General features: G+C 42.6%; 1 protein-coding gene, 1 non-coding gene and 1 pseudogene across 2 annotated transcripts; all 3 read left to right on the top strand.

Annotated features, from left to right (window-relative positions):
- Window positions 1-23,575: 23,575 nt before the first annotated feature.
- Window positions 23,576-23,628, top strand: LOC135514447 (U7 small nuclear RNA). Its single transcript, XR_010451676.1, has one exon. It is a non-coding gene; the product is annotated as a U7 small nuclear RNA (small nuclear RNA).
- Window positions 23,629-44,170: 20,542 nt separating this feature from the next.
- LOC135513596 (spidroin-1-like) lies at window positions 44,171-46,492 on the top strand. The gene has a single exon (XM_064936479.1). It carries the CDS (start codon window positions 44,171-44,173, stop codon window positions 46,490-46,492), a length of 2,322 nt encoding a protein of 773 aa, XP_064792551.1.
- Window positions 46,493-59,449: 12,957 nt separating this feature from the next.
- The window catches only part of LOC135513866 (protein patched homolog 1-like), a 133,339-nt pseudogene continuing 120,699 nt past the window's right edge, over window positions 59,450-72,089 (top strand).

Below are 72,089 nucleotides of genomic sequence, written 5' to 3'. Positions count from 1 at the left end.
AGGACTCCAGCCCCTACACCATACAAGACTCCAGCCCCTACACCATACAGGACTCCAGCCCCTACACCATACAGGACTCCAGCCCCTACCCATACAGGACTCCAGCCCCTACACCATACAGGACTCCAGCCACACCATACAGGACCAGCCCCTACAGGACTCCAGCCCCTACACCATACAGGACTCCAGCCCCTCGGCCATACAGGACTCCAGCCCCTACACCATACAGGAACTCCAGCCACTATATGCGGGTCCGTTGTAGCTCAGTTGTTAGAGAATGATGCTTGTAAACCAGGATAGTGGGTTTGATTTCTGGGACCACCCCTATGTAAAATGTATGCATGCATGACAAGGGCATTGGATATATTATATTATAAAGGAATAGTTTCCTTAGCGTGTAAGCAGGACTATGGACCAAGTCAGTAAGACAGCAATCTGGACTCCAGCCCATCTAAAGCACCATAACTAGGACACACCCAGTAACTCCCACATCTACAGTAAACACACACATACACAAACTTTGGCCACAAAGGTGTTTACATCCCTGTTAGGGAGCAGATAATATGACCCCTGATAACCTGACATGTGTGGCATATCATACAGGACTCCAGGACTTTGTGCTGGGGACAATAAAAGGCCACTAAAATGTGCAGTTTTGTCACACAACACAATGACACAAATGTCTCAGGTTTTGAAGGAGCATAAATTGGCATGCTGACTGCAGGAATGTCTACCAGAGCTGTTGCTAGAGAATTAAATGTTCAACGTCGGGTTGTCATTTTAGATAATTTGGTAGTACGTCTAGCCGGCATCACATCCGCAGACCACGTGCAACCACACCAGCCCAGGACCTCCACATCCAGTGTTCTACACCTGGGGGATCGTCTGAGACCAGCCACCCTGACAGCTGATGAAACTGATGAGTATTTTTGTCTGTAATAAAGCCCTTTTGCGGGGAAAACCTCATTCTGATTGGCTGGGTCTGGCTCCCCAGTGGGTGGGCCTATGCCCTCCCATGGCTGCTCCCCTGCCCAATTCATTAGGTCCTAATGAATTTACATGAATTGGCTGATTTCCTTATATGAACTGTAACTCAGTAAAAAAAAATACATATGTTTCATGTTGCGTTTATATTTTTGTTCAGTATACATAAAAAAGGAAATAAAAGTGAGAACTTTGCCTTGGTAACCAAAAATACAGTCCATTTTCCTCCCAGCAGTTACTCAATAACACCACCACAGTGATATGTGTCCAGGCCAGCCGTCATGTTTTATCGTAAAAGAGGCCAGGGAACTTCCTTGCGCGGTTCAGCAAGAGAACAAGTGTGTGTGAGATCTAGGGCAGTATGTAAACCGTTTGACATCAGTGTTTGGACTTTCTTTATGGGAACATCTGCGGCGGCTGCCCTATTAATTCCCAGTGTTGAGAAAACAGGAACAAAAAGTTACATTTTTGTATGGCAGTGTACCATGGCGGACAGGCCTGGCCTAATTTAGGGTGCTGCACTGCGCTGCTTCTTGTAGAGAAAGTGAAGTAGCCTATAGAGGATACTAGACACTGTTACACAGTGTCTACATGGCTGATCTGCATAGCAACAGATTAGACTACACTACAATATGTTGAATTGAACTAAATTCAATGTAATGGAATGGATAGCAATACATTTTCAAGGTACAATGCAGGCGTTTTTATCTCAACATCAAATAATTGTCATTGTTTTCAATTAAAATGGACAAAAATAAGCAAAAATAGCTTTTTTGCTAAATGCAATTTCTCCAGCAAGAATTTTGCTAGGAAGGTCTGCTCTGAGAGGTGGGCCTAATTGGAGGAGCCTAATGGGAAACTGCTGTTATTGGCAGAGAGGTGGGAATATATATATTTTTTTGTTTGTTATTGGTCTATTAACTTGTCACCAACTGGTGTCACCACCCAGCCAAACAAGCTGAAATTGCAGGTGATCTTTCCAAATAGCTCTAACACTAATAGCGCATTCTCATAATTTTCACAATTTCATAGTATTATACCAACCTCAGTGTGAAAATATATCAAACTGAGCATACAAAACATCAGGAACAATATTGAGTTGCAGCCCCTTTTGTGGGGTGGCAGGTAACCAAAAGGTTAACCTAGTGGTTAGAGTGTTGGGCCAGTAACTAAAAGGTTGCTGGATCAAATCCCCAACCTGACAAGGTAAAAAAATCTGTAGTTCTGCCTCTGAACAAGGCAGTTAACCCATTGTTCCATGGTAAGCAGTCATTGTAAATAAGAATTTGTTCTTAACTGACTTGCCAAGTTAAATAAAGGTAAAACAAATTTTGCAATCAGAACAGCCTCGGCTCTATTCGATGTCGAAAGCATTCCACAGGGATACAGGCCCATGATACAGGCCAATGCTTCCCACACAGGAAAATGTTGTGTGTGAAAAACCCTGCAGCATTGCAGTTCTTGACGCACTCAAACTGGTGCGTTACTACCAAAAGGCACTTGTATTTTAGAACGTCACGTGTGCTCCATCTCTGATCACCAGGCTGCTCGTTATGCACACACCTGTCCCCATCGTTATGCACACCTGCACGTCATCAGACTCACCTGGACTCCATCACTTCCCTGATTACCTTCCCTGTATATGTCGCTCCCTTTGGGCCCTTCCCCAGGCATTATTATTTCTGTGCGTTGTTCGTGTTTCTTATTTTGTATTATGTTGTGTTTATTTATTGAAACACTCACTCCCTGAACTTCCCGACTCTCAGCGCACATCGTTACAGAATAACGAAGGGAAGCATCAGGGAGTGTTTTTATTTTATTTTATTTTATTCCGTGGGAATGACATCGGGTCCGGGAGCCGCTACAGCCTCTCATGCCTCAGTCAGATCGTCAGGCTCCCCTGCCTCCGCCGTCTTGTCAGGCTCTCATGCTTCAGTCAGATCGCCAGGCTCCCCTGCCTCCGCCGTCTTGTCAGGCTCTCATGCCTCAGCCAGATCGCCAGGCTCCCCTGCCTCCGCCGGCTCGTCAGCCTCTCATGCCTCAGTCAGATCGCCAGGCTCCCCTGCCTCCGCCGTCTTGTCAGCCTCTCATGCCTCAGTCAGAACGCCAGGCTCCCCTGCCTCCGCCGGCTCGTCAGCCTCTCATGCCTCAGTCAGAACGCCAGGCTCCCCTGCCGCCGCCGTCTCATGTCAGGCTCTCATGCCTCAGTCAGAACACCAGGATCCCCTGCCGCCGCCGTCTTGTCAGTCTCTCATGCCTCAGCCAGATCGCCAGGCTCCCCTGCCTCCGCCGGCTCCCCCTGTCAGGCTCTCATGCCTCAGCCAGATCGCCAGGCTCCCCTGCCTCCGCTCGGCCTCCGCCAGCCTCTCATGCCTCAGCCAGAACGCCAGGCTTGCCTCCGCCGGAGGCCTCTCATGCCTCAGCCAGAACGCCAGGCTCCCCTGCCTCCGCCGGCTCTTCAGCCTATCATGCCTCAGCCAGAACGCCAGGCTCCCCTGCCTCCGCCGGCTCGTCAGCCTCTCATGCCTCAGCCAGAACACCAGGCTCCCCTGCCTCCGCCAGTCTTGTCAGGCTCGTCATGCCTCAGCCGGATTGACAGGTGCGCCCTCAGCAGCTCCCTCCTGATCCCCGGGATCCCATTGGTTGGCGTTGCGGCTGGAGCCGAACGCTCAGGCCATGCTCCTGCGTCTCAGCCAGAACCTCCAGGCTGTCCGCCCTGATCCCCGGGATTGTCCGGTTGGCGTGCGGCTGGAGCCGAACGCTGTCACCATGCTCCTCTCTCATGGATTGACAGGTTTCCGCAGAGGTGTCCGCTCCTGATCCCCAGGATTGTCCCATTGGTTGGCAACCGGCTGGAGCCGACAGGTCACCATGCTCCTGCGCCTCAGCTGGATTGACAGGTGACCCTCAGCAGAGGTGTCCGCTCCTGATCCCCGGGATTGTCCCATTGGTTGGCGTTGTGCAGCTGGAGCCGAACGCTCTAGGTCACCATGCTCCTGCGTCTCAGCTGGATTGACAGGTTTCCTACACCTCAGCAGAGGTGTCCGCTCCTGATCCCCGGGGTTGGCGTTGTGCGGCTCGTCATTTTGGTGGGGAGATTGTCACGTCTGCTCCCTCTCCGGCCACTAGGTCACCAGGATGCTCGTTATGGCGCACACCTGTCCCCATCGTTACGCGCACCTGCGTGTCATCAGACTTACCTGGACTCCATCACTTCCCTGATTTCCTTCCCTAAATATGTCACTCCCTTTAGGTCCTTCCCTAGGCATTATTCTTTCTGTTCCTGTGTCATGTCTGTGCATTCTTGTTTCTTATTTTGTTTTATGTTGTTTATTTATTAAAACTCACTCCCTGAACTTTCTTCCCGACTCTCAGCGCACATCTTTACAGAGAAGACAATCCTATCAAAAGAAACGTGAACTTTGCATTGTCAAAGGCGATTACTGTAGGAACATGTGAAACATGTAAACGCAGAAAAAAAAGAAACGTCCCTTTTTCAGAACCCTGTCTTTCAAAGATAAATCGTAAAAATCCAAATAACACAGATCTTCATTGTAAAGGGTTTAAACACTGTTTCACATGCTTGTTCAATGAACCATGAACAATTAATGAACATGCACCTGTGGAACGGTCGTTAGCGTCCCACCTGGCCAAAAGCCACAGGATCGGTACATCCGAACATCAGGTACAGGTACAGGACGGCAAAACAAATGCAGATCGCCAAATTCAAATAAATTACTATAAAAATCTAACTTTCATTAAATCACACATGCAAATTTAAAGCTACACTTGTTGTGAATCCAGCCAACATGTCAGATTTCAAAAGGGCTTTTTGGCGAAAGCAAACTATACTATTATCTGAGGATAGCACCATAGTAAACAAAGAGAGAAACCACTTTTCAACCCTGCAGGCGCGACACAAAACACTAAAATAAAAATATAATACCTTTGACGAGCTTCTTTTGTTGGCACTCAAATATGTCCCATAAACATCACAAATGGTCGATATATATCCAAAATGTCCATTTATTTGGCCCGTTTGATCCAGAAAAACACTTGTTCCAACTTGCTCAACGTGACTACAATATATCTCAAAAGTTACCTGTAAACTTTGCCAAAACATTTCAAACTACTTTTGTAATACAACTTTAGGTATTTTTTATGTAAATAATCGATCAAATTGAAAACGGGATGATCTGTGTTCAATACAGGAAGAAAACAAACTGAAGCATGCTTGCTGGTCACGCGCCTCTATCTAACAGTACACTTCAAGTGACCCTCGTTCAAGATGGCCGTACTTCTTCATTACACAAAGGAATAATCTCAACCAATTTCTAAAGACTGTTGACATCCAGTGGAAGTGATAGGAACTGCAAAAGGGTCCCTTAGAAATCTGGTTTCCCAATGAAAAACCATTGAAAAGAGAGTGACCTAAAAAATAAATAAAAAATCTGAATGGTTTGTTTTCGGGGTTTAAATATGTTCTGTTATACTCACAGACATGATTCAAACAGTTTTACAAACTTCAGAGTGTTTTCAATCCATATCTACTAGTAATATGCATATCTTATCTTCTGGGGATGAGTAGCAGGCAGTTGAATTTGGGCATGCATTTAATCCGGACGTGAAAATACTGCCCCATCACCAAGAATTTAAGACATTAACAGCTTACAGACAGTAGGTAATTAAGGTCACAGTAGGTAATTAAGGTCAAATGAAAACTTAGGACACTAAAGAGGCCTTTCTACTGACTCTGAAAAACACCAAAAAATCTGTCATCTGTGAACATGCATTATTCATGCTGCATATGTGGCCAGGGCAATAAATTGCAATGTTCGTACTGTGAGACATCTACAGGGACAGCGCTACAGGGAGAGAAGACGGACAGCTGATCATCCTCACAGTGGCAGACCTCATGTAGCAACACCTTCACAGGATCGGTACATCCGAACATCAGGTACAGGTACAGGACGGCAACAACAGCTGCCTGAGTTACACTGGGAACACACAATCCTTCATCAGTGCTCAGACTGCCCACAATAAGCTGAGAGAGGCTGGACTAAGGGCTTGTAGGTCTGTTGTAAGGCAGGTCCTCACCAGACATCATCGGCAACAACGTTGGCACAAACCTATGGGCACAAACCCACTGTCGCTGGACCAGACAGGACTGGCAAAATGTGCTCTTCACTGACGTCTCACGGTTTTGTCTCACCAGGGGTGATGATCGGATTTGCATTTATCGTCGAAGGAATGAGTGTTACGCTGAGGCCTGTACTCTGGAGCGGGATCGATTTGGAGGTGGAGGGTCTGGGGTGGTGTGTCACAGCATCATCGGACTGAGCTTGTTGTCATTGCAGGCAATCTCAACGCTGTTTGTTACAGGGAAGACATCCCTCATGTTGTACCCATCCTGCAGGCTCATCCTGACATGACCCTCCAGCATGACAATGCCACCAGTCATACTGCTCGTTCTTTGCGTGATTTCCTGCAAGACAGGAATGTCAGCGTTCAGCTATGGCCAGCGAAGAGCCCGGATCTCAATCCCAGTGAGTACGTCTGGGACCTATTGGATCGGAGGGTGAGGGCGAGGGCCATTTCCCCCAGAAATGTCTGGGAACTTGCAGGTGCCTTGGTGGAAGAGTGGGGTAACATCTCACAGCAAGAACTGGCAAATGTGGTGCAGTCCATGAGGAGGAGATGTACTGCAGGACTTAATGCAGCTAGTGACCACACCAGATAGTGACTGATACTTTTGACCCCCCCCCATCCCTTTGTTCAGGGACACTTTAGTCCATTTCTGTTAGTCACATGTCTGTAGAACTTGTTCAGTCTCAGTTGTTGAATCTTGTTATGTTCATACAAATACTTACACATGTTAAGTTTGCTGAAAATAAACACAGTTTACAGTGAGAGGATGTTTATTTTTTTGGTGAGTTTATTTCTAGATGAAAAACTGATTAAGTTTGTTTAAAAAGTGACTGTTTGATTTTTTTGTGTTGTATTTAGTTAATTGTCCCTGAAGAATGCACAGTGATGCTGAAACGTTTGTGATTTTCCCACCAACGTTTCAGCATCACTGTGCATTCTTCAGGGTCAATTATTGGGAGTTTATTTATAGAATGTGAGACTCACTTTATTCTTTTAGTTTAGTCGCTGCTCGTCAAAAAAAATTATAATAATTTTATCTGGGTGTGCGCGTGCTCATGTTTTTTATTTGGGTATTTAGTCAATTGAAAATGTGCTTAGAGTTTTGAAACATCTGCCTTTTTGATGATCTGCTAGAGTTTTGTACTAAGAGTTGTGAATATGTAACACATTCATGTGAAAATTGCACTAAAGCAATAAAAACTCTGATCCCCAAAAGGAAATTGAAACATCACAGGCTTACAATAACACACATTACAAAGACACACTGAGTGTACAAAACATTATGAACACCTCTTTCCATTACTGACCAGGTGTATCCAGGTAAAATCTATGATCCCTTATTGATTTCACTTGTTAAATCAGAGGGTGAATGGACAACACAAAATATTTACATAAGTTCCTTTGAATGGGGTACGGTAATAGGTGCCAGGCGCATTGGTTTGTGTCAAGAACTGCAACGCTGCAGAGTTTTTCATACTCAACAGTTTCCCGTGTGAATCAAGAATGGTCCACCACCCAAAGGACATCCAGCCAACTTGACACTACTGTGGGAAGCATTGGAGTCAACATGGGCCAGTCCCTGTGGAACGCTTTCGGCATCTTGTAGAGTCATGACCTGATGAATTGAGGCTGTTCTGAGGAAAAATGGGACAATTCAATATTAGGAAGGTGTTCTTAATGTTTCGTATACTCAGTTTATAAAGGGCTGCTGTACCTTAGAACTACAATCCAACCGACAGTTTCCACAGTGTTAGCTTATATCTACAACATGTACAAGACTGCTCTGCCTAGCAACACATAGACAACAGTTATTTCACTCTGGGTAATCAGACCATAACCCACCCAAGGAGATACATTTCTTCTTCATTTTTCCCAAACTTTTTTTAACTGCATTTTCTCTCACCCACCCACTCTCTGGCTTCTGGTTTATAAAGTAACACTTCTGACTCTCCGTCTACGTACGGACATTTTCAGACTAGAATGTACTGCCAGTCTGAAAAGTGAGATTCTTTCTATATATACTGAACCAGTCAAAAGTTTGGACACACCTACTCATTCCATTTAGATTTTTTTTAAACTATTTTCTACGTTGTAGAATAATAATGAAGACAGGCCACCCTTTGCCTTGATGACAGCTTTGCACACTCTTTGCATTCTCTCAACCAGCTTCATGAGGGGGTCACCTGGAATGCATTTCAATTAACAGGTGTGTCTTGTTAAAAGATAATTTGTGGAATTTATTTCCTTCTTAATGAGTTTGAGCCAATCAGTTGTGTTGTGACAAGGTAGTGGGAATACAGAAGATAGCCCTATTTGGAAGATTGACCATAAGAACCACGTGTCCGCCCGGTGTCCTGCGCCGAAAATTTTCCATGTAAAAGACCAAGTCCCTATTATGGCAAGAACAGCTCAAATAAGCATAGAGAAACGACAGTCATCATTACTGAAGTCATCTTCATTATTACTGACATGAAGATCAGTCAACCCGGAAATTTCAAGAACTTTTCTTCAAGTGCAGTCACAAAAACCATCAAGCGCTATGATGAAACTAACTTATGAGGATAGCCACAGGAAATGAAGACCCAGAGTTACCTCTGCTGCAGAGGATAAGTTCATTAGAGTTAACTGCACCTCAGATTGCAGCCCAAATAAATGCTTCAGAGTTCAAGTAACAGACACATCTTAATATCAACTGTTCAGAGGAGACTGCGTGAATCAGGCCTACATGGTTGAATTTCTGCAAAGAAACCACAACTAAATTACACCAATAATAAGAAGAGACTTGCTTGGGCCAAGAAACACGAGCAATGCAAATTAGAGTGGTGGAAATCTGTCCTTTGGTATGATGAGTTTGAGATTTTTGGTTCCAACTGCTGTGTGTCTTTGTGAGATGCAGAGTCGGTGAACGGATGATATCCGGATGTGTGGTTCCCACTGTGATGCTTGGAGGAGGAGGTGTGATGGTGTGGGGGTGCTTTGCTGGTGACACTGTCTGTGATTTATTTAGAATTCAAGGCACATTTAACCGGTATGGCTACTACAGCATTCTGCAGCGATAAGCCATCCCATCTGGTTTGCGTTTAGTGGTACTATCATTTGTGTTTCAACAAGACAATGACCCAAAATACACGTCCAAGCTGTATAAGAGCTACTTGACCAAGAAGGAGAGTGATGGAGTGCTGCATCAGATTACCTGGCCTCCACAACCACCTGACCTCAACCCAATTGTGTGTAAAATGATTTGTTAAAATATTCACATCATACAGTGGAAGCCTAACTATAGTCCTGCTCAGGCAATACCCTGATACATTTACTCAAATCTCTGAGAGCTGAAACGTGAGGTGGAAAATTATAATTTTAGGAAAGTAGCCTAAAAACCTATAAAAATAAAATAAAGCTTTGCATATGCTACACAAGGAATAGTGTTTTTATCATTTGTTGTAGTTGTTTTTAAGGACACATACTCGTGGGATAATTGGCCAACATCCCTCGTTCATTGATTTCGCTGGCTGTGGCAGGTCGGATCTGAATGCATATGGATGTTAAAATCTTTTAATCTTTAAAAATTGTCTGGTGACAATTTTTCCTAAAAGAAACTCTGAAATGGCATGTTATTTTTTTGAAGATTTTAGATTATTTGCATGAAAGTCTGTTGCCATTTGGATGGAAGGCTAGCTATAGACACTCAAAAGAAGTGCAGTGCCACTTTGATTGTGCATGCAATTTACGCTTTACCAGCAGCCCAAAACATCGAAATGAATAAGTTACCAGCTAAACAAGCTCGTAAGAAAGGTACTCTTCCTCGTACTTATCTGGAGGTTGATTATTTTTTTTGTCTCTACCTTTGTAATGTGTCTGTATCTATGTAATTGTGTATGTATTTGTGTAAAAAATAGGGATCACAATGGAAATAAGTCCCTGATTTTATTGTGAAATCCAGGTCACTTTTAACAGTCTGACAAATAAAATCTATCAATCAGTAAATCAATCAAATCCAAACTCTGCAGCGGTGAATTTAATTAATGGAAAGAGATATCTGTTACAAAACACAAAAAAGTTGACATTCTGAGATTTTCAAGCAAAGCCTTCGATACTGGGTAAGCCTACAAGCATGTCCTTGGGATTGTCTCCACCCCCTCCAGGCGTCGCTTGCTTTCCACAATGTATTTATCCCTGTGTTTCCTGTGTCTGTGCCAGTTCGTCTTGTATGTTTCCAAGTCAACCAGTGGTTTTCCCGTTCGCCTGGTTTTTGCATTCTCCTTTTTCTAGTCCTCCCGGTTTTGACCTTTGCCTGTTTCTGGACTCTGTCCCTGCCTGTCTGACCATTCTGCCTGCCTTGACCACGAGCCTGTCTGCCACTCTGTACCACCTGGACTCTGATCTGGTTTTGACCTTTGCCTTTTTCTGGACTTTGTACCTGCCTGTCTGACCATTCTGCCTGTCTGACCATTCTGCCTGCCTTGACCACGAGCCTGTCTGCCACTCTGTACCACCTGGACTCTGATCTGGTTTTGACCTTTGCCTGTTTCTGGACTTTGTACCTGCCTGTCTGACCATTCTGCCTGTCTGACCATTCTGCCTGCCTTGACCACGAGCCTGTCTGCCACTCTATACCACCTGGACTCTGATCTGGTTTTGACCTTTGCCTGTTTCTGGACTTTGTACCTGCCTGTCTGACCATTCTGCCTGTCTGACCATTCTGCCTGCCCTGACCACGAGCCTGTCTGCCACTCTGTACCACCTGGACTCTGATCTCGTTTTGACCTTTTGCCTGTCCATGACATTTCTCTTGCTTACCCCTTTGGATTAATTAACATTGTAAGACTCCAACCATCTAACTCCTGTGTCTGCATTTGGGTCTCACCTTTTGCCTTGGGAGGGATGGAGGGATGTATTTGTAGAGATTGACATAGTCTATTTACTGGGGGTAAATAAAAAACGCAAACCATGACATTGAAGTGCCTGAAGTTGGTATGCTTTGTTTATTAGTTGTGTTGGTGCATTGGTACAGACACCTGAAAAATTGTTACATATATTGTAAATAATTATAAATATGGCATCAAAATGTTGAGAATAGGATTTCCCACTAGCTGGTCATTTTCTGGAGCCGGCTCTGATCGTGAAGTAATGAAACAGGCAGGGAGAGTGAGCTCCTTCGTGGTGGTTGGCGAACCCAAAACCTCTGGCCCCTAGCCCTGTGTGGCATCGACTGTGCCACCAAAGCATGCTGAAGTGGCAGAGTCGATATCCATGTTTATAAATACAGGGTCGCTTCAGTTAGTCATTTTTGTCGTAAACATTATTTTGAGTTAATTATATGAGGGGGGAGGGTATTACAGTTATTTTACAGAACAAGGGGTGGGTCATGTGAAAATATTTTTATTGTGGGGGGGGGGGGGGGTGCATTTATTTTTATGACACCTTGAGTTGGACCACATCTCAGTAAATGTTGATCAGACCCTAAGTATAAAGGTTTAATTACATCAACAACAGGACTGGATTCAGCATCATGTCGGGAGCGGACACTATCCGGACGTCTGTTGTAAGTTATAATCAGATGCAGGAGAGTCTAAGACCTGAATGGGAGATTTGAACTTCTCAGGGGTTTAGGAAACGCTCCATCTGTGTTCCTCCCATGAATCACTGGGCCCAACATGGGCCAAAACCAATTACAGCCAAACATGGCAGTTCCAGATTCATAACCATTGATTGCAGAAATGGAAAATGAGGATGATATTTCATGTGTTTTCTTTCCCCTTTGCTATTCCCTCTTCATTAGATTTGTAAGTAATTCATGGTGTGAGAATGTGTCTACTTGTTGAATGTTGGTTTATACACAGTTGGATTCACATGACCTCATGGACAGTGTGTATCTATCCATCCTCCTGTTGCTCTTCCATCTTTCCACTGTGCAATCAGGTCTAATATAAACAAGTTACATTTCAATCAAGACACTTGAATCATAACAGTCCTCACTGCTCTCTCTCTCTCTACATCTCTTCTTTCATCACTTTACATAGCTGCAGTAGCCCTAACATCATATTGTAATTGTATGAAAGCAGCCGTAGATGTTAAACAACTGAACCATAATAACTTGTGTGAAAGATTCCATGGATCTGGTCTGGCATATCCTGTAGATGGTTAAGAACTGAACCATAATAACTTGTGTGAAAGATTTCATGGATCGGGTCTGGCATATCCTGTAGATGGTTGGCTGGTGTAGCTTTCTGGGATACAACATGTGTGAGACAACTTTCTCTTCTGATATTGTATTTGCTGATTAACTGATATCACAGAAATTGACCTGTGAATGGTTGACTTTGCAAGCTATTTCACATCTTAATTATTAACCTGGGAAAGTACAGACCCAGAGAAAACCACAAGCTGCAACAGGGCTTGAGGGGTTGAGATTGGGATGAATTCATACCAACAACCCACAGTCATTCCTTTTCTGAATATCCTAAATAATCCAGGGTTCGTTTCAACTACACCCTATTCACATGAATTAGGAGATTGATAGTCACTCAATGGTAACTATAGTCTTGTCTTGAATATCTTTATATTCAGTATAAACAAATCCAATGATTGCTACTGTAAATAGCTTCTATTCAGTGAAGCTGGAGACAAATACGGTGCTGCCATGATTCTTAATTAAGTTGGACAAAACTTGAATTGATTCCAAGCTGCTTGAATCCAAACCAGTTTCTCTCTCTCACCCTCTCTTTCTCACTCACTCTCTCTCGCCCTCTCTCTCTCTTTCTCTCACTTTCTCTCTCTCACGGAGGCACTAATTTAGACAACCAACCACGCACACTTGAAAGGAACATTCAGAACATCTTCCAGTAAACATTCTCTAAATGTTCTACCAATCCTCATTACACTGCCAACGTATCTACTACCAACCCTCCACTCATTACACTGCTTCAGCATAGAGGAGTCTTTTGTGTCTCCACCCGAGCCGCAATAAGCAGGTCAACCAGAAAGTGGAACAGACAGTGTGTGTTTGTGTGTGTGTGTCTCTCTCTATCAAAGCTTTCATGGGCTTCATGAAACAGCTGATTCACTGGCCAACAACAAAAGCATAAGACTGCAGCAAACAAAAGCTAAAAAATGTCCCTCTTTCTCTTGTCCTGGGCAGTTCCCCCACATCCCCATCATCCCAACCCATCAGACATGTATAGGCACAGTGCTTTGTGTTGGAATTTAAACTTATACATTTAAACTTAGTTTTCCACAATTCCTGACATTTAATCCGAGTAAAAATTCCCTGTCTTAGGTCAGTTAGCAACACCATTTATTTTAAGAATGTGAAATGTCAGAATAATAGTAGAGAGAATTATTTATTTCAGCTTTTATTTCTTTCATCACATTCCCAGTGGGTCAGAAGTTTACATACACTCAATTAGTATTTGGTAGCATTGCATTTAAATTGTTTAACTTGGGTCAAACGTTTCGGGTAGCCTCCCACAAGCTTCCCACTGTAATGAATCTCTTCGTCGTCTGAGGAGGAGTAGGAAGTATAGGACCAAGGTGCAGCGTGGTATGTGTCCATATTTATTTAATGAACACAGAAATAACAAAAATAACAACGTGAACGAATGAAACCGTAACAGTTCTGTCTGGTGCAGACACACAACAGAAAACAATCACCAACAACTCAAAATAGGAAAACAGGCTACCTAAGTATGCAAACCGTAGTCTGGCTTTTTTATGGCGGATTTGGAGCAGTTGCTTCTTCCTTGCTGAGAGGCCTTTCAGGTTATGTCGATATAGGACTCGTTGTGGATATAGATACTTTTGTACTTGTTTTGTACTTTTGTACTTGGATATAGATACTTTTGTACTTTTGTACTTGTTGTGGATATAGATACTTTTGTACTTGGATATAGATACTTTTGTACTTTTGTACTTGTTGTGGATATAGATACTTTTGTACTTGGATATAGATACTTTTGTACTTTTGTACTTGTTGTGGATATAGATACTTTTGTACTTGGATATAGATACTTTTGTACTTTTGTACTTGTTGTGGATATAGATACTATTGTACTTTTGTACTTGTTGTGGATATAGATACATTTGTACTTGTTTACTTGTACGTGTCTCCTTCCTGAGCAGTATGACGGCTGCGTGGTCCCATGGTGTTTATACTTGCATACTATTGTTTGTACATATGAACGTGGGACCTCCAGGCATTTGGATGAAGCAGACTTGTGGACGTCTATAAAAAACATCTGAGGTCTTGGATGATTTCTTTGGACTTTTTCATGATGTCAAGCAAAGATGCACTGAGTTTGAAGGCTGGCCTTGAAATACATCAACAGGTACACTGCGAATTGACTCAAATTATGTCAATTAGCCTATCAGAAGCTTCTAAAGCCATGACATCCGTTTCTGGAATTTTCCAAGCTGTTTAAAGGCACAGTCAACTTAGTGTATGTAAACTTCTGACCCACTGGAATTGTGATACTGTCAATTATAAGGTAAATAATCTGTCTGTAAACAGTTGTTGAAAAAATTACTTGTGTCATGCACAAAGTAGATGTCCTAACCACCTTGCCAACACTACAGTTTGTTAACAAGAAATTTGTGGAGTGGTTGAATAACAAGTTTTAATGACTCCAACCTAAGTGTATGTAAACTTCCAACTTCAACGGTATCTGGCTGCTGGTCCGGACCCCCCAATGCCCCCATTCCCTCCCAAAGCCCAGCATGAGTTTTAACAAGGGAACAAAGAGCTGCATGACTGCACGTCCCAACAATGAGACCACACAAAAGTACCTGCTCAGCAGAACTGGATGCCCGTTTCTCAGGCAATTATGTCCCTCTGCCCTTCTGCTGCACACTGAGGGGAAAAGGGAAAACAACAAGGTGACTGCCTGGGATTATATCATTTGTTATCATAGAGGAAACATAGAAGAAGAATATTGCCCATTTACCTTTCTTACGTAACCAAGTAAATTACGTTTGTCTGAGGGTGTGGGTGCATTAATGTGTGTCACTGTGTACGTGCCGTGTATGTAAGTTTATGTGAGTGAGTGTGTTTGCTTACATGTGGGTATTCTATGAGATGTTCTCCGGTGGGAAGTAGTCATACTATGGGCAAGGCCATGCGTCAATGCGTGCAGCATACACATATTCTCCATCTGGGGTCCAGAGGGGCTAACTGGACCAATCCAAGCCCAGCCGTATGGACCATTTAGCACACATTGCTTCATCCTTCATGGGTATAGCCTACTGTACCCCCACTGCTGGAAACTTTTACCGTGAATCACAGAAGTGGGCCTGTGTTTGGGGGATGATCTCACCTAAGGGAAATGTATAGCGATACAGTGCATGTTTGAATGCTGTTTGTGAATACCGATGGGATGTTGGAAGTTTTGGTTTGCCTACAAGCAGACCCTGGTTCTCCCTGCATCACTCCTAACTATAGAATAAGAATGAGAATATAGAGCAATAGACCAAATTCCATTCATGGAACATTCAAAATGGTGCATTCAATACGACCATCATTTCACATGGAAGGTTGTTTTGTATGGGAATGTGGTATAAATGTTTTGTATAATTTTAGCCAGTCACGAACCAAAACGGGCCCCTGAAACGTCATCCATTTTGTATGATATGTTAAATCCCGCAAAAACAAATATATATATATATATATACATACACATACAGTGGGGAAAACAAGTATTTGATACACTGCCGATTTTGCAGGTTTTCCTACTTACAAAGCATGTAGAGGTACACTTCAACTGTGAGAGACGGAATCTAAAACAAAAATCCTGAAAATTACATTGTATGATTTTTAAGTCATTAATTTGCATTTTATTGTATGACATAAGTATTTGATACATCAGAAAAGCAGAACTTAATATTTGGTACAGAAACCTTTGTTTGCAATTACAGAGATTATACATTTCCTGTAGTTCTTGACCAGGTTTGCACACACTGCAGCAGGGATTTTGGCCCACTCCTCCATATAGACCTTCTCCAGATCCTTCAGGTTTCGGGGCTGTCGCTGGGCAATACGGACGTTCAGCTCCCTCCAAAGATTTTCTGTCTGGAGACTGGCTAGGCCACTCCAGGTCCGTGAGATGCTTCTTACGGAGCCAATCCTTAGTTGCCCTGGCTGTGTGTTTCGGGTCGTTGTCATGCTGGGAGACCCAGCCACGACCCATCTTCAATGCTCTTACTGAGTGAAGGAGGTTGTTGGCCAAGACCTCAAGATACATGGCCTCATCCATCCTCCCCTCAATACGGTGCAGTCGTCCTGTCCCATTTGCAGAAAAGCATCCCCAAAGAATGATGTTTCCACCTCCATGCTTCACGGTTGGGATGTTGTTCTTGGGGTTGTACTCATCCTTCTTCATCCTCCAAACACGGCGAGTGGAGTTTAGACCAAAAAGCTCTATTTTTGTCTCATCAGACCACATGACCTTCTCCCATTCCTCCTCTGGATCATCCATATGGTCATTGGCAAACTTCAGAGAGGCCTGGACTTGCACTGGCTTGAGCTGCGGGACCTTGCGTGCACTGCAGGATTTTAATCCATGACGGCGTAGTATGTTACTAATGGTTTTCTTTGAGACTGTGGTCCCAGCCCTCTTCAGGTCATTGACCAGGTCCTGCTGTGTAGTTCTGGGCTGATCCCTCACCTTCCTCATGATCATTGATGCCCCACGAGGTGAGATCTTGCATGGAGCCCCAGACCGAGGGTGATTGACCGTCATCGTGAACTTCTTCCATTTTCTAATAATTGCGCCAACAGTTGTTGCTTTCTCACCAAGCTGCTTGCCTATTGTCCTGTAGCCCATCCCAGCCTTGTGCAGGTCTACAATTTTATCCCTGATGTCCTTACACAGCTTTCTGGTCTTGGCCATTGTGGAGAGGTTGGAGTCTGTTTGAGTGTGTGGACAGGTGTCTTTTATACAGGTAACGAGTTCAAACTGGTGCAGTTAATACAGGTAACGAGTGGAGAACAGGAGGGCTTCTTAAAGAAAAACTAACAGGTCTGTGAGAGCCGGAATTCTTACTGGTAGGTGATCAAATTATTATGTCATGCAATAAAATGCAAATTAATTACTTAAAAATCATACAATGTGATTTTCTGGATTTTTGTTTTAGACTCTCACAGTTGACGTGTACCTATGATAAAAAAATACAGACCTCTACATGCTTTGTAAGTAGGAAAACCTGCAAAAAATCAGTGTATCAAATGCTTGTTCTCCCCACTGTATATACATACATATATATTCCCTCTGCAATTCATATGTTATGTTACAAATTTGTTAGTGCTTAAGATCCTGTTTAATCTCTTTAGGTTATGTAATAAAGAATTGATTTTGCCTGAGACTTGGTATTGGAGAGAAAGAGAGAGAAAATGAAGAGGACAGATTGCAAGAATGAGACAAGAAGAGCGAGAGAGAGAGAGCTAAGGAAATAAATAGAGAGGTAGAGGGACTATTTCTTGGTTAAGGATCTCTGAGCTCAGAGCAAATAAACAGTGTACAAATATGGACTGTAGTGTTGGGACCCTGTGTTGACAGATATACTGGAGCCCCTTTATGAAAGCCTGCGTTTATCCGAAGAAGGAGGAGTTCTGGATGCAGAGATGTGTTTTCTAGTGTTAGTTACACAAGCAGAAGCATAACAGCACCTGTTGAGCACTTTGAATCAAAACTATTACATGTGCGTGACTGACTTGTAGTCTATAGACCTGTAGGAATTAACATTTAGGCTGGTAGAAGTTGGTATTTGTTTCTTGTCAACGTTAAGCATGACTCAAATCCTCCATCTACTGATTTCCCTAGCATCTCATGCTATCATATTCATACAGCTTAGTCAGGGTAATTTCAATTACCACTTATACATGAAAAGGAAACGAGATATTGACATTTATTAAATGCACACTTTAACAATCCTGATCAAGTTTGTTTTGCATATAGCGTACATTTAAACACCTTTCAGTACTGTAAGCAGAAATCTTAGTAATTCTTTGTAATTAAGCTAAAAAACACTCTTATTTCCTAACATACAGATGTAGCGTGTTAATTTGAGCCAGTTTGCTACAGCAGGGAAATAATCTTGCAGCAACAGTAACAGTTTTTAATTATTATGTGGATTATAATGAAAAGACAGTTATGTAGGATTCATGAATTATTATGTGGATTATAATGAAAAGACAGTTATGTAGGATTCATGAATTATTATGTGGATTATAATGAAAAGACAGTTATGTAGGATTCATGAATTATTATGTGGATTATAATGAAAAGACAGTTATGTAGGATTCATGAATTGTTATGTGGATTATAATGAAAAGACAGTTATGTAGGATTCATGAATTATTATGTGGATTATTATTTATTGTTGTAGGAGTTGATACATTTTCCTTTAGGGACAATCAAGCCTGACATTTCAAAATGGAAATCACCAACTTCAGAAGCCTTTTCAAACCTCAAATATACGACACGTTTTACATTTCCTGAGTGTACACATCGCCGAGGAGCATTTTAAGTTCCTCGGCGTACACATCACGGACAAACAGACAGCACAGCAGCGCCTCTTCAACCTCAGGAGGCTGAAGAAATTCGGCTTGTCACCAAAAGCACTCAAACTTTTACAGATGCACAATTGAGAGCATCCTGTCGGGCGGTACCACCGCCTGCTACAGCAGCTGCTCCGCCCATAACCGGAAGGCTCTCCAGGGGGTAGTGAGGTCTGCACAACGCATCACCGGGTGCAAACTACCTGCCCTCCATGACACCTACACCACCCGATGTCACAGGAAGGCCAAAAAGATCATCAAGGACAACAACCACCCAAGCCACTGCCTGTTCACCCCGCTATCATCCAGAAGGTGAGGTCAGTACAGGTGCATCAAAGCGGGGAACTAGAGACTGAAAAACAGCTTCTATCTCAAGGCCATCAGACTGTTAAACAGCCATCACTAACATTGAGTGGCTGCAGCCAACATACTGAGCCCCTTTAATAATGGAAAAATTGATGTAATCAACTTATCACTAGCCACTTTATATAATGTTTACATACCCTACATTACTCATCTCATATGTACTGTATATACTGTACTCTATACCATCTACTGCATCTTGCCATCTTGATGTAATGTATCTCTAGCCACTTTAAACAATGCCACTTCATATACAGTTTTCATACCCTACATTACTCATCTCATATGTACTGTATATACTGTACTCACCTACTGCATCTTGCCTATGCCGTTCAATGATCACTCATTTATATATTTATATGTACACATTCGTATTCATTCCTTTACACTTGAGTGTATAAGGTAGTTGTTGTGAAATTGTTAGGTTATATTACTTGTTAGCTATTACTGCATGGTCGGAACTAGAAGCACAAGCATTTCGCTACACTTGCATTATCATCTGCTAACCATGTGTATGTGACAAATACATTTGATTTGGTTTGATTTGAATTGCAGGAAAGTTCTCCTGCAACAGGGTGATCATATTAAGATCCTACATCTGTGTGACTTGGGCAACTTGGACTTCCAAATGGATGGGACCTATCAATTAAATGTTGTGCTGGTGGGATGGCTTCACATCTGAACTCACCACCTCAAAGTCACACACACTCCATGTCCTCAAGTCACCATTGACCCTCAAGACTCCTCTTACGTAGCATGCTTCCTTCTTTTCTCTCTCCCACTGGGGACAAATATCAATTCAACGTCTACTCCACGTTGGTTCATCATAATTTAATTGAAACAACATGAAAACAACGTTGATTCAACCAGTGTGTGCCCAGCTCTTTCTCTTTCACTCTCTCTCTCTGCTCCCATACCAGGGAACTTCACTAATATGAGCAGATGTACCTGATTTTGCCCCTGATGTCGTTCTCTTCCTCCCCTGTCTTTCTCTCACTATCTCTCTCTTTCTATTTCTCCCTCTCTCGCTCTCTCTCTGTCTGTGTCTTTCGATGTGTGGTCTAGAAAGCAAATCCCCTTCTGACATGCAGAAACCCCCCAACACGACACACCTTATCCAACACGACACTCCTTATCCAACACGACACTCCTTATCCAACACGACACACCTTATCCAACACGACACTCCTTATCCAACACGACACTCCTTATCCAACACGACACTCCTTATCCAACACGACACTCCTTATCCAACAGGACACTCCTTATCCAACACGACACTCCTTATCCAACACGACACTCCTTATCCAACACGACACTCCTTATCCAACACGACACACCTTATCCAACACGACACTCCTTATCCAACACGACACTCCTTATCCAACACGACACTCCTTATCCAACACGACACTCCTTATCCAACACGACACTCCTTATCCAACACGACACACCTTATCCAACACGACACTCCTTATCCAACACGACACTCCTTATCCAACACGACACACCTTATCCAACACGACACTCCTTATCCAACACGACACACATTATCCAACACGACACTCCTTATCCAACACGACACTCCTTATCCAACACGACACTCCTTATCCAACACGACACTCCTTATCCAACACGACACTCCTTATCCAACACGACACTCATTATCCAACACGACACTCCTTATCCAACACGACACTCCTTATCCAACACGACACTCCTTATCCAACACGACACTCCTTATCCAACACGACACTCCTTATCCAACACGACACACCTTATCCAACATCCAACACGACACTCCTTATCCAACACGACACACCTTATCCAACACGACACTCCTTATCCAACACGACACACATTATCCAACACGACACTCCTTATCCAACACGACACTCCTTATCCAACACGACACTCCTTATCCAACACGACACTCCTTATCCAACACGACACTCCTTATCCAACACGACACACCTTATCCAACACGACACTCCTTATCCAACACGACACTCCTTATCCAACACGACACACCTTATCCAACACTCTCTCCTCTGCTCCCATACCAGGGAACTTCACTAATATCCAGATGTACCTGATTTTGCCCCTTATCCAACCGACACTGTCTTATCCAACACTACACACCTTATCCAACACGACTCTCTCTGTCTGTATCCAACACGACAAATCCCCTTCCAACATGCAGAAACTCCCCAACACGACACACCTTATCCAACACGACACTCCTTATCCAACACGACAGTCCTTATCCAACACGACACACCTTATCCAACACGACACTCCTTATCCAACACGACACTCCTTATCCAACACGACACTCCTTATCCAACACGACACTCCTTATCCAACAGGACACACCTTATCCAACACGACACTCCTTATCCAACACGACACACCTTATCCAACACGACACTCCTTATCCAACACGACACACCTTATCCAACACGACACTCCTTATCCAACACGACACTCCTTATCCAACACGACATTCCTTATCCAACACGACACTCCTTATCCAACACGACACTCCTTATCCAACACGACACACCTTATCCAACAAGACACACCTTATCCAACACGACACACCTTATCCAACACGACACTCCTTATCCAACACGACACACCTTATCCAACACGACACTCCTTATCCAATACATTCTGTCATGTCAATTCAAGCAATACAAGTTCAATAGTATCTTACAATCCCTCAGATCAATTTGACTATAGGGTGATAACAAAACATTCACTGTGATAATCAACTTTGTCATTGACGAATATATCAATCTAACAATTCTTTACATTAGAATATGTAAGTTATATGGTTTTCTGGCCCTGCGCACTCCAATAACTGAAATCCTTATACAGCGCGCTTCATTTTCTTTACTTATCCCATATAGCCACTAGAGGGAATCACCTCAACAAGCCATTGCCTTCCTCCCTCAGTCACCAAACTATATACGTATATTGGCCTATGTCTAGCCCACAAATGCAAACACATCTCCTTCTCTCTATGTGCTGTTCTTTGGCATAAAAATGCAATGGCAGCGGGATGATTTTGTGCTCTTCTCCGGGCATGAGAACACTGGAGGCGTGGATAAAAAGAACATCATCCTTCGTCCTGTGTGGGTGGTCACATGGGTAGAACTATTGTAGTTAGTGACGGGCCCTGAAGAGTTCATTTCAGCATGTTCAACCAAACAGAGAGAGAGAGAGAGAGAGCGAGAGAGAGAGAGAGAGAGAGAGAGAGAGAGAGAGAGAGAGAGAGAGAGAGAGAATACACTGTTTGGCAAAGATAGAGAACACAGAGCAATGTCTTGCCTCGCCTCGTCTCTCCCCTCGTCTCTCCCCAGCCCTGTTCATGATCAGAGAGCTGGACTTGGCTGAGAGGAGAGGAGTAAACCATGCACAGAGAGCAATTGGTGTGGGGGAGAGAAAGGTGGCTCAGTCGGTAGAGCATGGCGCTTGCAACGCCAAGCGTCGTGGGTTCGATTCTCGCTGGGACCACCCATATGTAAAAGTAGTGGCCCCAGCCGACTTGTAAGTTGCTTTGGACAAAAGCGTCTGCTAAATGGGATATAGAGAGAGAGAGAGAGAGAGACAACTCTGCTCTGCTCTGTGTGTGGTCTGAATACCTCCAGGCTTTTTCAGGGGTGAGTACATGTGTGCACCCCCTGGGCCCAGAGAGGGAGATCAATAAAGGGAATTTTTGCCTTTGCTTGTGCATGAAAGCAAGCTAGCGTGTTGGTCATTTATGTGCAATAAGCAAGTCAACACTGGCATGTTTAGCCCTGCCGTGAAGAGATTAGTGTTATTTATCAAATATATCAGCTTCCCACCAAACGAAAGAATGTTTTACTCTGGCCCATCACCATGAGAGAATGGAGCCTTTTCAACATCACACACACATACACACAAGACACAGTTGTTGAGAGAGGAGAGAGATAGAATGGGATTCATTTTTTTTCAGGCCTGTGTGTGTAGCATACCAGTCACAACAACTTACTGTATATCAAATCAACTTTTAATATGTCTTTGTTTTAGTCTCTATACCCACATGAAAAAACACTACAGTTTACTATAGAATACTACAGTACTTACTATAAAATTCTGCAGTAAACTGTAGTATACTGTAGAATACTATATCACACACTGTAATATCCCTCAATCATGTGTAGTACTTAGTGTAGAATTTTGTAGTATACTGTCAAATTATGAAGTAAATATTACAGAAATATCCACACAATTGTTTTTTAGGAAATAGTACAATAACGTCTGCAAAACCACGACAGTCCGCAAAAACACCACACTTTTTTAACTATAGTAAATACTACAGTATTTAACTTGCATTTAACCTTCCCATTCCCATTCCCCATGTCTCAATTTGTGCTACACATAAGTGAGAAACCTACATGCCAAGTATAGACCATATATTGTGTTCCCTACACGTTATAGAAAAGAGCAGAAGCTCTGAACTCCCCGTTCAGACCCCAGTCCTACCTACCTACAGGTTATGGGAAATGTTCTCTTTTAGTGTTTCTCCAGTAGGTTTCCTCAAGGAGAAAGCCCCCAACTTCATTGTCAGAGTAATGTCAGCAAAAACATTACAATGAATACCACAGCATATACTACAGTTAATACTACAGTATTCAATGAACGTCCGCAAAAGTACTGCAGTGAATACAACAGTAAAGTCTGCAAAACACTACAGTGATACTATAGTATTTATATAATAGTATACTTAATCTCTAATTACGTTGGTAACAAGTTTATAATAGCAATAAGGCACCTTGGGGGTTTGTGGTATATGGCCAATATACAACGGCTAAGGGCTGTGTCCAGACCCTCCGTGATGCGTTGTGCATAGGAACAGCTCTTAGCTGTGGTATATTGGCCATATACCACAACCCCTCATGCCTTACTGCTATTATAAACTCGTTACCAACATAATTAGAACAGTAAAAATAAATGTTTTGTCATACCCGTGGTATACAGTCTGATATACCACGGTTGTCAGCCAATTAGCATTCAGGGCTCGAACCACCCAGTGTGTAATATAGTATTTATACCAAGGTATACTATAGTATTGTTTTTATGTGGTAAGCCTGCGGTTTTGTCGACAATATCTATGATTCATGAACAATATGACAGGCATCACTTCCATAATAAACTGGAGTACAGGAAATCCCTCTTTCCATGCAATGAGAACTAAGTTATTATTAGTTATAAGTTATTGCTAAGTTACCATCAAGTTATTGGCTCAATCACATACCAACTTCTCAAAGGACATGGCAGTGTACCAGAGACTCCATGTATAGGTTTTGCACCAAAAGCTCCAGACAGTCACATCCTAGCAGGGAGGCAGATTAGAATGTCATTGAATATTTGGTGGCAATGTAGCTAGCAGATCTGTGCAGTGTACAGTGTACAAACGGTATGTAGAGACACACACACACACACACACTTACAAACCATCCAGCAGACCCCTGAAAATGACTCAAGCTCATTTAAAATCAACACTCGCTGGTTCCGCAAATCCTAAAAGCATTTCCAGAGCCATTTCCTGCCCCTCGGGTGAACGCATGCGTGCGTGCTTGTATCAGTCTGTAGATGTGGGCTGGTTCTCGCTCTCTATGACCAAAATGCCAATGAACTGGGTCTTATCCATTCTGGACAGAGGATATACCTGAATCCACAGTGGTATACCCTACGCTCAGTGACCCTACCTTCTTGTTCAAATAGGGTTCATAAGTCATCGGTCTGAGAGATTTCCACTCTAGACCTAGAGGATCAGACCACACCAGGCAAGCTAAGACCAACAAACTCCTATTTGACTACTTTTAGTACGTTAGGCTACTTTCTACCCAATATGGGAGATGCCAGGGCTACACCTTGGAACAACTAACAGACTGCACCACTTCTACACCTTAAACATAAACACGTGGCTACATTCCCAGTTCTCAAATCTAAATCTAAACCTCCAATCATTTCATTTGAAATGAGGCCAGGATGAAGGAATCTGCTGAGTGAACTCATGAAGGCACAACGTGTTTATTTAGCTAAGATTTATTCATCTGAAACACAGCATGTGTTCATCCCATCACAGCCCTCAGCCCCATATGGCCCGAACTGTTAGCAGGATGTCCTGTCTGACAGATAGAAATAATCAGTTTCATTACACACACACACAGACACGCACACACACACAAACACATACGCAGAGGCACACACACAGACACTGGCCCCATTTGTCTTGCCTTACCCACTCCACTCCGCCCTTCAGACAGACAAAGGAGACGTTCTATACTGCAGCTCTGCAGGTGCTGCTTCTATTTATTTTTCAATCAGAATTCAATCCTTTGTTTAATCCAGGGTTTCCTAAATGGTGGGTCAGAAGTGTAACCCACTGGCCGGTCATGCCATGGTGGTTGGGGAGGCGAGAGTTGATGAGGAGAGGAAGTTCAGACATCAGAGAAGTAGTAGGGGTACAGAGAGTGGGCATGGAGGGGGAGGGTGTGTGCAGAGGTGACATGTGACAGGAGATGAAAGGGGAGCATCCATATAGGGGCCTGTAACTGTGTCCAGACTGGACTAGGCTGCTGAATGCCTCCAAGGCCCCCACATGTTGAAAGGTGTGGCAATATGCACAGTAACGGGTCTGTGTCTGTGCTGTGTGGACAACATTGTTCTGGCACTTTATTGGATTATGTTCTGTTCAGATCCATTGAGCTGGAATTCAGTAAGGTTGCACATTCCCGGTAACTTCCCCAAAATTACCAGGTTTTCCAGAAATCACAGTTGGACAATTCCCATATTTCCTGATTATTCCATCCTGATTCCAGAAAGAGAAAACCAGAACATTTTGGGAAAGTTACTGGAATTTTGTAACCCTAAGTAACAGTATTTGCTATTAGTAACTGACTACTTATATAAAGATGTGGTCAAATATATTGGCACCCTTGCATGATTCACTATTTCTAATATAAGTTGAAATTTGAAGAATATATTATTATTTGTTTGATTTACAGCTGCACAGAATCAAGAAAGAAAACAAATCTAAACTGAAATTAAGATTTTTGACTTCAAAGTCAAAAAGAGCCTGCACTAAATTATTGAAAATTCTAATTAATTTGGTTGGAGGTAAGGGGTTCTGGTTCATGTGTGGTAAATTGTGGTAAGTGTCAGGTACCTACAATGTAAATTTAACCATTCAACCAGTCTTGAAAAGAGAAAACGGAACATTCTGCTCCATTGCACTCCATTATAAAGTGCAAAGGTGCAAATATATATGTTCCTTCATGTAATTTCTTTAAGCTATGTCATGTGTATTGCATTTCATGTAACATGTACCCAGTGCAATGTTTCACACTTACAGTGCTGGGGGAAAGTGTTTTTCTCTACATTTGCATATTTTTGATACTGAATGTTATCAGAGCTTCAACCAAAGCCTAATATTAGATAAAGGGAACCTGAATGAATAAATAACACAACAATAACATACTTATTTAATTTATTCCATAAACAAAGTTATGCAACACCCGATGCCCCTGTGTGAAGAAGTAATTGCCCCCTTACACTATGTCAAGCAAGGATTAGCTAGATGAGCCGAACAAACGTTTCTCTTCGATGAGAGCCCAAGCACTATCCAAGTAACTGGTTGTGTCACTTTTAGCTGTTATGAAAACCAACCAAATGCTTTCTGTCGTTATTGATCAGTCTCTCACGTCGCTGTGGAGGAATTTTGGTCCACTCTTCCATGCAGCACTGCTTTAACTCAAGGGCATTTGTGGGTTTTCAAGCATGAACTGCACATTTCAAGTCCTTCCACAACATCTGAATTAGGATTAGGTCTAAACTTCAAATGTGTCGCTTTTTAGCAATATTTCAAGTACATTTTTCATGTCAAATAATCAAATGTTATTGGTCACATACACGTGATTAGCAGATGTTATTGCGGGTGTAGTAAAATGCTTGTACTTCTAGCTTCAACGGTACAATAATATCTAACAAGTAACATCCTTTCTGGCGCAGGCGTTCTGCTAATTGCAGAGCGCCAAATTCAAAATACAGAAATAGTCATAAAAAACATTCATAAAAAGACAAGTGCTAGACATTGGCTTAAAGATGATCTTCTTGGTAATCCAGACGCTTTGTCAGATTTCAAAAAGGCTTTACGGCGAATGCATACCATGCAATTATCTGAGGACAACACCCCGCTTACAAAAGCATAAAAACATTTAACAAACAAATAAAGGAATTACAAAAGTCAGAAATAACGATAAAGTTAATCACTTACCTTTGAAGATCTTCATATGGTTGCAGTCAAAAGAGTCCCAGCTACACAATAAATGTCTGTTTTGTTCGATAAAGTTCCTCTTTATATCCCAAAAACTCTCTTTTGTTGGTGCGTTTTGTTCAGTAATCCACTGGCTCAAAGGCGGTCAAAACATGCAGACGAATATATTCTAATAGTACCGGTAAAGTTCGTCGAAACATGTCAAACGATGTTTATAATTAATCCTCAGGTTGTCAATTGTCTAAATAATCAATAATATTTCAACCGGTCAATAGCGTCTTCAATAGAAAGGAAAAACAAAGAAGGGCGCGCACTCGGTCATGCACGCGAACCAGCTCTGCATTCTTCCTCAGTCCACTGGCAGAAAGGTCTCAAACTTCTTCATTTTTCAGAAAAAAAGCATGAAACAATGTCTAAAGACTGTTGACATCTAGGGGAAGCCATAGGAACTGCAACCTGGGTCCTAACCCATTTGATTCTCTATAGGCATTCAATTGAAAATACCCACATCAAAAAAATCCCACTTCCTGGATGGATTTTCCTCAGGTTTGGCCTGCCATATAAGTTCTGTTATACTCACAGACAATATTTTAACAATTTTGGAAACTTTAGAGTGTTTTCTATCTACTTATATGCATATCCTAGCTTCTGGGCTTGAGTAACAGGCAGTTTACTTTGGGAACGCTTCTCATCCAGACGTTGAAATACTGCCCCCAAGCCATAAGAAGATATATATCTAACAAATTACACAACATATACCCCATACACAAATCTAAGCAGGAATGAATTATGGACTAGCAACGTCAGAGCGGAACAAAATCAAATCAAATTTATTTATTTAGCCCTTCCTATTTATTAATCAAATTAATTTATTTAGCCCTTCCTATTTATTAATCAAATGTATTTATTTAACCCTTCCTATTTATTAATCAAATGTATTTATTTAGCCCTTCCTATTTATTAATCAAATGTATTTATTTAGCCCTTCCTATTTATTAATCAAATGTATTTATTTAGCCCTTCGCACATCAGCTGATATCTCAAAGTGCTGTACAGAAACCCAGCCTAAAACCCCAAACAGCAAACAATGCAGGTGTAGAAACACGGTGGCTAGGAAAAACTCCCTAGAAAGGCCAAAACCAAGGAAGAAACCTAGACAGGAACCAGGCTATGTGGGGTGGCCAGTCCTCTTCTGGCTGTGCCGGGTGGAGATTATAACAGAACATGGCCAAGATGTTCAAATGTTCATAAAGGACCAGCATGGTCAAATAATAATAAGGCAGAACAGTTGAAACTGGAGCAGCAGCACGGCCAGATGGACTGGGGACAGCAAGGAGTCATCATGTCAGGTAGTCCGGAGGCATGGACCTAGGGCTCAGGTCCTCCGAGAGAGAGAAAGAAAGAGAGAAAGAGAATTAGAGAGAGCACACTTAAATTCACACAGGACACCGAATAGGACAGGAGAAGTACTCCAGATATAACAAACTGACCCTATCCCCCCAACACATAAACTACTGCAGCATAAATACTGGAGGCTGAGACGGGAGGGGTCAGGAGACACTGTGGACAGGGCCAAACAGGAAGGATATAACCCCACCCACGTAGCCTAGTGGTTAGAGCGTTGGACTAGTAACCGGAAGATTGCGAGTTCAAACTCCCGAGCTGACAAGGTGCAAATCTGTCGTTCTGCCCCTGAACAGGCAGTTAACCCACTGTTCCCAGGCCGTCATTGAAAATAAGAATTTGTTCTTAACTGACTTGCCTGGTTAAATAAAGGTAAAATTAAAAAAAATAAAATAATTTAATCGTGAGAATTTGAGTGAAAACCTCCTCCCATTAGCAAGGGCATTGAAGATGAAATGTGGCTGGGTCTTTCAGGATGACAATGTATCGCAAACACAGCGCCCAGGCAACTAAGGAGTGGCTTCGTAAGAAGCATTTCAAGGTCCTGGAGTGGCCGAGCCAGTCTCCAGATCTCAACCCGATAGAAAATCTTTGGAGGGAGTTGAAAGTCCGTGTTGCCCAGAACTTGCACAATAGGTGGCTGACTAAATACTTTTTTGCCCCACTCTATGTGCTGTGATATCTTTCTCTCCCCAAAACACAGACCAGAAACCCTTCTGACATGTTGGGGGCTTTTCTGTCAGAAGTATAAAATGCCATTATGCTCCATTTCACTTCACTTTAAAGAATGCTGTGGCTGCACGCGGCAAAGCCATGCGCAGACAAAAATGCAAGACAACTAATAAAAAATTAAGCCACAGTGCAGCAGCACAATGTCTTACAAACACCATAAAATACATATTTGCTTTAAAACATCTGTCTTAAAAATATAAATTATGAACGGTAATTAACTGACTTTATTTTACAAATGAGGTATAAGAACGCACCTGACAATCTGTCAACATGAACTCTGTTACTAATAGAATGTGGTGTCACATCAATTTCTCTTATCTAATTGTACATTCTCCAGTTCCTTCTGCTTCCTATCAGTGATTGAGGCAGAGGTCCTGTGGGAATGGTTATGCTCCGAATATCATGGGTTAACCACAGGCCAGCTGCCACGCAGTTCCACGCTTGGAGAAATACGAGAACTTTGGAGACAATATAGTCTGTATTTAGATTGTTAGTATCTTAAAACGTAGTGTATGCTCGTGTGTGTGGTTTGCGTGTGTGCGTGTGAGCTTTATGAGAGGTTCTCCTGTGGTGTCTAGACCAGCTTTAGACAATACCAAAGTTGTATATATAATCAACTCTGACTCTCTCTTTTGACATTCTACAAAACAATTATTTAATAACAATAGCCTGCTGGCTTCTCAATCAGAGAGCGAGAGAGACTCTAAATATGAGGCAGAGCATACCCAGACGTTGTTCTCTAGATGTTGGTTATGTTTGTCTTGTTCAAAAATGCAGCACTGCACGGATTCCTCATTTTCAAGTCGGTTTCCCTCCTCAAATCTATGTATACACAGAGCTCCACAGAACAACAATGTCATTCTTTTTCATGTCTATGACAGATTAGTACGACATCGATGCTCAGTAGATGCGGTAAAGAGATCAATGGAATTTAGACACAGGGGATAGAAAAAGGACACCTTCATTGACGCACATTCCAAAAATCTGATCTTACAAAGTTGATATTCGTAAAATCAATCATGATGTAGGTGTTCCAATAGGCAAAAAATGTGGTCACTAAAATCCTATTTGGCTGTTTTTGGTGGATAATATTCAGGTTTTCCTTTTTTGTGCTTAGAAAAAATGACTGCTAAATGCTAACTCCCGTTCGTATAAGCTGGTAGAATAGCTAGCCATATAGAAAGAGGTGGTGGTAGTTGAAGCCGTTTTTAAGTTGATTGGTCACGATGACATGGACATTATTGGGGTTGACATCCACTTAAACTGACGGGCTTAGCTACACCCCTTACCATGCCAATGAGCAGCCATGTTGACTGCAACATTCTGACAGTCTAATAAATACATTTAATACATGCTATCAGAAGGAATAATAATCTGGTTGTGTTCATGAAGGTCTTGGGTAACATTAGAATATGAAAAATGAATTCATTTAAAAGAACACAATAGCATTTTCATTAGTTTATGTTAGTGATCTGCTGCCCTGTGCTCACATGTGGAGTGCAAAGGAACAGCAGATATTCTTGGAAAAAGAGACATATCAAAAGAGAGGTAGTATCTTCAATTCTGAGAGTTATTTAGCAAACGTAAGTATTTTGGAAAGCTCAGAATCTGCTTGTTATGATAATGTAAAGAAGTCAACATGTCTTATGACATGTCCTCTTAAAACTGCTTATAACACAAATTATGTTCATGATATAGAAACGACATACATTGCTGTTCAAAAGTATGTGCCCCCTTTCTAATTTTCTCTACTTTTGCATGTTTTTGATACTGAATGTTATATCTTCAACCAAAAACAAAATATTATGTAAATGGACCTGAGTGAACAAATAACACAGCAATCACATACTTATTTCATTTATTTGATGAACAAAATTATGCATCACCCAATGCCACTGTGTGAAAAAGTCATTGCCCCGTTACACTAAATAACTGGTTGTGCCACCTTTAGCTGTAATGACTCCAACCAAACGCTTCCCCTAATTGTTGATTAGTCTCTCACATCGCTGTGGAGGAATTTTGGCCCACTCTTCCAGGCAGAATTGCTTTAACTGAGCGACATTTGAGGGTTTTGAAGCATGAAATGCTCGTTTCAAGTCCTGCCTCAACATCTCAATTGGGATTAGGTCTGGACATGACCGGTCCAAAACTTCGTATCTGTTGCTTTTTAGCCATTTTCATTGTGTGCTTTGGATCATTGTCTTGCTGCATGACCCAGCTGCACTTCAGCTAACAGACGGATGGCTTGATATACTCCTGTAGAATTATCTGATACAGAGCAGTATTCAAGGTTCCTTCTATAAGTCAAGGCATCCAGGTACTTCCAGATGCTTTTTTTGCAATCTTGAGACACCTTTTTGGATGAGATGGGTCCCATTATGTCTGGCGAAAACCAATATGTTACGTTGGAGGCGGCTTATGGTAGAGAAATTAACATTCAAGTCTCTGGCTACAGCTATAGTAAACATTCCTGCAGTCAGCATGCAATTGCACACTCCCTCAAAACATGAGACATCTGTGGCATTGTGTTGTGTGGCAAAATTGAACATTTGACGGTGTTATTTTATTGTCCACAGCACAAGGTGTGTGTAATGTGTAATGATCATTCTGTTCAATCAGCTTCTTGATATACCTCATCTGTCCGGTAGATCGATTATCTTGGGAAAGGAGAAATGCTCACTAACAGGGATGTAAACAAACTTGTGCACAAAATTTGAGAGAAATAAGCTTTTGTGTACATGAAACATTTTATTTCAGCTCATAAAACATGGGTCCAACACGTTGGCTGCATTTATATTTTAGTTCAGTATACTTGCATAATTTGGTGTGATGATACAGATGTAGGATCTTCAGTTGACCGGTGGCAGGGTAACCTAGTGGTTAGAGCATTGGACTAGTAACCGGAAGGTTGCAAGTTCAAATCTCCGAGCTGACAAGGTACAAATCTGTCAATCTGCCCCTAAACAGGCAGTTAACCCACTGTTCCTAGGCTGTTATTCAAAATAAGAATTTGTTCTTAACTGACTTGCCTAGTAAAAAAATAAAACTTTGTTGCTGAGAATATTTAAGTTTTAAAAAGGCTTCCAAAGTTTGTGATTTCTACTTTGAAATGTCAGACTTGATTTGCCCTAACGAAAAATGTATCAACCCCTACATAAATGTCTATTCATTATAATCCACATAATAATGACTTTTTTTTACTGTTGCTGCAGGATTATGTTCCTGCTCGAGGTCGACCGATTATCATTTTTCAACGCCAATACCGATACCGATTATTGGAGGACCAAAAAAAGGCCATACCGATTACTCGGCCGATTTTTATATATATTCGTAATAATGACAATTACAACAATACTGAATGAACACTTATTTTAACTTAATGTAATACATCAATAAAATCAATTTAGTCTCAAATAAATAATGAAACATGTTAATTTTGGTTTAAATAATGCAAAAACAAAGTGTTGGAGAAGAAATTAAAAGTGCAATATGTGCCATATAAAAAAGCTAAGGTTTAAATTCCTTGCTCAGAACATATGAAAGCTGGTGGTTCCTTTTATCATGCTTCTTCAATATTCCCAGGTAATAAGTTTTAGGTTGTAGTTATTATAGGACTATTTCTCTTTATACCATTTGTATTTCATATACCTTTGACTATTGGATGTTCTAATAGGTACTTTAGTATTGCCAGCCTAATCTCGGGAGTTGATAGGCTTGAAGTCATAAACAGCGCAATGCTTGAAGCTTCAGCGAAGAGCTGCTGGCAAATGCAGGACAGTGCTGTTTGAATGAATGCTTATGAGCCTGCTGCTGCCTACCACCGCTCAGTCAGCCTACCACTGCTCTGTCAAATCATAGACTTAATTATAATATAATAAAACACAGAAATACAAGCCTTGGGTCAATAATATGGTAAAATCCGGAAACTATAATTTCGAAAACAAAATGTTTATTCTTTCAGTGAAATACGGAAACGTTACGTATTTTATCTATCGGGTGGCATCCCTAAGTCTAAATATTGCTGTTACATTGCACAGCCTTTAATGTTATGTCATAATTAGGTACAATTCTGGCAAATTAATTACGGTCTTTGTTAGGAAGAAATGGTTTTCACACAGTTCGCAATGAGCCAGGCGGCCCAAACTGCTGCATATACCCTGACTCTACTTGTACAGAACGCAAGAGAAGTGACACAATTTCCCTAGTTAAAATAAATTCATGTTTGCAGGTAATATTATCTAAATATGTAGGTTTAAAAATATATACTTGTGTATTGATTTTAAGAAAGGCATTGATGTTTATGGTTCGGTACACATTGGTGCAATGACAGTGCTTTTTTCGCAAATGCACTTGTTAAATCACTCGTTTGGCAAAGTAGGCTGTGATTCAATGATAAATGAACATGCACCGCATCAATTATACGCAATGCAGGGCAAGCTAGATAAACTAGTAATATCATCAACCATGTGTAGTTAACTAGTGATTATGTTAAGATTGATTGTTTTTATAAGATCAGTTTAATGCTAGCTAGCACCTTACCTTGGCTCCTTGCTGCACTCGCATAGCAGGTAATCAGCCTGTCACGCAGTCTCCTTGTGGAGTGCAATGTAATCGGCCATAATCGGTGTCCAAAAATGCCTATTACTGATTGTTCTGAAAACTTGAAATCGGCCCTAATTCATCAGCCATTCCGATTAATCGGTCGACCTCTAGTTCCTGCCATAGCAAACTAGCTTAAATTAAGATCCTACATCTGAATACGTAACATTCGCTCTGTACACCACAGACCATTGTAACTGTATGTTTGTACAGATCCTTCACCAACTTACCCTCACAGTGCTGCCTTTGAATACAACTCTTATGTTTTGTTTCTGTTGCCAAGTTTTTGAGTGCACACATCCTCCTTGAAAAGCATTGGTTGATTCAGATAATCAGTCAACTGCACATTTTCATATACAAACAGTTCTTGGCAGCAATAATTAAGATGCAGCCAATAAATGCTCTTATATTACATCCAGCTGTGTTTATGTTCTACTTTTTAGTCTGAAAAAAGCACATCTCCCTCTCTCTCGCACTCTTTCAGACTCTTCTCTCCCTCTTTTTCTCAAACTTGGACTCAGGGGTAGACGTAACAAAGTAAATGAAAAACAGGGACACTGAAATTAATATGATATATTATGTTTGGTATGGTATAGTATGTATTTATTTGTGGATGTCCATCATACATTTTGTATGATAAGTTACGAATTACAATTTGTGTAATATGTTACAAATTGCAATTTTTTCAATATGTTATGAATTTCCAATATGTATGATACCGTATGTTATGAATTCCAATTTGTTGTGACTTATGTAAGCTAGGTGGCTAACACTAACGTTAGCTAGGTGGCTTATGTTAGCTAGGCTAGGGGTAGGGGTAAGGGTTAGGGTTAAGGTCAGGGTTAGGAATTAGGTTAAAGGGGAAGGATTAGCTAACCTGCTTTAAGTAATTGCAAAGTATCTAAAAAGTAGTAAGTAGTTGCAAAGTTGTAAATGAGCTAAAATGCTTAAGTTTCCCATGATGAGATTAGAATGCAATCGCTGAGTTGCATTATGTGCCAAACCATCCACCCCGACCAACCACTCTCCTTACAATTTTTACTTAAAAACTTCTTATGGATAGGGGACAGCATTTTCACGTTTGGATGAAAAGCGTGCCCAGAGTAAACTGCCTCCTACTCAGTCCCAGATGCTAATATATGCATATTATTCTAAAGTTTCTAAACGGTTTCTAAAACTGTTTGAATCATGTCTGTGACTATAACAGAACTTATTTGACATGGCAAAACCCAGAGAACAATCCACTCAGATTTGTTTTGTTTTTTAGATCACTCTCTTTTCAATGGGTTTTCATTGGGAATTCAGATTTCTAAGGGACGTTCCAGCAGTTCTTATCGCTTCCACTGGATGTCAACTGTCTTTAGAAATTGGTTGAGGTTTTTCCTTTGAGAAAAGAAGAAGTAGCCATGTTCAGAATGAGGCTCGAGTGAAGTGTACTGTTAGTTAGAGGCGCGTGACCAGAAAGCATGCTACACATTGTTTTCCTCCTGTATTGAACACAGATCATCCCGTCTTCAATTGTATTGATTATTTACATTAAAATATACCTAATGTTGTATTACAAAAGTAGTTTGAAATCTTTGGACAAAGCTTACAGGTAACTTCTGTAGTCATGTTGAGCGAGTTGGAACAGGTGTTTTTCTGGATCAAACACGCCAAATAAATGGACATTTTGGAAATATATCGACGGAATTAATCGAGCACAAGGACCATTTGTGATGTTTATGGGACATATTGGAGTGCCAACAGAAGAAGCTCGTCAAAGGTAAGGTAGAAATGATATTTTTTATTTCTGCGTTTTGTGTCGCGCCTGCAGGGTTGAAATAAGCCTTTCTCTCTTTGTTTACTGAGGTGCTATCCTCAGATAATAGCATTGTTTGCTTTCGCCGAAAAGCATTTTATAAATCTGAGATATTGGCTGGATTCACAACAAGTGTAGCTTTCATTTGGTATATTGAATGTGTGATTTCATGAAAGTTTAATTTTTATAGTAATTTATTTTGGATTTGGCGCTCTGCATTTTCACTGGATGTTATCCAGGTGGGATGCTACCGTCCCACATATCCCAGAGAGGTTATTAAGTAACCTCCTGTCTTATGTAACCATACCAAACATAACATATTATACTAATATTATACTAATTTGAGTGTCCCGGATTTTTGTACACTATGCTACGTCTAGTCTATGAGACCAGCTTGTATTCTCGCCTACCTCTTTCACTCTCCCAGTATTTCTTTCCCCACTCCCTCTCTCATTCACTCCCTCTGTTTCTCAACCTCACCCGTCCGCTCATGCTCCTTCTTTCTCAGAAACAGTGGAACCCTGTTGAGTTGGGAGTTTGAGTTGAGATTTCAGATGATGAATATTCAATAGGAACAATCTGGCATGAGAAGGTATTTACTTGACCAGAATGTGCCCATATTTCAACCAAATAGGCATGAATTAGTGATGAGCTCTTTAACTGCCTATAATGAGAGGATTGGGAATGGGAATGTGTAGCAGCCTGGTGGCAGAGAAGCATGTTAGGACATCTCTAACTATTCACTCTATATAACTTCAAACTTTCAAACATAAACATTTTAGAATTATATACTGGATGCTATTCCAAAGGATCCAAGATGGCGTAGCAGTAAGACGTCCTGTCGTGTTGTGTCCCGTGAATATATCGTATATATCGTTTATATCATTTTTTTTTCCGTTTTACATATTTTTCTTCTATTTTTCTTCGCATATCTTTTAAAACATTTTGCTAAACCTCAGCTTCCAAATACTCTCCTGCAACCCGCCTCACCCAATGTAGCTATTTTTCCTAAAGTATTTATATTTACTTCAGAACCGGAACCCCTCAACTGAAGCTAGCCAGCTAACTACCAGCTATGCTAGCGGTCTTCAGCTAACCGGTCATCAGCTAACCTTTAGCTCGGAAAGCTCTAGCCAGTTCGAACAACGCGACTCTAAACAGAGCATAACGGACCTATTTATTATTTATCCCCGGATTCCCACCGCAAACGGAACATTTTTCAGCTGGATCTTCACAACTAGCTATCTAGCTAAACCGCAACCCGGATGTTTACTCCTGGCTAGCGTTTCCACCCACTTAGCTTGAAGCTAGCCCGGCCAGAGCCCCTGTGCTACCACCGTAGCATACTCCTAGGCTACAATACCCGGACCCACGACCGGTCTATCGATGTCACCGCATGAAGAGGAATAAACAGACTCACCCCATCGCGACGTCCCCCAAAGGCTAACTCTCTAGCCCTTGCTATCTCCCTGCCTGCTAATTCGGCCTGCTAACTGCTAGCTTGTTTAGCCCCGGTCCGCTAACTGCTACCTTGTTTAGCCCCGGCCTACTAACTGTTAGCTTGTTAGCACAGGCCTGCTAACCGTCTGAATCGCCGCGTCCCAAACACTCACTGGAACCATATTTACTTTCTATCTCCTTTCGATTTTTAATTTGTTTATACCTTCCGGTAACCTGCCTCACCCAATGTGATACGGAATCGCTATTATTTTTAATCTTTAGAACACACTCAAGAACCTCCAGAAGCTAACCAGCTAACTAGCTACAAGCTATTTAGTCATTGTTAGTTTTTTTTTAACCTGGATAACACTCGCCAGTCCAGCTTCCCTGCCCCATCCACCGCTGCCCCCTGGACACTGATCACTTGGCTACATAGCTGATGCACGCTGGACGGTCCTTTAATCCATTAATCACGGTACTCCATTCATGTTTTATCTGGCGGCCCCGTTGCCTAGTCAACACCATTTTACCTGCTGCTGTTGTGCTAGCTGATTAGCTGTTGTTGTCTCACCTACTGTTTTAGCTAGCTTTCCCAATTCAACACCTGTGATTACTGTATGCCTCGCTGTATGTCTCTCTCAAATATCAATATGCCTTGTATACTGTTGTTCAGGTTAGTTATCATTGTTTTAGTTCACAATGGAGCCCCTAGTTCCACTCTTCATACCCCTGATACCTCCTTTGTCCCACCTCCCACACACGCGGTGACCTCAACCATTACAACCAGCATGTCCAGAGATATAACCTCTCTCATCATCACCCAGTGCCTGGGCTTACCTCCGCTGTACCCGCACCCCACCATACCCCTGTCTGCGCATTATGCCCTGAATATATTCTACCATGCCCAGAAACCTGCTCCTCTTATTCTCTGTCCCCAATGCTCTAGGCGACCAGTTTTGATAGCCTTTAGCCGCACCCTCATACTACTCCTTCTCTGTGCCGCGGGTGATGTGGAGGTAAACCCAGGCCCTGCATGTCCCCAGGCACCCTCATTTGTTGACTTCTGTGATGAAAAAAGCCTTGGTTTCATGCATGTCAACATCAGAAGCCTCCTCCCTAAGTTTGTTTTACTCACTGCTTTAGCACACTCTGCTAACCCTGATGTCCTTGCCGTGTCTGAGTCCTGGCTCAGGAAGGCCACCAAAAATTCAGAGATTTCCATACCCAACTATAACATCTTCCGTCAAGATAGAACTGCCAAAGGGGGAGGAGTTGCAGTCTACTGCAGAGATAGCCTGCAAAGTAATGTCATACTTTCCAGGTCCATACCCAAACAGTTCGAACTACTAATTTTGAAAATTACTCTCTCCAGAAATAAGTCTCTCAATGTTGCCGCCTGCTACCAACCCCCCTCAGCTCCCAGCTGTGCCCTGGACACCATTTGTGAATTGATCGCCCCCCCACCTAGCTTCAGAGTTTGTTCTTTTAGGTGACCTAAACTGGGATATGCTTAACACCCCGGCAGTCCTACAATCTAAGCTACATGCCCTCAATCTCACACAAATCATCAAGGAACCCACCAGGTACAACACTAGCTCTGTAAACAAGGGCACCCTCATAGACGTCATCCTGACAAACTGGCCCTCCAAATACACCTCCGCTGTCTTCAACCAGGATCTCAGCGATCACTGCCTCATTGCCTGTATCCGCTACGGAGCCGCAGTCAAACGACCACCCCTCATCACTGTCAAGCGCTCCCTAAAACACTTCTGTGAGCAGGCCTTTCTAATCGACCTGGCCCGGGTATCCTGGAAGGACATTGACCTCATCCCGTCAGTTGAGGATGCCTGGTCATTCTTTAAAAGTAACTTCCTCACCATTTTAGATAAGCATGCTCCGTTCAAAAAATGCAGAACTAAGAACAGATACAGCCCTTGGTTCACTCCAGACCTGACTGCCCTCGACCAGCACAAAAACATCCTGTGGCGGACTGCAATAGCATCGAATAGTCCCCGCGATATGCAACTGTTCAGGGAAGTCAGGAACCAATACACGCAGTCAGTTAGGAAAGCTAAAGCCAGCTTCTTCAGGCAGAAGTTTGCATCCTGTAGCTCCAACTCCAAAGTTCTGGGACACTGTGAAGTCCATGGAGAACAAGAGCACCTCCTCCCAGCTGCCCACTGCACTGAGGCTAGGTAACACGGTCACCACCGATAAATCCATGATTATCGAAAACTTCAACAAGCATTTCTCAACGGCTGGCCATGCCTTCCGCCTGGCTACTCCAACCTCGGCCAACAGCCCTGCCCCCCCCCCCGCAGCTCCTCGCCCAAGCCTCTCCAGGTTCTCCTTTACCCAAATCCAGATAGCAGATGTTCTGAAAGAGCTGCAAAACCTGGACCCGTACAAATCAGCTGGGCTTGACAATCTGGACCCTCTATTTCTGAAACTATCCGCCACCATTGTCGCAACCCCTATTACCAGCCTGTTCAACCTCTCTTTCAGATCGTCTGAGATCCCCAAGGATTGGAAAGCTGCCGCAGTCATCCCCCTCTTCAAAGGGGGAGACACCCTGGACCCAAACTGTTACAGACCTATATCCATCCTGCCCTGCCTATCTAAGGTCTTCGAAAGCCAAGTCAACAAACAGGTCACTGACCATTTCGAATCCCACCGTACCTTCTCCGCTGTGCAATCTGGTTTCCGAGCCGGTCACGGGTGCACTTCAGCCACACTCAAGGTACTAAACGATATCATAACCGCCATCGATAAAAGACAGTACTGTGCAGCCGTCTTCATCGACCTTGCCAAGGCTTTCGACTCTGTCAATCACCATATTCTTATCGGCAGACTCAGTAGCCTCGGTTTTTCGGATGACTGCCTTGCCTGGTTCACCAATTACTTTGCAGACAGAGTTCAGTGTGTCAAATCGGAGGGCATGCTGTCCGGTCCTCTGGCAGTCTCTATGGGGGTGCCACAGGGTTCAATTCTCGGCCCGACTCTTTTCTTTGTATATATCAATGATGTTGCTCTTGCTGCGGGCATTTCCCTGATCCACCTCTACGCAGACGACACCATTCTATACACTTCCGGCCCGTCCTTGGAGACTGTGCTATCTAACCTCCAATTGAGCATCAATGCCATACAACACTCCTTCCGTGGCCTCCAACTGCTCTTAATTAAACGCTAGTAAAACCAAATGCATGCTTTTCAACTGATCTCTGCCTGCACCCGCATGCCCGACTAGCATCACCACCCTGGATGGTTCCGACCTTGAATATGTGGACATCTATAAGTACCTAGGTGTCTGGCTAGACTGTAAACTCTCCTTCCAGACCCATATCAAACATCTCCAATCAAAAATCAAATCAAGAGTCGGCTTTCTATTCCGCAACAAGGCCTCCTTCACTCACACCGCCAAACTTACCCTAGTAAAACTGACTATCCTACCGATCCTTGACTTCGGCGATGTCATCTACAAAATTGCTTCCAACACTCTACTCAGCAAACTGGATGCAGTTTATCACAGTGCCATCCGTTTTGTCACTAAAGCACCGTATACCACCCACCACTGCGACTTGTATGCTCTAGTCGGCTGGCCCTCGCTACATATTCGTCGCCAGACCCACTGGCTCCAGGTCATCTACAAATCCATGCTAGGTAAAGCTCCGCCTTATCTCAGCTCACTGGTCACGATGGCAACACCCATCCGTAGGTCATGTTTTTGGTCACCTTGACTTGATTAAAAGCAGTGGTTTGCGCTTTCAGTTTTGCGCGAATGCTGCCTTCAATCCACGGTTTCTGGTTTGGAAAAGTTTTAATAGTCACTATGGGTATAACATCAAGATATTTTGTCACAAAAAGATTGCTAATAAACTCGCTCACCGAGTCAGCAAATACATAAATGTTGTTATCTGAGGCTATCCGGAACATATCCCAGTCCACGTGATCGAAGCAATCTTGAAGCGTGGATTCCGATTGGTCGGAACAGCATTGAACAGACCTGAGCATGGACGTTTCCTGTTTTAGTTTCTGTCTATAGGCAGGGAGCAACAAGATGGAGTCATGGACAGATTTGCTGAAAGGACAGCGGGGGGGGGCTTTATATGCGTCGCAGAATTTAGAGTAGCAATGATCCAGAATGCTGCCAGCTCGAGTCTCGCATTCGATATGCTGATATAATTTAGGGAGCCTTGTTTTAAGATTATCTTTGTTAAAATCCCCAGCTATAATAAATGCGGCCTGTGATATATGGTTTCCAGTTTACATAGAGTCCAGTGAAGTTCTTTCAGGGCCATCGAGGTGTCTGCTTGGGGGGGATATACACGGCCATGACTATAATCAAAGAATTCTCTTCGTTGATAATGCGGTCGGCATTTGATTGTAAGGAATTCTAGGTCAGGTGAACAAAAGGACTTGAGTTCCTGTATGTTGTTATGATTACACCACAATTTGTTAATCCTAAGGCGTACACCCCCTTCTTCTTCTTACCAGAGAGAATTGTTTCTGTAGGCTCAATGCGTGAAGAAACCAGGTGGCTGTACCGACTCTGATAACGTATTCTGAGTGAGCCATGTTTCCGTGAAACTGAAAATGTTACAATCTCTGATGTCTCTTTGGAAGGCAACCCTTGCTTGAACTTCAACTACCTAGTTGTCAAGAGACTGGACATTGGTAGTATACTCGGGAGAGGTGAGTGATGTGCACATCTACGAAGCCTGACCAGGAGGCCGCTCTGTCTGCCCCTTCCGCTGTGCTGTTGTTTTGGGTCGGCTACTGGGATTAAATCCATTGTCCTGGGTGGTGGTCCAAACAGAGGATCCACTTCAGGAAAGTCATATTTCTGTTTGTAATGTTGGTAAATTGACATTGCTCTTATATCCAATTGTTCTTCCCGTCTGTATGTAATAAGACTTAAGATTATCTGGGGTAACAATATAAGAAATAATACATAAAAAAAACTAAATACTGCATAGTTTCCTATGAACGCATTGAACGAGGCTACCATCTCCGTCGGCGCCATCTTATTGTAGATATATTAGAGTGATCTATGTCAAGAATCAAGTAGACTATATAAATGCATATGCTGTATGTATAAACAGTGTAACTAAAATGCAATGTACAGTAGTATAAATATTAGGTTTCAATAAACAAAGGTCTGGATAGCTTATTGGACTCAGACTGTGTTCCTCATCTGTTCTCTCTCTTCTTTGTGTGTCATCTTTTCCAAAGGGCCTTACAGACAGTGAGACCGACACCAATCAAACAGCACGGGGGATCTCCTGGGGTAAGAGAGAGCTGTAAATTAGGGCCTCCCAAGTGGCTCAGTGGTCTACAGATCTGGGTTTGGTCCCGGGCTGTGTCGCAGCCGGCCACAACCGGGAGAACCATGACGTGACGCACAATCGACCCAGCATCGTGGAGGTTAGGGGAGGGTTTGGACCGGCCGAGATGTCTTTGTCCCATTGCGCTCTCGTGACTCCTGCGGTGGTCCGGGCGCATGGACGTTGACATGTTCGTCAGGTGTACGGTGTTAACTCGGAAACATTGGTGTGGCTGGCTTCCGGGTTAAGTGAGCATTGTGTCAAGAAGCATTGCGGCTTGGCAGGGTCCTGTTTCAGAGGACGCATGGCCCTCAACTTTCGCCTCTCCCGAGTCCGTATGGGAGAGAAGACTGTTACTACCAATTGGGGTTAAAAAAAAGTATGAGATAACTGCAGTTGAGTTCACCGTGTTGGAAGTGAGTCCACTTGTATGATCAATACATGTCCACTTGTAGGACCAATACTGACCTGTTTTGTATAGCTGTGTGTGTGTGTGTGTGTGTGTGTGTGTGTGTGTGTGTGTGTGTGTGTGTGTGTGTGTGTGTGTGTGTGTGTGTGTGTGTGTGTGTGTGTGTGTGTGTGTGTGTGTAGCATATCATTTGTTTCTGAAGCAACTGTATATAACACATGCATAGCCACTCTCCCCCTCTTGACTTTAGAAAAATGGATATGTTGAAAAGCAAAGCCCGGCCTCTCTTGATGGAGCCATAGCGTTGATATTCTATTGTTTTGCTTATTTGTTGAGAGCTGTGTGTATACATTCTGAGCAGCACACGTTTCCTGTTAAGGTTGGAGATTGAACTCACTTCCAAGAGTTGTAGCTTTGCAGGGCAGTTCCTAGGAACAGACCACAGCCTTGTCTAAATATCGCCCAGCTCCAACATAGTCTACTCTAGATCTGCAACACACATATACAGTATAGGTAGAAAACCTAGCGCTGCTTAGGAGAGCTAATTAGAATAATCTTAGCACCCAGAAGCAAAACTCTCGCAACAGTCTGTCACCAGAAACATTAACAAGAAGAATGTCCCACAGATAAATCAGTATCCCCACTATAATCGCATAACAATGCAAGTGGAAAATGTATCCAACGCTAATCCTCTCTTTCACAACTCTCTCTCTACAATTATTTTATCTCTCTCTCTCTCTCAGCATCATTAACATAACCAACTTAAGCATGCACACTCAATGCCCAACACATATGTTTAAGGGCCCTTTTCAATCAACCCCATCAAAACCAAAGAAATCCAAATCCATTCTTCTTTTGCATTCTTTCCTATGCTCAGCATAACTTTACAGTGTGAGACAAATATACACTCATATAAACTCTGACATACACCCTTGCTCAAAGAAAGGTTAAATAATTATCTATTTAACATAGTTACTGGTTTATTTTTAATTGAGTAAGGGCCTTTGCAGTACTTCTTCAGTATCAAAAATTGTGAGTTGTCAAACAGCTCTGTGTGATTGAGGGCATCTTGAGTTCAAACACTCCAAACTCACCAGCCCTCGCAGCCATGGGCTGCCTCACCTGGGACAGAAAGACAGGAGGGCTGCAGCAGCCATGGGCTGCCTCACCTGGGACAGAAAGACAGGAGGGCTGCAGCAGCCATAGGCTGCCTCACCTGGGACAGAAAGACAGGAGGGCTGCAGCAGCCATGGGCTGCCTCACCTGGGACAGAAAGACAGGTGGTGTGTGCAGCAGCCATGGGCACCTGGGACAGAAGGACAGGACTGCAGCAGCCATGGGCTGCAGCAGCCATGGGCTGCCTCACCTGGGACAGAAAGACAGGGGGGCTGCATCAGCCATGGGCTGCCTCACCTGGGACAGAAAGACAGGGGGTTGCAGCAGCCTTGGGCTGCCTCACCTGGGACAGAAAGACAGGGGGCTGCAGCAGCCATGGGCTGCCTCACCTGGGACAGAACAGGGGGGCTGCACAGCCATGGGCTGCCTCACCTGCAGAAAGACAGGGGGGCTGCAGCAGCCATGGGCTGCCTCACCTGGGACAGAAAGACAGGGGGGCTGCAGCTGGGCTGCCTCACCTGGGACAGAAAGACAGGAGGGCTGCAGCAGCCATGGGCTGCCTCACCTGGGACAGAAAGACAGGAGGGCTGCAGCAGCCATGGGCTGCCTCACCTGGGACAGAAAGACAGGAAGCAGATGGGCTGCCTCACCTGGGACAGAAAGACAGGGGGAAAATGCAGCAGCCATGGGCTGCCTCACCTGGGACAGAAAGACAGGGGCTGCAGCAGCCATGGGCTGCCTCACCTGGGACAAGAAACCACAGGGGGCTGCAGCAGCCATGGGCTGCCTCACCTGGGACAGTAAGACAGGGGGGCTGCAGCAGCCATGGGCTGCCTCACCTGGGACAGAAAGACAGGGGCTGCAGCAGCCATGGGCTGCCTCACCTGGGACAGAAAGACAGGGGGGCTGCAGCAGCCATGGGCTGCCTCACCTGGGACAGAAAGAAAGGGGGGCTGCAGCAGCCATCTACCTTGGGACAGAAAGACAGGGGGCTGCAGCAGCCATGGGCTGCCTCACCTGGGACAGAAAGACAGGAGGGCTGCAGCAGCCATGGGCTGCCTCACCTGGGACAGAAAGACCTGCAGCAGCCATGGGCTGCCTCACCTGGGACAGAAAGACAGGGGGCTGCAGCAGCCATGGGCTGCCTCACCTGGGACAGAAAGACAGGAGGGCTGCAGCAGCCATGGGCTGCCTCACCTGGGACAGAAAGACAGGGGGGCTGCAGCAGCCATGGGCTGCCTCACCTGGGACAGAAAGACAGGGGGGCTGCAGCAGCCATGGGCTGCCTCACCTGGGACAGAAGGACAGGAGGGCTGCAGCAGCCATGGGCTGCCTCACCTGGGACAGAAAGACAGGGGGGCTGCAGCAGCCATGGGCTGCCTCACCTGGGACAGAAGGACAGGGGGCTGCAGCAGCCATGGGCTGCCTCACCTGGGACAGAAAGACAGGAGGGCTGCAGCAGCCATGGGCTGCCTCACCTGGGACAGAAAGACAGGGGGCTGCAGCAGCCATGGGCTGCCTCACCTGGGACAGAAAGACAGGGGGCTGCAGCAGCCATGGGCTGCCTCACCTGGGACAGAAAGACAGGGGGCTGCAGCAGCCATGGGCTGCCTCACCTGGGACAGAAAGACAGGGGGCTGCAGCAGCCATGGGCTGCCTCACCTGGGACAGAAAGACAGGGGGCTGCAGCAGCCATGGGCTGCCTCACCTGGGACAGAAAGACAGGGGGCTGCAGCAGCCATGGGCTGCCTCACCTGGGACAGAAAGACAGGGGGGCTGCAGCAGCCATGGGCTGCCTCACCTGGGACAGAAAGACAGGGGGGCTGCAGCAGCCATGGGCTGCCTCACCTGGGACAGAAAGACAGGGGGCTGCAGCAGCCATGGGCTGCCTCACCTGGGACAGAAAGACAGGGGGCTGCAGCAGCCATGGGCTGCCTCACCTGGGACAGAAAGACAGGGGGGCTGCAGCAGCCATGGGCTGCCTCACCTGGGACAGAAGGACAGGAGGGCTGCAGCAGCCATGGGCTGCCTCACCTGGGACAGAAAGACAGGGGGGCTGCAGCAGCCATGGGCTGCCTCACCTGGGACAGAAAGACAGGGGGGCTGCAGCAGCCATGGGCTGCCTCACCTGGGACAGAAAGACAGGGGGCTGCAGCAGCCATGGGCTGCCTCACCTGGGACAGAAAGACAGGGGGGCTGCAGCAGCCATGGGCTGCCTCACCTGGGACAGAAAGACAGGGGGGCTGCAGCAGCCATGGGCTGCCTCACCTGGGACAGAAAGACAGGGGGGCTGCAGCAGCTATTGGAAAAATGAGATACTTTCATGGCCACATGTTTAAAGGACACTGAGTGTACATAACATTAAGAACACCTTCTCTTTCCATGACATAGATTGATCAGGTGAATCCAGGGGAAAGCTGTGATGCCTTTAGTTGTGTAAAGTACTTTAGTAAAAATACTTGAAAGTACTAATTAAGTTGTTTTTTGGGGTATCTCCACTTTAATTAAATTTTTACATTTTTGGCAACTTTTATTTTTTCTTCACTACATTCCTAATGAAAATCATGTACTTTTTACTCCATACATTTTCCCTGACACCCAAAAGTATTTGTTACATTTTGAATGCTTAGGAGGACAGGAAAATGGTCCAATTCACACACTCATCAAGAAAACATCTCTGGTCATCCCTACTGCCTCTGATCATGGCGGACTCACTAAATACATACTTCATTTGTAAATGATGTCTGAGTGTTGGAGTGTGCCCCTGGCAACCTGTTAATTTTAAAAAGATAAAAGAAAACGGTGCTGTTTGGTTTGCTTAATATAAGGAATTTGAAACGATTTATACTTTAATTTTTGAACTTAGTTGAAGTCGGAAGTTTACATATACTTCAGCCAAATATATTTAAACTCAGTTTTTCACCATTCCTGACATTTAATCCTGTCTTAGGTCAGTTAGGATCACCACTTTATTTTAAGAATGTGAAATGTCAGAATAATAGCAGAGAATAATTTATTTCAGCTTTTATTTCTTTCATCACATTCCCAGTAGGTCAGAAGTTTACATACACTCAATTAGTATTTGGTAACATTACCTTTAAATTGCTTAACTTGGGTCAAACTGTTCAGGTAGCCTTCCACAAGCTCCCCACAATAAGTTGGGTGAATTTTGGCCCATTCCCACTGACAGAGCTGGTGTAACTTAGTCAGGTTTGTAGGCCTCCTTGCTCGCACTTGCTTTTTCAGTTCTGCCCACACATTTTGGATAGAATTGAGGTCAGGGCTTTGTGATGGCCACTCCAATACCTTGACTTCGTTATCCTTAAGCCATTTTGCCACAACTTTGGAAGTGTGACGCCCTGGCCATAGAGAGGCTTTTATTCTCTACTTTGGTTAGGCCAGGGTGTGACTAGGGTGGGCATTCTAGTTTCTTTATTTCTATGTTTTCTATTTCTGTGTGTTTTGCCGGGTGTGGTTCTCAATCAGGGACAGCTGTCTATTGTTGTCTTTGATTGAGAATCATACTTAGGCAATTTTTTCCCACCTGTGATTTGTGGGTAGTTGTTTTCTGTTTTGTGTTTGCACCAGACAGAACTGTTTCGTTTTGTTCCACTTTGTTATTTTGTTTCAGTGTTCAGTTTGAATAAATAATCATGAACACGTAGCACGCTGCGCTTTGGTCCTCTTCTTCAGACGAGCGTTACAGGAAGTATGTTTGGGGTCGTTGTCCATTTGGAAGACTCATTTGCGACCAAGCTTCAACTTCCTGACTGATGTCTTGAGATGTTGCTTCAATATGTCCACATCATTTTCCTCCCTCATGATGTCATCTATTTTGTGAAGTGCACCAGTCTCTCCTGCAGCAAAGCACCCCCACAACATGATGCTGCCACCCCCATGCTTCACGGTTGGGATGGTGTCCTTCGGCTTGCAAGCCTCCCCCTTTGTGCTCCTAACATAACGATGGCCATTATGGCCAAACACTTCTGTTTCTGTTTCATCAGACCAGAGGACATTTCTCCAAAAAGTACGATATTTTTCCACATGTGCAGTTGCAAACTGGCCTTTTTATGGCAGTTTTGGAGCAGTGGCTTCTTCCTTGCCCAGCGGCCTTTCAAGTTATGTTAATATAGGACTCGTTGTGGATATAGATACTTTTGTACCTGTTTCTTCCAGCATCTTCACAAGGTCCTTTGCTGTTGTTCTGGGATTGATTTGCACTTTTCGCACCAAAGTACATTAACATTAATTTTCTATTAAGGTATCTTTACTTTTCCTCAAGTTGAACAGTTGGCACTTTTTCCACCACTGGATGCCTTATTGACGTCACTTGTTAAATCCACTTCAATCGGCGTAGACAATTGAGACATGGATTGTGTATGTGTAACATTCAGTGGGTGAATGGACAAGACAAAATATACAATTGTCTTTGAATGCAATATGGTAGAAGGTTCCAGGTGCACAGGTTTGTGTCAAGAACTGCAACGCTGCTGGGTTTTTCATGCTCAAAAGTTTCCCATCTATATCAAAAATGGTCCACCAAACAACGGGCAACCAGCCAACTTGACACAACTGTTTCCCTGTGGAATGCTTTTGACACCTTGTATAGTCCATATCCCAACGAATTGAGGCTGTCCTGAGGTCAAAAGGGGTGCAACTCCATATTAGGAAGGTGTTCCTAACATTTGGTATGCTCAGTGTATATGTCTATTCCTTATTTTATTGTGTCTTTTTTACATTTGAAATATTCACAAGTCAGCTGTGGTTTCAGACACATATGTGAGCCTTCACATTTTCATATGACAGACACGTGATATACATTTCACATGTGCTTTTGTAGCTGGCAGGATTAGAACCTGTGTCCTTTATGTGAGAAGTCAACGTCTTGACCATTTGACCAAGAGGGTTACCACTAAATTTGAAGTCGCAGCCCTTACCAAAAAACAGGCTTCTTGCGAATAGTTATGGTAAACCTCTGACCAATTTGTTGTAAATTTGCGTCAGGCTCATATTTTCACATTCCAATTAGTTTTTGGGCAAACTGTTCCAGGTAAATTTGCGGTAACTTGTAAACTTCTAGCAAACAATTCTGGGAAACTTGTGGTGAACATTCTACTGTTTGCTGCAAATTTGCTGCAAACTCAGTATGAATTTGAACATTAGATCAGGTTTTTGGTTACTGTGTGTTAACATTGAAATGTTGTACATACGTAAACCAAATCACATGAACTTACTTCTCAGAGAAAAAATTTAACATTAAATGTAGTAAATATACTAAACAACACATATTCCACATCTTAACAGATCAAAATAAATGCAATACAACTTGAAATCATCAACATGGTAATAAAGAAAAGAGCAGAGTCTGGATATTTCCTGAATAAATAGTTTATTTCATCTTTTTATGTAACTACAACATTTACATGAGAGAAATTTGAACACTGTGGAGATGTTGATCTTAGGATGTTTAAATGGGAATTCTACAGAATTATTAACATGAGCCAAGTGATAACTGAGCAATAGATTTCAACCAATGGAATTTTAAAAGATAATTAACAAAATGTATATAATTAAAACAATAACAGGGTGACTTAAAAGAGCAAGTAGGTTTAAGTGCCTAGTAGCCATAGAAGGATATAACATCTATAGAAGAGACAGGAATGCTTATGGGGGAGGTGTTGCTGTATATATTCAGAGCCATATTCCTGTAATGCTTAGAGAAAATCTTATGTTAAATGTTACTGAAGTGTTATAGTTATAGGTTCACCGGGCACATCTAAAGCCTTTTCTTTTGGGGTGTTGCTATAGGCCACCAAGTGCTTACAGTCAGCATCTAAATAATATGTGTGAAATTCTTGATAGTGTATGTGATGTAAACAGAGAGCTCTAATTTCTTGGGGACCTGAATATTGACTGGTTTTCATCAAGCTGGTCGCTCAAAAGGAAGCTTCTCACTGTAACCAGTGCCTGTAATCTGGTTCGGGTTATTAATCAACCTACCAGGGTGTTTACAAACACTACAGGAGCAAGATAATCCACATGTATTGATCAAATTGTTACTGTAGAACTTTGTTCTAGAGCTGTATCCGTACCCATTGGATACAGTGATCACAATATAGTGGCTATATCCAGGAAAGCCAAAGTTCCAACAACTGGGCCAACAATACTATATAAGAGATCATACAAAACATTTAGCTGTGACTCTTATGTGGATGATGTTAAAATATTTGTTGGTCTGATGAGATTAATAAGTACCATCCAGACACTGCACTTGATGAATTTATGAAATTGCTTCTTCCAATTATTGATAAACATGCACCTGTTAAGAAACTGACTGTTAGAACTGATGAGGCTCCATGGATTGATGAGGAATTGAAAAACGGTATGTTTTATGGTTGAAAGAGATGAGGCAAAAGGAGTAGCTAATATGTCTGGCTTCACATTTGACTGGCTGACTAAATGCAAATTGAGAAATGATGTGTGTTACGGATACAGGTATTTTGTGTGTATCCTGTGTGTGTATATCTTTTCTCTCCTCCTCACAGATGGCATTCATCATTCCCCAATCAGTCATCAATCAGTCGCTAATCAGAAGACACACCTCCTCCTGTTTCCATTACCCTATCACATTCCCTATCCCTTGGTTTAAAAACCCTGTCTGTGGTTTCCTCTAGAGCTCAGTCTCTCTGTCAATGTCATCTGTCTGTAGAGCTCCTGTTTGGTTTTTGCAACTACATGTCACTTTGTCCCCACCTGTGAGTATTGGTTTTGTTATGGTGTTTGTTTGACGGTGGGAAAAGGGGATACCAAGATAAGTCGCCCATGGGCATACATTACCCGTAGGAATACTTTGTATAAAATCACTAGTTAGAACTGGGCGGACCACCCACTGTATTTTTGGTTAGTTAGTTAGCTGTTGGTGGTGAAGTAAGCTAGTTTATCTTAGGCTAGTTTAGTCCCCCCCCCTTCTAAGTCAGCATTTCACGGTAAAGTCTACACTTGTATTGTATTCGGCGCATGTGACAATTTGATTTGATTTGAACATTTCTAAAACTAAAAGCATTGTACTTGGTACAAATCATTCCCTAAGTTCTAGACCTCAGCTGAATCTGGTAATAAATGTTGTGGCTGTTGAACAAACTTACCCCACCAGACATGCCACCAGGTTTTTTTTCACAGTCCCTAGGTCCAAATCAAATTGAATGAAACGTACAGTATTACACAGAGCCATGAGTGCATGGATCTCCATCTTATATAAGGCAACACCTCATGGCATAATGCCTTTCCCCCATGTGACCTACCTGTTGTGTGTTTGTACTGACATGTATGTGTAACTGATAGATGCGCGCACACACACACAAAATATTAATGTGTTTAATTGTATGTACATTGTAAATATTTTGTCTGTAATGTCATTTTCATTATGTCGGACAATTTATTTATTTTTTTAATTAAAGAATAGCTGTTGCCATTGCCGTCAGCTAATGGGGATCCAATCAATCAAATCAATCGAATCCCTTCTCACGTGTTTGGATTTTATGAGACACCCTGTGAGAGACTTCGTGCTCAAACCCATGCAGTGTGATAAATGCAAAATATTTGGTCATATGTTAAGTGTATGTAGACGGGAGGGGTATCGTGTGTCAGGTGAGCCTAAATGCTGCAATTGTGGTGGTGAACATGCACCCACACTCCTGAAGTGTCCTTCAGTTAACTGATTAACTGTGACAGTGATAATTATAGCATGTTAAAATGGATAAATAAGGAGACAGAGCGGTAGCTTCTCTGTTAATTTCACTGGGCTTTTTCCAATGGTCACTGACCAACATACGAAGAAGAGAGGCGTGCGCCTTCAGCAGTAACACTGGATGGCTCAGAATGGCTGGATGGCTCAGAATGGCTGGATGGCTCAGAATGGCTGGATGGCTCAGAATGGCTGGATGGCTCAGAATGGCTGGATGGCTCAGAATGGCTGGATGGCTCAGAATGGCTGGATGGCTCAGAATGGCTGGATGGCTCAGAATGGCTGGATGGCTCAGAAATATGAAATTGTTTTTAACACACTTAAATTCAGATCGGCTGAGTTACCTGGTTACAGAATTTGCAATTCTATATGTGGAAACATTGCTACTGCAACATGTTAACACCACCTTTTCACATGTGAGGAGAACAATATTTCACCACCACATGTGAAAATGCAATTCCATTTGTGAAAGTGAGATTTGTACATGTGAACATTTCTTACATGTGAAATTGCTCATTTTATATTCACATGTGATTGATTATCACGTGAAAGTGCATTTTCACGAGTGAAACCGCAACTGTCACATGTGCGACTGCAATTCACATGTGAGGTGAAAATATGCTTTTCGTCTCACATGTGAAAGGTGTTAACATGTGAACTCTAAATTTAATGATTTCACTTAAATGCAATTGTACATGTGAAACTGCAAATTTGACAAGGGTGGGATAATATGTTTTAAGATGGGTTAATAATACATTTTCAAAAACAGACATTTGTTTGAAACAATTGTCTAATAGAATTTAGTCCCACACTAAATTCCACCTGAGTGTAAAACATAAATCTTAAGTACTGTAGGCCTCACTGTTTCTCATTAACAATGCTGCTGTGAGACTAGCTCCATGTACTGTAGGAGTTGTCTGTGGTATTTTTCAATGAATCAACACATCACATGATCTTAATCACCATGAGGCTTCACTCAAAGGCATCCATGTTCTTTTTTCCTTCTCATTTTAAGGTTGGAGAGAGAGAGAGAGAGCGGACATTCTTACTTAATTGGGATCTTGAGTGCATTTGTTTCCAATAAAGAGGTGTGCTTGGGTTGCATTCTCTCTTTTTAAAATTATATTCCCTGAGAGGAGTGCCTGGCTGATCTGACTGTGCCCCTCGCCCAGCTATAGCCTCGGGATAGCTAGCAAACAAAGCTGTTGCATCTTGCCTCATTCATAACTAGTCAACTTAAAAAGCTCACTGATTCAGAACTAAGGGAGATATTCATGGTGTGTTTTGGTGCAGAATATTAATATTGCTGCTGTTATGTTCCCTCAGCTGTCATCTCACCCTTTAAAAAAATAAGTTTATAGCAATTTTAAGAAAATGTAGAAGTGCCATAGTATTGTCAACAAACTATGAGTGGGAGCTAAGAGAAATGGAAACCAAAAGGTCTGAAGGATCTATACCTTACGCATGTATCTCTTCTATAGAATGAAAGCAACACCTGCAAAACATATGCATTCATATTGTGTAGCACTTGAATTTGAGAATGGACCTGGTACAACAAAATGAACACGTTGGGCTTGACAAGAAAACATTTATGCGCTGGCACCATGTTGCTCAGCACAGTATAGTCCACCTGCAAATCACAAAATAACTGAATGCACTAATAGGGTTTTCCCATTGCCGTGAGCAGGCGTCAACCCCTAGGTGCTGAAATATGTTATTTGTTGATGAAGTCATTCTGAGAGACATTTGGCCAATTCCAAAAAAAACACATATCAAATTAGTTTATTCACATGTTAAAAACTTTGACTTGAGAATTGGATTTGCTGTTTCACACATTTTCCGTTTCACATGTAAAACAACTGCACGTGAAAATCTCACATGCATATGTGGAATTGGAAGTTCACATGTGACAAACATTCCCATGTGAAAATCTATTTTGCTGTTTCACATGTACGAATACTTCACATGTGAAAATCTCATTTTCACAGGTCAGGTTGACGTTTGTCATGAATCTTGCCTTGGTGGGAGAACTGAGCAATTTCTGCTAGATGGTCCTGCTGCAAAGGCAAAATTGTATATATCCTAAAAAAATCTAAAACTAAAATATTATTTTTGGTCTTGATTTAAGGTTAAGGTTAGGCATTAGAGTTAGCAGTGTTGTAAAGGTTAAGGTTAGTCTTAGGTTTAAAATCTGATTTTATGACTTTGTGGCTGTGCCCGCTTGTGACCACTTAGCAGAACTGATGTTTTTCATCGGCAGGGACTGGGAAACTGGTCAGAATTGGAATTATGGATGGCGCTAAATACAGGGAAATTCTTGAGGGAAACCAGTCTTCAAGAGATTTGAGACTGGGACGGAGGTTCACCTTCCAGCAGGACAATGACCCCAAGCATACTGCTAAAGCAACACTTGAGTGGTTTAAGGGGAAACATTTAAATGTCTTGGAATGGCCATGTCAAAGCCCAGATCTCAATCCAATTGAGAATCTGTGGATTGACTTGAAGATTGCTGTACATTAGCGGAACCCATTCAACTTGAAGGAGTTGGAGCAGTTTTGCCTTGAATAATGGGCAACAATCCCAGTGGCTAGATGTGCCAAGCTTATCGCAACATACCCCAAGAGACTTGCAGCTGTAATTGCTGCAAAGGGTTGCTCGACAAAGCATTGACTTTGGTGGGATGAATAGTTAACCACGCTCAAGTTTTCAGTTTTTTTGTATTATTTCTTATTTGCTTCACAATAACAAAATATTTTGCATCTTCAAAGTGGTAGGCATGTTGTGTAAATCAAATGATACAACCCCCCCCCCCCCAAAAAAAAAAAAAAAAATATATATATATTTTAATTCCAGGTTGTAAGTCAACCAAATAGGAAAAATGCAAAGGGGGGTGAATACTTTCGCAAGCCGCTCTAGAGTCATAGTGTTATTATACGGTGCAGTCCTCTAGGGAGTGATTTACTTTTGTGCCATTAATATCAAGCAAAACTTCTGAAGTTGAGAACGAAATGGTGGTGGAAACGCTTTTATGCACAAATATTGATATAATAGCTATCCCATTTATAAAACACAGACTAGACAGCTAGTGCCGGTACCCTATACAATTATTAGTATTGCAAATTAAAATACCAATGTTGAAAGAAAAACAAGCACGAAAGTATTGATAACAAAATAATTGATAACAAAATAAAGTATGATAATTAAATGCCTGACTCGTGAAAATTTGTTCACATCTTTTTTCCACATGTTTTTTCCCCCCACAGTTTGTTCATGGTTTTTAGGGGGGTATGACCTCAAACATACAATGATGACAGTGTAGGGACATAGGGATTTGGTATTGGGTATCTTTTCGATGATTAAGGTGTGGTTTGAAGCCCATACTGATGCAGGCCATTGACGGCCAAAACATCATGATTTTAACTGGAATTAGATTAAATAACCATCAAGATTGTAATTGTGAGCAAGAGTCGCACCTATTCTTTCCAAAAGTTATCCAAACATTTTTTAAGCACTAACCAGCTGCTTTAAGCTGCTTTAAGTTGCAACTGTATCAACCTTCAACTGATCTCTAACCCTAGGTTGACTAAAAGGTTGACAAGTTTGACTAATAAGAGTTTCCCCACTTGGTATTCCTGAGGCCAAGACCATCTGACACATAGAACATGATGTTTAAAGGAAATATGTTCATGCTTGGATGAGGCTGTTGGCATCCTATGTACACGTATTCAATGAGGTAATCCAGATGCTTACACTATACTCTTCTTCAGGCTTTTACTGCATGAAGGGATAATTTGACCAAGAACAGTGTGAATGTCAACACCCCCTCAAACCGGCGGAAGTAATAGCGACAATGGCGTTCAGTATGGTTCTTCATCACTTCTACCGTGAGACCTGAGTCAGAGCCTGCAACCTGTACACAACATCCAGTCGACGCTATCAACTGCCTTTAATCTCAAACCTTTTCTCTCAGGAGTCAGACATAAGTCCAGGTGGAGTGAGCATGGAGAGAGATCCCATCCAAACTTCTCTCATCCTGCTGGTTTACTGCTAGGAAAATGGACAGGACATAATGGACTGTAAAAGAACAGGTTCGGCTCAGGTGAGAGACATTATCAAGGGCCATCCACTTTGAACCTGTGCCATTCAACGGACCAACTGAAACACTATCTGAAGAAACGGCAGAAGGATGAGTGCCGGGATGGAGAGTGGTGGTCAACCGTGCCCGTAAAAAATTAGCTTATCCAAAATTGTTTATTTGGGGTATCAGGTTTATTGATGAGAAGTTAATGCTAGAAAAATAAAATCAATGTAAATGTACATTCTGCCAGTGTCGGTGTGTGCTAAGTTGAGGGTCTTAAATTAAAGTGATAGTGCATCACGTTGGTTCTAAGGACTGTCATTCTAAATTTGGGTTGGATAATTTATCAATATTTATAATTATGATTTGGAAAGGCGAGTCTTCTTGAGACAGAGCTGTTCCCTAAAATGTGACCTACCGGCTCAAATCGGTTGTCACGTCCTGACCTTTGTTCCTTTTTTATGTCTCTGTTTTAGTTTGGTCAGGGCGTGAGTTGGGGTGGGCATTCTATGTTTTGTGTTCTATGTCTTCTATTTCTATGTGTTTGGCCTGGTATGGTTCCCAATCAGAGGCAGCTGGCAACCGTTGTCTCTGATTGAGAACCATACTTAGGCAGCCTGTTTTCCCACTATTGGTTGTGGGTAGTTATTTTCTGTTTAGTGTTTTTGTTGCACCTTGCAGAACTGTTTGTTTGTCAGTTTGTTGTTTTTGTTCCAGTCTTTATTAAAATCATTATGAATATGTACCACGCTGCTCTTTGGTCCTCTTCTCCCGACAACAATCGTTACATCGGTCTAATGTATCAAAATTTGAAATTGTGTTTTTACATTTGATAATAGTAGAGACTCAGAGCTACAAAATTGTATATCATGTACTACAGTTGAGGAACAATGGGGAAAGTAATTTTGCTTTGAAAGTCGATAAACTTGTAAACTCACTTTTGAGAAAATGGCCTTTGAATGTTTTGGTACTACTATCAGAGAGCTCTTCTTTGTCTACACCCATTCAGCATCGTTCACACCCCAATAAGCTTTACCCCCACCCATCTCTTTAAGGGTTGGTCAGAGCATTCTGTACGAACATAACAACAGCGGTCAAGCACCCAAGCTAACTTGCTAGCTACTTCCAGACACATGACAGAACAACTCACTGAACATTACTTACCCTAGCAGAGCTGGTTAGGCTGTTATGTTATCCAGAGCATTGGTGACTGCAACTGTGCTGTCAGATTGTCCGTTCATAAATTCAAAACGTGTTGCTCTCGGAGAGTTCAGAACGCACACCGGACACTCTGGCCGATGAGTAGGGTTGATCCGAACATTCTGACCTCACAACGGCAGTCAAGCACCCAAGCTAACTGGCTAATATTGGCTAGCTTGCTAGCTACTTCCAGACACATAATGCAACATGCAACAATTTCAAAGATTTTACTGAGTTACAGTTCATATAAGGAAATCAGTCAATTGAAATAAATTCATTAGGCCCTAATCTATGGATTTCACATGTCTGGGAATGCAGATATGCATCTGTTGGTCACAGATACCTTAAAAACAGTTGGGGTGTGGATCAGAAACCAGTCAGTATCTGGTGTGACCACCATTTGAATCATGCAATGTGACATATCCTTCACATAGAGTTGATCAGGCTGTTGATTGAGGCCTGTGGAATATTGTCCCAGTCCTCTTCAATGGCTGTGCAAAGTTATTGGCAGGAACTGAACTGAAACCATCCTGCACGTCAATCCAGAGCATCCCAAACTTGCTCAATGGATGACATGTTTGGTGAGTATGCAGGCCATGGAAGAACTGGGACATTTTCAGCTTCCAGGAATTGAGTACAGATCCTTGCAACACGTGGCCATGCATTATCATGCTAAAACATGAGGTGATGGAGGTAGATTAATGGCACGACAATGGGCCTCAGGATCTCATCACGGTATCTCTGTGATATCAAATTGGCATCGATAAAATGCAATTGTGTTCGTTGTCCGTAGCTTATGCCTGGCCACACCATGACCCCACCACCACCATGGGGCACATTGTTCACAATGTTGACATCAGCAAACCGCTCGCCGGCATGACACCATATACGTGGTCTGCATTTGTGAGGCCGTTTGGACGTACTGCCATATTTTTTTAAATTACATTGGAGGCGGCTTATCATAGATAAATTAACATTAAGTTATCTGGAAACAGCTCTGGTGGACATTCATGCAGTCGGCATTCCAATTGCACGCTCCCTCAAAACTTGTGGCATTGTGTTGTATGTCAAAACTGCACATTTTGGAGTGACCTTTTAGTGTCCCCAGCACAAGGTGCACATGTGTAATGATCATGCTGTTTAATCAGATTATTGAAATGCCACACCTGTCAGGTGGATGGATTATCTTGGGATCGAGAAAAACTCACTATCAGGGATGTAAACAAGAGTGTGCACAACATTTTAGAGAAATAAGGTTTTTGTGCTTATAGAACATTTCTGGGATCTTTTATTTCCGCTTATGAAACATGGGACCAAGACTTTACATGTTGCATTTATATGTTTGTTCTGTGTACATAGAGCCCTATTTAATGTAACTCAGTCAAGCAGTAAAATCTGATAAAAAAATAAACCAGGGAAAACTACACTTTATGGAACAGCACGGACTGTAAAGACACACACAGGCACACAGGCAGCATTCGCAAATACACACTAACACACACGCTCTTTCCAAAAATATATTTTAATATTGTTATTTTGCTGTGTTATTGATTTTGTATTGTAGATATATTATGGTAGAGCAGTGTGTACTAACGTGTTGTGTTATGTTTTATTGTATGTAATTGTGATTGGACCCCAGGAAGATTAGCTGCTGCCTTGGCAAGAGCTAATGGGGATCCGGAATAAATACAAAATAGTATTTAGGTATTTGATGTTTCTTAATTTGTAATAGATGAAGGGTTGTAATTTTTACCCTTTTATGATGCCTGTTATCCACTTTACTGTCAGACAGAATATTGTGACCTCCCCCAGAAACACGGTAATTTGAGGCCAAGCTATCACTAGGCCCTGTTGGTAAAAAAAAAATCTAATTTAAAAACTACTGTTCTGACATTCCTCGAGACCCCTCCATCGAAAAGACCTTAGTGTGCTTCCTTCAAAAAATGCTGCTTCAAGAAATGCAGTTCCTGTGAAAAACCATAAACTCCAGTCTTGGTTGCGCGCAAACGCACAAGCGGGTTGGCTTCTGAAATGCTCCCCTGAAGTTTGAGACGCACACACGAGGGTTGTCGACTTGGGTGGTCGCTCTACTTTACTGAGCTGTTGCTAAGCAGCTAATAATAGTCGTGTTTGCTGAGTAATTTTTGCCCTTCTGGAACCAATCAGATGTGAGAAAATCCGGCCATCTGACAGCCCTAAAGGCGGGATTTCGATTATTTTCGCTTTTACCCCTCCTCCTCTGTTTCCAAATGGTGAAGTCTTTTTTCTCCTCTGTTGAATCTCAGAGTTCGCGGTGTCGCGGCCCAAGGGAAGACCACATAGAACACACAGAATGCTACGACCATCGAACGTTCCAAGCCGCCGTTTTGTAGATGGGAATGGCTTTTTCCACTTTGCCGTTAAAGATAAATACCTTTCTTTAAGAGAAACGCTGAATGTGCAAAGCGGTGGAGACCTCTGGATCACGAAATGTTGGGATGGAAGGCGCAGACTTTGACTCGCCGTCTCCAACAGCAGTATGAAGTACTTTACGGGTGTGAGATCACCGAGAGTGAAACTGTGTTGCCTTGGGACATTACCACACGCTTTCGGGGAAATATTATAACGTGGAAAAGCAGAACCAGCGCGAAGTCTCCGCAACATGGCCTCGGCAGCTAATGCCTCCTCTGAGCAGGAAAACAGGGACCCCGATCGGCCGAGGATAACGCGGAGGAACAGGGGGAACTATCTCTCAACAGCGCCGGATTTGGAGTATTTGCAGCGGCCAAGTTACTGCGATGCAGCTTTCGCCTTGCAGCAAATATCCGAGGTGCTTATTATTTGACATGTTTGAGTGAAATAACATGGTTATAGTTCTACTATAATTAAACTGCCCAACATTGTCAAGTCGCTAGGTAACGGGATAGAAAGACGGGCAGGGGAGAGGGGTTGAGGTGTACCGCTATGCCGTGTAATCTATGTTGTGATTTGCTCTTCAATTATAGTTCACTTTTCTCGCGTTTAGACTATTTCTGATCCATATTTTGAATATAGGCTACACATATTATATAGGCTACATTCGGCTACAATGTTTAAATAACGGTCGCGCAACTAGGCTACACAGTGAGGGCTATTCACTACTTTTGCACAATTAAAATGTACACAACAGTTTAGACCGATGTGTTTTCGCACTGATCGAACACGATTCTAACTGCCCAGACGTCTGCACGATGTTATCTTTACTGGGGAGTCGTTCTCTGTTCTCTTCTCTAATGCAAAAATCCATGTGGCTACCCTCTTCCGTTCACAAATATTGTCGTAGCCTAACTCCCTCGGTGATGGCTACTCCATCCACTCCTCAACGCAGATCACACACGCAGCTCTACGGGAATGGAATTGTGCGGTGTGTGATTTTGCGGCAGCGTAAAAACTCACGTGAACCTTTTGGGGGAATTAATAGCATCATTCGATACAATGTATTGCCATAAGGCTTGCGCTGTGTTACAATTTGTCACTGACTGACTGCAAGACATGCTGCGCTTTCCACTCTTACCGGTGTGTGTGTGGTAAAAACAACAAAGTAGCGGACTATAGTCCTGTCGTCCAAAACCGGTGCTTACGTCGCATCTCTTTCCTTCCTCGACGTAGGAGGTCCAACCACTGCCTTTTTGGCCAGAATAACAGGCCTACTCCGAGGTTCTTATTCAGAACAGTAAACATTGATGTACCATACTGAACACACTGCACGTGTAGGCCCCAATAAAGTATGTATCTAGAACAACTGGCATGCTAATTGCACTTACCATACCAATGTAATAACACATTTATTAACATGTATTTTATTATATGATAACCGTGAAGTCCTCTCCACATAACACTACATTCAATTGATCAACAATTATAAATATTTGATGCTCCCAGCACTTGTTTAGGGAGTAATATGCGGGATTTCTCTTGTCGCAGGGGAAAGCGACTGGAAGAAAAGCACCGCTGTGGCTGAGAGCGAAGTTTCAGAGACTCTTGTTTAAATTGGGCTGTTACATACAAAAGAACTGTGGAAAGTTTTTGGTTGTGGGCCTATTGGTATTCGGAGCTTTCGCTGTTGGCTTACGGGCAGCTAATCTGGAAACCGACGTGGAGAAACTCTGGGTAGAAGGTAAGAAAATGTTTTATAATTTTGGTCCCTTTTCATGTTGAGTCGTTTGTCCATCCTGTTGAGAATAAGCTCAAGTCTGGGAAGGATTCGGTGGGGTGGTGAGGGATGGAGGGTCTTCCAAACAAGCGGAGGTTGTTTATTGTTTAGCAGTTTGGCACGGGGCCAAGTCTAAACTTGAAAATATTTGTATTTCGTTTCATGTTATGTTTTTTGTTGCTTTGGATACGTTGTTGTTGAGTGTAGATGCGCAAAGAAAATGCACAGAGTATTTAAACTATTTTCTTTAAGTTAATTAAAAGGAAAATGGTTATAAAATCCATGAGATGTTTTGGAGAGAGGAAATTTGGTCAAAGCCGCCATTTTGTGAGTGTGTGAGTGTGTGTGTGTGTCTGCCTGCCCCCAGCAGTTGAATGTGATCCGCGCACAGCTCGGAGACTGTGTGTGGTCCCGTTTTGGACAACTCTCAACTTTCCAAGAAAGATTTGTCTCTGGCTGAAAGCGGAGTGCGGACTGAAACGCATGTGTACAAAAGTAGACCATCTGAAACTCGGGGTTATGCTATTTGTTTACGAAATCCGTTATGTAGAATAAGTATATTTTTGTTTGAAAGGGGACTTTGAGTATGGGTGGTGATTTTGGGGAAAGGGGGAGGGGCAGCGTTGTTTTTCCTTTGATCTGCATTCCAGTAGTTTAGGACCGTGGTAGTCTGTATTTGAGTCATGTATGGGTCATCAATTCACTCACCTTTGAAATGTGAGCAGTTTGAAAGATATCATAATTTGGATTTATGATTGAAACGTTATTGCCATTAGGCCATGGTTGTTTACATAATACATTTCTGAAGTATCTTTAGGCTCAGCCTATGCTCATTAGGCTACTATAGTGACATGTGAACAATCATCCCAGCAGATATATATATATTTTTTTACAGATTTCTCCCTCATATAGGCTGATGTAAGCCAGTTCAGCTAGTGAGGGTCAATCAAACTCTCAAAGTTACCCTTTTCTGGTGCCATTCAGACATAAGCTATAGACTAAACTTTAAGTTGTGTGTCAAGACTAAAGTATATTATAGCATACTAGATACAGTTATTGTAAATAGTAATGATTTATTACTGTGTAATAATATGCTATATTATTTCAAAGCATGTGGATTTTATCAAAAACCTATTTTATAATTAATCCCTTTAATTTCAATGCCAAATCCCTTTAATTTGCTAACTATCCAATGGCTACTCTTATAGTTGACTGTAGGGTTGGGAGGAATCCGGATACCTTCCTTCTCTCATCCCTGGATTTACGGTATTACTGACTTAGTACACAAGGGGGCTGCAAAACAAATCTAAAAAGCCCTTTGGGAATGCTAACACAATTTGCACAAGTAACAGCGAATTTCTGTGGAGGCTGCTAGCTAAATTTGCCAATGATCATAAAATAACATAAACTAATCGCAAAGACAGGCAATCCAGCTCATAAAGTTATACAGTGCCAGTCAATAGCTTGGACATACCTAATCATTCAAGGCTTTTTACCTTTATTTTGACTATTTTCTACATTGTAGAATAATAGTAAAGACATCAAAACTATGTAATAACATATATGGTATCATGTGGTAACCAAAAAACTGTTAAACAAATCAAAATATATTTTCTATTGAGATTCTTCAAAGTAGCCACCCTTTGCCTTGATGACAGCTTTGCACACTCATAACATTCACTCAGCTTCATGAGGTAGTCACCTGGAATGCATTTGAATTAACAGGCGTGTCTTGTTAAAGTTAATTTGTGGAATTTCTTTCATTCTTTATGCATTTGAGCCAATCAGCTGTGTTGTGACAAGGTAGGGGTGGTATACAAAAGACCAAGTCCATATTATGGCAAGAACAGTTCAAATAAGCAAAGGTAATCATTACTTTAATACATGAAGTTCAGTCAATAAGTACAATTTAAAGAACTTTTAAAGTTTCTTCAAGTGCAGTCGCAAAAACCATAAAGTGCTATGATGAAACTTGCTCTCATGGAAGACCCAGAGTTACCTCTGCTGCAGAGGATACGTTCATTAGAGTTACCAGCCTCAGAAATTGCAGCCCATATAAATTCTTCACAGAGTTCAAGTAACAGACACATCTCACCATCAACTGTTCAGCAGATACTGCGTGAATCAGGCCTCCATGGTCGAATTGCAGAAAGAAACCACTACTAAAGGACAATGTGTTTCTTGGGCCAAGAAACACAAGCAATAGACATTAGATCGGTGGAAATTAGTTCTTTGTTCTGATGAGTCCAAATTTGAGATTTTTGGTTCCAACCACCATGTCTTTGTGAGACGCGGCGTGTTTGAACGGATGATCTCCGCATGTGTTTCCCACCGTGAAGCATAGAGGAGGTGTGATGGTGTGGGGGTGCTTTTCTGGTGACAATGTTGGTTATTTACAATTCAAGGCACACTTAACCAGCATGGCTACCACAGCACTCTGTAGTGATACACCATCCCATCTGGTTTGCGCTTAGTGGGACTATGATTTGTTTTTCAACAGGACAATGACCCAACACACCTCCAGGCTGTGTAAGGGCTATTTGACCAAGAAGGAGAGTGATGGAGTGCTGCATCAGATGACCTGGCCTGCACAATCACCCGACCTCAACCCAGTCGAGATGGTTTGGGATGTGTTGGACCGCAGAGTGAAGGAACAGCAGCCAACAAGTGCTCAGCATATGTGGGAACTCCTTTAAGACTGTTGGAAAAGCATTCCAGGTGAAGCTGGTTGAGAGAATGCCAAGAGTGCAAAGCTGTCATCAAGGCAAAGGTTGGGTACCTTGAAGAATCTCAAATTTAAAATATATTTTGATTTTGTTTATCACTTTTTTGTTACTACATGATTGTGTTATTTCATAGTTTTGATATCTTCACTGTTATTCAATGTAGAAAATAGTCCAAATAAAGAAAAACCCTTAAATGAATAGGTGTGTCCAAACTTTTGACTGGTACTGTATATTTTTTGAAAATCTTAAAATAAATTGTTTCAGTGGTATTGAAAAACCATCCTGTGGCTATTTCCAAATACCCTGCTACATGGTATATATGGTGTACAGCCAAGCCTAGTTTCCTGTGAACTTAGCTGATTTAGTTACAGTAAGGGAGTGTTAATAAAGCACAGCTACATAAAGTGGTTTCTTCTTTCCTGGACCTATCCTAATGTTGCACAGCTCCATGGTTCTTCACACACAAGCCTGTCAGCTGAGTCTTGCTGGCAGATGGTCACACGTCTACTACAGCACAGGCTTTTCAGCCATTGCTATTTCCCTACATTGTGTTATTGTTTTGTTATGTCAAGGTGTTAGAACCCAGGGTCATCTACTGTAAGTAGTTTAGCCAAGTTTATTGTGATGACTGATGGCTGAGGTTTGCATGTGCACACACTATTGCATGAGAACACACACGCATATGCGCACACACACACACTTTTCCCAGGTCAGGGACTGAGGGTTTCCAGATGCTAGTTGGGAGATATGTGTTTGTTTAGATTAGACTGTGCAGCTGAGGGATAGATTAGTACTGCCTGGACAGTGGAGGGCTGCTCTCGGCTCTGCTCAGCACAGGGGGAACTGTTGCCCAACGTCAACGTTAAGAGGTAGAGAGCAAGGGAGGAAATGGTATGAGAGAAGAGCAGAGGAGGAGACAGGAGAGGAGAAGAGATAGAAAGGAAGGTATAAGAAGAGGGGAGGAGGAGAGAGGGCGTCTGTTTATGTTTCATTTGGACCAGTTCCTCTTCATGCGACCTCTCCATGACCCCTCCTGGGAGCTCTGGCCATTAGGACACACACACCATAGCATATCTCTCATTGGAATTGAGTGGAGTTGCATGGGTGATCTCATGCTGTATTTCATCACCTGCTATGTTTATGGTTCATCCTGCTAGGTCAGTAGTTTAGTACTGCAGCTCTTCTTATTCAAAGAGAATCACATTCATCAGCCTTGGTTAGGGTTTACTTTCTTCACAAAATAACTTCCCCAGTATCCATTAACACTTAGACTACACCCTCACTTACACACAGGAAGTTGTGTTTCAGTCATATTGAGGGATGGACAGTTGAACCAAAGCGTTAAAAATAGAAATAGTAGAATGATGTGGATGTGTTATCAAACAGGCATAAGCAACACACATATTTGGTGCTCTTCTTTCCCTCTTTGGTGCACTTTGTGGCAAACAGGTTGATCTCTTGACTTGGCAGAAAATGCATAGATAAATGTGTTTATAGATCAAATGAATATTGAGGGAGCTGGCCTTATACATAATGAAGGTCATTCAAGCTGTGTTTACATTGATGAGACCAGGGACATGAAGTGACCTGCCTGAACAGGAAGTTGCAGTGTTGTGGTGTGTTCTCTTTTTCTCTACTCCTCTTCTTCCAATATGGCTGCCAGAATACTTTTATCTCACTGCCATTCAGAAGGATCAGCAGCATTTTAATATCACCAAACCCATAGTGATTTTCTTAATCTGATATGACAAATTTCCCTCTAGCAGAGATGTGTCTGAGTAAAAAAAGAAAATGAAGAAAACACACTGGCCTCTCTTGGTATGAAAGTGGAGCCACCCTGGCCATTCTGGATTAACACAAACACAGGCCAAATTGTTAAGAAAATACCAGCACTGGCTGAGTCTAATTAAAAGAGTATGGCGTAAACATGGGTCTTCCTGTAGGGTGCCCCTGACCAGCTCTCTCTGAGAAGAGAGGAAAGGGCTGGGGTATATGGAGCTGGGGTTTGACATTGGACGAGGAATTGGGCTAAAGCTATAGGAGCTATGGTATGGACCTGGGGGGTAGGCCCCTCCCTCAATGGAGATGCGTTCTGAGAATGGCTGGAGTTTCGGGAGAGGTTGGGGCTGTGGTGTAGGGTTAGGGCTGTTTTTTTGTTGAATTGGGAAAGGAATTGTGTGTTGGGTCTGGGGCTGAGGATGTTGGTGTGTTATGGGACTGAAACTGGAACTGAGGATAGGGCTGTGCCCATAGGAAAACTCTTTTTGGTTCCAGGTTTGGGAACATCCTGCGCGCGTGCACCCCTCTTGTTGGCGGAGAGAATTTAGCAGGTTTAAAGCTTATTTCCTGCAATTTTACACATTTTGTCATGGGGTGCAAAGAAAATGTTGCAGTTTTAAACCTAGTTTTCTTGAAAATCTATACATTTTGTCATGTCTAATGTATATTCATGTGGTATTTGAGTCACAAAAAAATGACAACAATATATATGGGCTAAAAAAACGAATAAAAAAAGTTTGTTCATATAGGCTCTGCTCTCTGAGGTATGCAATGACGAACATGACTGTAACGTCTGCCTCCAGCTCACACTCTCAAACACATAGATGCCCTGAACGCAGCTCACTCTCCAGATCCCAATCACCTGAATTCTGATCACCTGTTCACACACCTGTATGTCATTTACACACACTATTTAGTTCAGTTCATTGCACCCCATCATTGTGAGGTATTGTTTGTTTTTGTCCACATTCTAGTCGGAGCGCTGATTAGTTCCATATTAGGCCTCCCGTGTATTGTAGTGTTTGCCCATCCTCACTAACAATGCCTTTTTGCCTATTCCCTGCCTGTACGTTTGCCTATCAGATTTCCTGTCATCAACCTCTTGCCTGATCTCCCGGACTTCGTTATTAGCCTTTCCCTGCCTGTACTGTTACTTTTTTGGAGTTCCTGTGTATGACCTTCTGCCTGCCCCTGGAACCAGCTACCTGCCTCCTCCTGTGATCCTTTACTAATAAGCACCGCTGCGCCCTGCGCTTGAAACCAGCACTCTGTCTCCCATCGTATTCATTACAATGACAAGAGGAACTGATGATGCACTACCCAATTTCTAAATTGCACCTTGTGCATTCTACTATTACAGCTGTCAAGAATAAGTTTAAAGCCAAACTGAGTTCCTTAAAATATATTTATATATATATACACTACCTTTCAAAAGTAGCTGGAAACGGCTGGTTTTGAATGGAATACCTACATAGGCCTACAGAGGCCCATTATCAGCAACCATCAGTCTTGTGTCCGAATGGCACGTTGTGTTAGCTAATCCAAGTTTATTATTTAAAAGGCAAGTTGATCATTAGAAAACCCTTTTGTAATTATGTTAGCACAGCTGAAAACTGTTGTCCTGATTAAAGAAGCAATAAAACTGGCCTTCTATAGACGAGTTGAGTATCTGGAGCATCAGCATTTGTGGGTTCGATTACAGGCTTAAAATGAAAATAAACAAATCATTTTCTTCTGAAGCTCATCAGTCTATTTTTGTTCTGAGAAATGAAGGCTATTCCATGCGAGAAATTGCCAAAAAACTGAAGATACAACGCTGTGTACAACTCCCTTCACAGAACAGTACAACCTGGCTCTAAACACAATAGAAAGAGGAGTGGGAGGTCCTGTTGCACAACAGTCAAAATTCCCTGTCTTTAGTCAGTTAGGATCACCACTTTATTTTAAGAATGTGAAATGTCAGAATAAAAGCAGAGAGAATGATTTATTTCAGCTTTTATTTCTTTCATCAAATTCCCAAGGGTCCGAAGTTTACATACTCTCAATTAGTATTTGGTAGCATTGCCTTTAAATTGTTTAACTTGGATCAAACATTTTGGGTAGCCTTCCACAAGTTTCCCACAATAAGTTGGGTGATTTTTTTGCCCATTCCTCCTGACAGAGCTGGTGTAACAGAGTCAGGTTTGTAGGCCTCCTTGCTCGCCCACACTTTTTCAATTCTGCCCACAAATGTTCTATAGGATTGAGGTCAGGGCTTTGTGATGGCCACTCCAATACCTTGACTTTGTTGTCCTTAAGCCATTTTGCCACAACTTTGTAAGTATGTTTGGGGTCATTGTCCAATTGGAAGACCCATTTGTGACCAAGCTTTAACTTCCTGAGTGATGTCTTGAGTTGTTGCTTCAATATATCCACATAATTGTCCTACTTCATGATGCCATGTATTTTGTGAAGTGCACCAGTCCCTCCTGCAGAAATGCACCCCCGCAACATGATGCTGCCACCCCCGTGCTTCACGGTTGGGATGGTGTTCTTTCGCTAACAAGCCTCCCCATTTTTCCTCCAACCATTACGATGGTCATTATGGCCAGTTCTATTTTTGTTTCATCAGACCAGAAGACATTTCTCCAAAAAGTATGATCTTTCTCCCCATGTGCAGTTGCAAACCATAGTCTGGCTTTTTTTTGGCGGTTTTGGAGCAGTGGCTTATTTCTTACCCTTTCAGGTTATGTCGATATAGGACTCATTTTACTGTGGATATAGATCGTTTTGTACCGGTTACCTCCAGCATCTTCACAAGGTCCTTTGCTGTTGTTCTGGAATTTATTAGCACTTTTCGCACCAAGGTACGTTTAACTCTAGGAGACAGAACGTGTCTCGTTCCTGAGTTGTATGACGGCTGCGTGGTCCCATGGTGTTTGTACTTGCGTACTATTGTTTGTACAGATGAACGTCGTACTTTCAGGTGTTTGGAAATTGCTTCTAAGGATGAACCAGATTTGTGGAGGTCTACAATGTATTTTCTGAGATCTTGGCGGATTTCGTTTGAACAAGCAAAGAGGCACTGAGTATGTAGGTAGGCCTTGAAATACATCCACAGGTACACTTCTAATTGACTCAAATGTCTATTAGCCTATCAGAAGCTTCTAAAGCCGTGACATAATTTTCTGGAATTTTCCAAGCTGTTTAAAGGCACAGTCAACTTAGTGTATGTAAATTTCTGACCCACTGGAATTGTGATATAGTGAATTTAAGTGAAATAATCTGTCTGTAAACAATTGTTGGGAAATTACTTGTCGTGCACAAAGTAGATGTCCTGACCGACTTGCCAAAACTATAGTTTGCTGTCAAGAAATGTGTGGAGTGGTTGAAAAACGAGTTTTAATGACTCCAACCTAAGACTTCAACTGTATATAGAAACCCACACTAACAATAATATAAACATGTAAAGGGTTGGTCCCATGTTTCATGAGCTGACATAGAAAATCCCAGACATTTTACATCCAACAAAAAGCTTATTTCTCTAAAATGTTGTGCACAAATTTGCTTACATCCCTGTTAGTGAGCATTTCTCTTTTGCCAAGATAACCCTTCCACCTGACAAGTGTGGCATATCAAGAAGCTGATTAAACAGCATGATCATGGAGAGAGAGATAGAGTCTCTGCTGAGAGTTTGAGAATGAAATAGGAGTGTTGTGAAGGTCTGTGTGTATTTCTCACTGTGTTTCTCACTGTATTTCTCACGTGTGTGTCTGTGCACGTGTGTGTGTGTGTTCATGCAGTGCATGTGTCTCATTTGACTCCCATCCCTCCAGCAGAGGGCAGTCAGATTTAATCAGAGTTATATTTCTCATCTATCAATGTTTATCAGCATATTCTCTCTCTCCCATCTATTGCTGGGGAGTCTTATGGATCAGCTTGGCTTTTCACAGCAGGTTGTCCTATTTGGTGTGTGTGTGTGTGTGTTCTTTGGAAAATGTGCCATGCCTTGGCTGTGCAGCAACATGACTGGACGTACAGAGAAATGTTTGCGTGCTGTTGATGCACCGTTGCTCTTATGACGACTAATTCGTCAACAAATAATGTCATGTAGAGAAGCAGTGGTGTTTCTTCCCATAAGAGTGTGATGCAGTCTGCCAGACATGCAGAGATGCGAACCTCAGTTGGTTAGCTCAGGGACTGATTTGGATCAAGGTACTGTAATGCTGGTTCAAGTGACTTGGTTAACTTGTTGTTGTGCTGCTTGTTTAGGCAGGGTACTGTAATGCTGGGTGACTATCAAATCAAATCACATTTTATTCGTCACATACGCCGAATACAACAGGTGTAGGCCTTACCGTGAAATGCTTACTTACAAGCCCTTAACCATTAATGTAATCTTAAGAAAATAAGAATTAAGAAAATGTTTATTTTTAAATAAACAAAAGTAAAAAAAGTGACACAATATCAATAACCAGGCTTTATTCAGGGAGTACCGGTACTGAGTCAGTGTGCGAGGGTACAGATTATTTGAGGTAATTGTGGTAATATGTACGTGTAGGTAGGGTTAGAAGGGCCTTGTCAAACGTTCATGGAGAGAGAGAGAGAGAGAGAGAGAGAGAGAGAGAGAGAGAGAGAGAGAGAGAGAGAGAGAGAGAGAGAGTCAGAGTCATAGATTCGTCTCACAGAATTGTGGTGTTTGTGATTGAATAATCCTCCTTTTGATGTATAGGAACACACACACAGATGAACTCTGCCTTGTTGGCCGCAACTCCGGGAACCCACCGTTCGCGCTGGGACCACCAGATTAGGTGATGCCGCGGCCACGCGGTGTGGAGCGTTTGTATGGTCTGTGCAGGAGAGGAGAGAACAGGGATAGATAGACACATAGTTGACAGGCTATGTGCTGACCACACTGCTCGCATAACGTGCGCGAGCGTTGCAAAATAAATGTACACATAAATGTTATTCAATCATTGCATCCAAACTGCTCATAAGCGTCTGCGTAGCCAGGCGCTAAAATGAAATAGAATAAAATAAAATAGAACTAAAATAGAGGCGCTGCAAGTCCCGCCTCTCCCATCTCCTCATTGGTGTTTAGGAGCATATATCCACGATTGAAAGATGAACTGAGGTCCACACTCCAGTCCAGTTGAAAGTCAATATATATATATAAAAAAAAAAAAGAGTTCTTAACAGGGCGTGTTTTTTTTTACCCTCGCACCTTGAAGTTTTTTACCCTCGCACCTTGAAGTTTTTTACCCTCGCACCTTTAAGTCAAATCAAATTCAAATCAAATTTATTTATATAGCCCTTCGTACATCAGCTGATATCTCAAAGTGCTGTACAGAAACCCAGCCTAAAACCCCAAACAGCAAGCAATGCAGGTGTAGATGCACGGTGGTTAGGAAAAACTCCCTAGAAAGGCCAAAACCTAGGAAGAAACCTAGAGAGGAACCAGGCTATGTGGGGTGGCCAGTCCTCTTCTGGCTGTGCCGGGTAGAGATTATAACAGAACATGGCCAAGATGTTCAAATGTTCATAAATGACCAGCATGGTCGAATAATAATAAGGCAGAACAGTTGAAACTGGAGCAGCAGCACGGCCAGGTGGACTGGGGACAGCAAGGAGTCATCATGTCAAGTAGTCCTGGGGCATGGTCCTAGGGCTCATGTCCTCTGAGAGAGAGAAAGAAAGAGAATTAGAGAGAGCATATGTGGGGTGGCCAGTCCTCTTCCGGCTGTGCCGGGTGGAGATTATAACAGAACATGGCCAAGATGTTCAAATGTTCATAAATGACCAGCATGGTCGAATAATAATAAGGTAGAACAGTTGAAACTGGAGCAGCAGCACGGCCAGGTGGACTGGGGACAGCAAGGAGTCATCATGTCAGGTAGTCCTGGGGCATGGTCCTAGGGCTCAGGTCCTCCGTGAGAGAGAAGGAGAGAATTAGAGAACGCACACTTAGATTCACACAGGACACCGAATTGGACAGGAGAAGTACTCCAGATATAACAAACTGACCCCAGCCCCTCGACACATAAACTACTGCAGCATAAATACTGGAGGCTGAGACAGGAGGGGTCAGGAGACACTGTGGCCCCACCCGAGGACACCCCGGACAGGGCCAAACAGAAAGGATATAACCCCACCCACTTTGCCAAAGCATAGCCCCCACACCACTAGAGGGATATCTTCAACCAACAACTTACCATCCTGAGACAAAGCTGAGTA

This window comes from Oncorhynchus masou, chromosome 25, assembly GCF_036934945.1.
Source record: "Oncorhynchus masou masou isolate Uvic2021 chromosome 25, UVic_Omas_1.1, whole genome shotgun sequence".
Classification (NCBI taxonomy): domain Eukaryota; kingdom Metazoa; phylum Chordata; class Actinopteri; order Salmoniformes; family Salmonidae; genus Oncorhynchus; species Oncorhynchus masou.
The sequence above is the reverse complement of the archived record's forward strand: the minus strand, read 5'-3'. Positions and strand labels throughout refer to the sequence as shown.

What these genes read in the sequence shown, in the direction of transcription:
- LOC135513596 (XM_064936479.1), top strand. Translation starts at nt 44,171, where the DNA reads ATGGGCTGCCTCACCTGGGACAGAAAGACAGGAGGGCTGCAGCAGCCA.